The sequence below is a fragment of the Silene latifolia genome, chromosome 3 (genome assembly GCF_048544455.1).
Source record: "Silene latifolia isolate original U9 population chromosome 3, ASM4854445v1, whole genome shotgun sequence".
Lineage (NCBI taxonomy): Eukaryota > Viridiplantae > Streptophyta > Magnoliopsida > Caryophyllales > Caryophyllaceae > Silene > Silene latifolia.
In genome coordinates this window covers 106,074,731-106,146,332 of record NC_133528.1, presented here as the reverse complement: position 1 = coordinate 106,146,332, position 71,602 = coordinate 106,074,731, and the positions used below count along the sequence as shown (strand labels likewise).

At 38.8% G+C, this 71,602-nt stretch overlaps 6 protein-coding genes and 1 long non-coding RNA gene across 7 annotated transcripts; all 7 read right to left on the bottom strand.

Annotated features, from left to right (window-relative positions):
- Positions 1-4,202: 4,202 nt before the first annotated feature.
- LOC141649436 (uncharacterized) lies at positions 4,203-7,121 on the bottom strand. The gene has a single exon (XM_074458127.1). It carries the CDS (start codon positions 7,119-7,121, stop codon positions 4,203-4,205), a length of 2,919 nt encoding a protein of 972 aa, XP_074314228.1.
- Positions 7,122-34,588: 27,467 nt separating this feature from the next.
- Positions 34,589-37,204, bottom strand: LOC141647824 (putative polyol transporter 4). The gene is made up of 2 exons (XM_074456163.1): positions 36,560-37,204; positions 34,589-36,247 (listed from the first exon to the last, which is right to left on the bottom strand). The coding sequence occupies exons 1-2, from the start codon at positions 36,777-36,779 to the stop codon at positions 34,884-34,886; spliced, it is 1,584 nt and encodes a 527-aa protein (XP_074312264.1). The 5' UTR covers positions 36,780-37,204; the 3' UTR covers positions 34,589-34,883.
- Positions 37,205-37,279: 75 nt separating this feature from the next.
- LOC141647825 (putative polyol transporter 4) lies at positions 37,280-39,736 on the bottom strand. The gene is made up of 2 exons (XM_074456164.1): positions 39,146-39,736; positions 37,280-38,875 (listed from the first exon to the last, which is right to left on the bottom strand). Exons 1-2 carry the CDS (start codon positions 39,366-39,368, stop codon positions 37,518-37,520), a joined length of 1,581 nt encoding a protein of 526 aa, XP_074312265.1. The 5' UTR covers positions 39,369-39,736; the 3' UTR covers positions 37,280-37,517.
- Positions 39,737-40,154: 418 nt separating this feature from the next.
- Positions 40,155-42,731, bottom strand: LOC141646216 (uncharacterized). Its single transcript, XM_074454190.1, has 6 exons — positions 42,628-42,731; positions 42,361-42,493; positions 42,148-42,251; positions 41,662-41,833; positions 41,438-41,578; positions 40,155-41,203 (listed from the first exon to the last, which is right to left on the bottom strand). Exons 1-6 carry the CDS (start codon positions 42,666-42,668, stop codon positions 40,355-40,357), a joined length of 1,440 nt encoding a protein of 479 aa, XP_074310291.1. The 5' UTR covers positions 42,669-42,731; the 3' UTR covers positions 40,155-40,354.
- Positions 42,732-53,309: 10,578 nt separating this feature from the next.
- LOC141649435 (uncharacterized) lies at positions 53,310-54,256 on the bottom strand. Its single transcript, XM_074458126.1, has 2 exons — positions 53,758-54,256; positions 53,310-53,437 (listed from the first exon to the last, which is right to left on the bottom strand). The coding sequence occupies exons 1-2, from the start codon at positions 54,254-54,256 to the stop codon at positions 53,310-53,312; spliced, it is 627 nt and encodes a 208-aa protein (XP_074314227.1).
- A 221-nt stretch (positions 54,257-54,477) lies between these two features.
- LOC141649434 (uncharacterized) lies at positions 54,478-56,201 on the bottom strand. Its single transcript, XM_074458125.1, has 2 exons — positions 56,165-56,201; positions 54,478-55,148 (listed from the first exon to the last, which is right to left on the bottom strand). The coding sequence occupies exons 1-2, from the start codon at positions 56,199-56,201 to the stop codon at positions 54,478-54,480; spliced, it is 708 nt and encodes a 235-aa protein (XP_074314226.1).
- A 337-nt stretch (positions 56,202-56,538) lies between these two features.
- Positions 56,539-57,112, bottom strand: LOC141646215 (uncharacterized). The gene is made up of 2 exons (XR_012545437.1): positions 56,884-57,112; positions 56,539-56,791 (listed from the first exon to the last, which is right to left on the bottom strand). It is a non-coding gene; the product is annotated as an uncharacterized LOC141646215 (long non-coding RNA).
- Between the last annotated feature and the right edge of the window lie 14,490 nt (positions 57,113-71,602).

Below are 71,602 nucleotides of genomic sequence, written 5' to 3'. Positions count from 1 at the left end.
ATGAGGATCAAACAACCCACATCAAGCACAGAATTGAATGAGACTCACCCACAGGTACTTAATCAACACTTGGAAATGTTATTAAACCTGACTTAACTCTAGGACTCAGCAAGAATTAAGATTTTGGAATACTTGAGAGAATTCTCAGGTTTTTGTTCATTAATCAAAGTCTGTCTTTCAACAGCAGCCTCAAGATCCTTATATAGGCCTTGAAAACTAGGTTTACAATTTGTAGGGCCTTCATCCAAGGGCCATGACTGTTTTTAGGATAAGTACAATTGAAAGATAAATATTTTACAAACGGAAATTCAAAGGCAAACTAGTAAAACAAGAGTTCTTGGGTAAAACAGACTGTGTCTGATGTAAAAAGCAGTCTGTCCTTGGCTTGTTGTGTGCAGGTTGTTGGTGGATTTGGAATCTTGCAGCATTACTCCCAAAGTCAAGGCAATTTGTGAGGTTTCGTGCCTTGCATTTAGATGGAAAACTAAGCAGGGAAATTTTAAAAGTAGCCTCACAATTGCCTCACCAAAAGAGGAAAGTATTCTTTATGCTTTTTGGCCTGTTTCATTCAGCAACATGTGACTGTCTCTTGGGGTTGTTTCTTGGACTAATTCTTGGCCCGGCTAGAATGTGGCTTGGTCTCAGTTCATGGACTTTTCAGCTGGCCATGGTGGCAGCTGGTGGTTGGCTTGGAATTGATACTTCTGGCTTGGACAGGGTGGCCTGATTGGGATTATTGCCTGCTCAGGGTTGCTGTAAGTTGTTGAGCTTTGAGCCTGGTTGGACTGATCCAGTGTCAGTGTGGAGATGTCATTACCCTGGTCTGTGGCTCATGCTGCATAATCTCAAGTCAAATTGTTTACACAAAGATATGAAGTTGTGAACCATTACTCTTTTTAGTTGTAAGCAACAATTCATGGCATGGGGATTTATATCGAAGTGGTGTCTGAATGAAGATCACACGGCTTCCGACATATGGTAATTTGACTAGAAAACGCAAATTTACGTAACTATCTTACTCCCCCCATACCACACCAATGATAATATTGACTTTTTCACACTTGTCGAGATACGTTTTGCAATGTGAATATCTTTAGTTACGCATTATTAAAAATTATAAAAATTTAATATTCTTATAGCATTCATGGCGATAAATCAAACAATATCTCACATGACTATATTTTGTTTTATAGATTATGAATAATATCGAAGATTTCCTACGACCATAAATAGTGCCAAGATTCTCAATGTTACCATTGGTGTGGTATGGAGGGAGTACTACATTAGGTACATAAAAACCTCTATTTTTTCAAAAAAAAAAAAATTGAATCTAACATTTAGAAACCTACAAACCTCCTTTTACTTACGTCGTCTGTTTTCGTTAGTCACTGTAACATCTAAGATCGTCTATTTCATTATAGCTTATCAAATCTCGCCAACTTTGAACTATTATGAGAGTGTATACGGCACGTATTGATATCTAACGCTACCTTAACTTTGTTCAGCATGTGATGCATGTCAACTGCACTAAGAATACTTGCTATCTAGGCGAGTAGGCGTACCTGCGATGCTGAAGCGAACAAGTTTGAGGGCACATTTCCGGACCAAAAGTGCAGAATTAGTAGTCTATCAAGCCATAATTGTGCTTAGAAGAGTGACATTCGAAAGCAAAAAATGTAGTTTTTCTCCAAATTATGCTTCATGTGTTGCTTCAAAGAAGGAGAGATTGATAAATGTTCATACTGTTTTTTCCCCCTCATTTTTACCTTTGATAGTGTGAGATATTGTAAATGAGTAAAGCAAAATTCGACGGTGGGTGTAAGGAATCATCCAACTATTTGAGCATATATGCTTTTCTCCACATGATACTTTATTATACTCCGTAGTAAATACTCCCCCACATCTTAAAGGTGTTTCACATTTCCTCAACTGTTTTTTTTTTTTGGGTTTTGTCAAAAAGACCAAGAAAAGAGGAGATGGTCAATTACTAAATGACAAGTAGGTCAAACTGAGTGTGAATGATTAAATTACTTATCAAATTAATTCTTAGAATAGCTATGTTATAATAAGACAACAAATGATCGGAACAATTGACTAATATACCTAAAAATGAAATACGACAAAAATTGACAGATACTGATGTAAAACCGGGTACCAAATCGGTGTGAATTTTAGACACGAAAAGGCCTGATTTGGTGAAGTATCGTGAGTGATATTTTAGGTGTTTTATGAGTTTAAATTGCAGCGGAAAATGTTAAGTAAAATGGATATGGATTAGCTAAGAAACCTCGCAAGATAACTCAACTAAAACTGGAATCTCCGACCAAGACCACACAGGAACAAGGAGGGAAATAAAGGATATTTCAACCAAGAACACACAGTAAACAAGGCTGAAATAAGGCGCCGACCTCGCAAGGAAGACAAGAACACTCGTAAGCATTCAAAGTTTGAGAGAAAATCTCTACACTTGGGTTTATATTTCTGAAAATTGGATGCTTACAAATGAGGGAGGCTTGGTCCTTATATAGCAAATATGTGCTTGGGCTCCAAGGCAACATTAAATGCTGGGGCAATTTCCTAAGCATGCTTGGGCTCCAAGGCATTTATTTAAAATTATGTAGAAAAAATATGCTAGATTTTTATAAAAACTAGGTGAGGAAAACTAGGTGAGGAAGACTAGAATAATACTCTAACTTGGGCGGCACTCTCCTTGGACGGTGCTTCTTGGACGGCATTTCTCGGGTCAGCTAGAGCTCGACGTCCAACTTATCATTGTGACATAGCTCGTATTTCTTCTAGCGCCAAAATAAGGATTCAGATCAGTGTTAAGTAAGAGTGCGCTAGAATTCGACATTGCTCCCGCATCATTCTCCCCTTCTTCAAAAGAATTTGTCCTCAAATTTTCATCATCCAAGTAGGGAGATAGATCACCAATATTGAAAGTAGCACTTATACCGCCATATTCATCAGGGAGTTCAATTTTGTAAGCACTTTCACCGTAGCGCTCAAGCACTCGAAATGGTCCATCGGCCCTTGGCATTAACTTGTTCTTTCGCTTCGAGGGACCTCTCCTTGCGAAGATGTAACCAAACAAGATCTCCCACCTTAAATGTAGGCTGTTTTCGATGCTTATTAGCTTTCTCCTTGTATCTTGCATTAGCCTTCTCAATTTGAGTTTTGATTTGCTCACAAGTACGCAAGAATGCAGCTTCTCTTTCCTTAGCTTCAAAACTTACCATCTCCTTCTTTGGAATAGGAATAAGATCAATAGGGAGATAAGGATTTATCCCATAAACGATCTCGAATGGTGCACGGCCAGTAGTCATAGACGGTGTACGATTATAGGCAAACTCAGCATGTGCCAACTTCACATTCCAATCCTTTGTGCTCTTACTCACTAAACCTCGTAACAAACTTCCAAGAGTTCTATTTGTCACCTCCGTTTGACCATCAGTTTGGGGATGGTGAGAAGTACTAAACAACAGCTTAGTACCAACCAAACGCCACAACGTCTTCCAAAAGTAGCTTAAAAACTTAGTGTCTCGATCGGAAACAATAGTTTTAGGAATGCCATGTAGACGAACAACTTCCTTGTAATACAACTCAGCAACTTTAGAAGCATCATCAGTTTTGTGACATGGTATGAAATGAGCCATTTTTTAGAATCGATCAACCACCACCATGATTGAATCTTTACCTCTTTGAGTTCGCGGCAACCCAACAATAAAATCCATGCTTACCTCGTTCCATGGTTGTGTAGGAACTGGTAAGGGAGTGTAAAGTCCCTTAGTGAATGAACTTTTCGATATTTGGCATGTAGCACACCTTGCTATCACATCTTGCACATCCTTGAGCATCTTAGGCCAATATAAGTGCTCTCCAAGGATATCATAAGTCTTATTGACGCCAAAGTGTCCAGCCAACGCTCCTCCGTGTGCTTCTCTAACCAATAGCTCTCGAATTGAGCTCTTAGGAATACAAAGCTTGTTTCCTTTGAACAAATATCCTTCTTGCACCGAGAACAAATTAGTAGAACTAATAAGTTCATTTGAAAAATCAGGATCATCTTTGTATAATTCTTTCAATTGCTCAAATCCAAGTAACCTCGCATCAAGTGCAACAAGCAAACAATGCCTCCTCGAAAGCGCATCAGCCACAACATTAGAGTTTCCCATTTTATACTTTGAAGAAAAGGTAATGGATTATAGGAACTCTACCCATTTGGCATGTCTTGCATTCAACTTTTGATGTCCATGAATGTGCTTTAGAGCCTCGTGATCAGAATGCAGAACAAATGGTTTTGGGCGAAGATAATGAGCCCAATGATCCCGTGCTCGCACAATCGCATAGAACTCCTTGTCATAGGTGGAATACTTCAGCCTTGCTCCACCCAATTTCTCACTAAAGAATGCAATAGGTCGTTTCTCTTGGATTAGAACAGCTCCAACTCCAACTCCGCTAGCGTCGCATTCAACTTCGAACAATTTGTCAAAGTTGGGCAAAGCTAGAATAGGTGTTGAACACAACTTATCTTTGATCTCATCAAATGCCTTTTGTGCACTTGGATTCCACACAAACTCTCCTTTCTTTGTTAGCTCGGTGATAGGTGCAACAATAGAGCTAAAATTCTGAATGAACCTTCGATAAAACGAAGCCAATCCATGAAAACTTCTAACTTCAGTAGTTGTTTTAGGAATAGGCCACGATTGAATTGCTTCCACTTTTGAAGGATCAACGCTCACCCCTTCTTCTCCAACGATATAACCAAGAAAGGTCACACTAGACACCATGAACATGCATTTCTCGAGCTTTGCATAAAGTTTCTGTTCTCTTAACTTCTCAAATACCTTTCTCAAATGTTCCAAGTGTTGCTCCTTATTTTTGCTGTAAATAAGAATGTCATCAAGATAAACAACAACAAACTTATTAAGAAATGGCCTTAGGACCTCATTCATCAGCCGCATGAAAGAACTAGGAGCATTGCATAACCCAAATGGCATAACAAGCCACTCATACAACCCTTGCTTTGTTTTGAAGGCTGTTTTCCATTCGCCTCCTTCTCGAATCCTCATTTGACGATAACCACTTCGAAGATCAATTTTCGAGAATACACGAGCTCCATTCAACTCATCAAGCATATCATCTAGCCTCGGCATAGGAAAGCGATACTTGATTGTAATATTGTTCACCGCTCGGCTATCAATACACATACACCATGTCCCATCCTTCTTGGGTGCCAAAAGAGCAGGTACGGCACAAGGACTAAAACTCTCTTGCACATAGCCTCGATCAATCAACTCTTGCACTTGTCTTTGCAACTCTTTAGCCTCTTCTGGATTGCATCGATAGGCTGGTTTGTTTGGGAGTGTAGCTCCTGGAATAAGATCAATTTGGTGCTCTATGCCACGCTTAGGAGGTAATCCAAGTGGCAACTCTTCCGGGAACACATCACCAAACTCATTCAACAACATTTGGACAGTCTCGTCATGAACTCCGATTCCTTCTTCCACATCTCGAACCATAAGAACATAAGCTTGTTCCCCTTGTTCTAATGCTTCAACAAATTCTTTAACATTCATAAACAAATTCTCATTTTTCTTCTTTACTTTGTTAGGTGACAAGGGTTTCAAGTGGAATCTGTTTTTACCCTTACTAACAATGTAAATGTTATCCCTTCCTTGATGAACAACTTCTCTATCAAACTGCCATGGTCGTCCCAATAGAATATGACACGCACTCATGGGTAACACGTCACACCATACTTCATCTTCATAGGGACCCACGACAAATGAAAGTAAAGCTTGTTTCTTGACTTTAATCCCACTGTTTTCTTTCAACCAATGCAGCATATATGGTTTATGGTGATTACGAGTCTCAAGCTTAAAGGAATCCACCAATTCAGTAGCAACCGCATTTGTGCAAGACCCACTATCAATAATCAAATTGCAAGTCTTACCATGCACCTTACAACGAGCATGGAAAATCTGCTCACGTTGCTCCATTTCAATCGGTGTGGATTGAATATGCAAGTTTCTCACCACGAACATCTCCTTATCAGTGTCATATGATGGTTCGACAATATGAGTGTGAACCTCATCATCTTCTTCATCTCCATCGTTCTGGACAGAATTGACCTCCGTCTCATTTGTCACCACGAAACATGGAGTAATCTCACCTAACTCTTGAAGAGTAAGCGCTCTCTTTTGGGGACATTCGTTAGCGATGTGTCCATAACCTTGGCACTTAAAGCATCTCCTAGCACTCATATTTTTAAAATCAGTAGCAACTTCTTTGCCTTTGTCTTTGGGTTCTTCCTTTTTGGCTTCCTTATTGAACGATGATGTAGCGCTTGACTTATAAAAAGGATTAACACCCTTAGAACCATCACGAGCAACCAGGGGTTTCTTTCCTTTGTCCTGCTTTTCAAACTTAAGAGCAAGCTTACACACATCATTAAAATCAAGGAAATTCTGAACTTCAACTCGTTGGGCCAATGAAGGACTCAAACCCTTAATGAATCGAGCAATTTGCATCTCTTCCTGTTCCTCAAGGTCACACACCATAATTAGTCTTTCAAACTCCTTAATGTAATCAGTCACGCTTAAATTACCTTGAGAAAGAGATGTAAGCTTCAAGTACTGCTCTTGTTCATAGTCTCTTGGCACGAAGCGTTTTTGCAAGTGCTTCTTCAACTTATTCCAAGTCTCAATCTTACTCTTTCTTTCACGCCTTCTTTGCTTCTTAAGGTTCTCATACCACAAGGATGCATACTTGGTCATTTTCAAGGTAGCAACCTTGAATTGCTTGTGTTCATCATAGCCTTTATATTCAAAGACTCTCTCCGCTTGTCTCACCCAATCTAGGAATTTTTCAGCATCAAGTTCCCCTTCAAACTCCGGGATATCAAGTTTTAATCCACGATCATCATCATTATTCCCCCTTGGTTCAAGAATGGAATGATGGCTCTCATCGGAATCTGAACTTTCAACGTGCCTCCTCCCCTTCTTTCTAAGAGTATGATTACAAATCTGATCAATCTTGTAATTCATTTGTGCCATTCGTTTTGTTAAGTCATCCATACGTTCCTCCCATGGTTCTTGATATGAACCATCATAAGACATCTTTTTTTTTTTTCACGGGTGAACAGTACCAGACGTTACAGTAAGATTTTTTTTTTTTCAAGATAATAACACGTGATTATGCTTTTCCCAAGACAAACTTGTTAAGAAACAAATTTGAACACTGCTCTGATAACCAAATTGATGTAAAACCGGATACCAAATCGGTGTGAATTTTAGACACGAAAAGGCCTGATTTGGTGAAGTATCGTGAGTGATATTTTTGGTGTTTTATGAGTTTAAATTGCAGCGGAAAATGTTAAGTAAAATGGATATGGATTAGCTAAGAAACCTCGCAAGATAACTCAACTAAAACTGGAATCTCCAACCAAGACCACACAGGAACAAGGAGGGAAATAAAGGATATTTCAACCAAGAACACACAGTAAACAAGGCTGAAATAAGGCGCCGACCTCGCATGGAAGACAAAAACACTCGCAAGCATTCAAAGTTTGAGGGAAAATCTCTACACTTGGGTTTATATTTCTGAAAATTGGATGCTTACAAATGAGGGAGGCTTGGTCCTTATATAGCAAATATGTGCTTGGGCTCCAAGGCAACATTAAATGCTAGGGGCAATTTCCTAAGCATGCTTGGGCTCCAAGGCATTTATTTAAAATTATGTAGAAAAAATATGCTAGATTTTTATAAAAACTAGGTGAGGAAAACTAGGTGAGGAAGACTAGAATAATCCTCTAACTTGGGCGGCACTCTCCTTGGACGGTGCTTCTTGGACGGCATTTCTCGGGTCAGTTAGAGCTCGACGTCCAACTTATCATTGTGACATAGCTCGTATTTCTTCTAGCGCCAAAATAAGGATTCGGATCAGTGTTAAGTAAGAGTGCGCTAGAATTCGACATTGCTCCCGCATCAGATACACCTAAAAATGGAATAGGACAACAAATGATCGGAATAATTGACTGATACACCTAAAAATGAAATAGGATAACAAATAATCGGAATAGAGGGAGTATATGATTTATTGTTATTATTATTTTTTATCCTCATTTTTTCTTTACCTACATTTTCCTCTATGTATTCTTATTTTCTTAATTTCTCTCAAAACAATGTTTTTTTGGTCTAAACCATCCGGTAATCCGAACCATATTGGGCCGACTAATCCGGATTTCGGGGCGTGTCCAAAGATTACGGTATTTAAACCTCTCCCAATCGCAGTTGTGGGGGATCGATCCGCAGATCTCCCTACCAAGCGCAGCTCCATGCTACCACTGCGCCAACCAACGATTGGTTCTCTCAAAAGCAATGTAAAACATCACAAACAAGTGCATGGAATGTAGTTTAATGTAATATTTAATGGCTATGTTATAATAAGTTGAATAATTTGTTTAGCCATCGATCATATCATTCGTATGAATTTTGATTATCACGCATTCGATATGCAATAAACTCACTAAATTAAAGATTTAATTAATAAAATCCCGTGTATTGCACGGGATTCAAAACTAGTTCAGTCTCGTAAATTTAGAGGTGGCAAATGGGTCATTCGGGTTGGCTATGGGTCGGGTCAGTTCAGATCGGGTCATTTCGGGTTTGTCATACATTTCGGATCGGGTCGGATCATTTTCGGGTGACCTTTTGTCGGGTCACTTTCGGGTATGGGTCATTTTGGGTCGGGTCGCTTTCGGGTTAATGGCTAAAACACTTTAGTTAGTACTATTTTGATTACGAATTATTATTTTGCAAATTTAACTATTTATAAGAGATGATTGTAACAAATGAAACTCTATTTAGTGTAAATAACATTAATTTGACTTAGTACTTGTCGTTTTGGGTCATTTTGGGTCACTTTTAAGTCATTTTGGATCGGGTCAATTATGGGTCGGGTCAACATTGGGTCAATCAAGTTTCGGGTCGGGTCTGGGCCGGACCGGGTTAATTCGGGTTTCGGGTCATATCGGGTCCGGCAGGTTCGGGTCATTTTCGGGTCTCGGGTCAGCCTTATCGGGTCGGGTCAGCTTTGCCAGGTCTACTCGTAGTGTTACCGCCTCCATATTATTCATATCTAAAACCCTTCTAAATGTCCAAACTTTGGAAATTCTCTCTATGAGGAACAGTAGAGCAGTAACTCCCGTGCTCAGCGTGTGCTACACAGTGATCTTGTCCATTTGCGCCCTTCTCACTCTTCTACAACTGCGGCTAATTCTTTCTTCATCGATCTGTTGTTGCTCCGTCTTTCTTCGTTTCTTCAGCGCTCCTTTCTAATTCTTATCTCATCAAACAACAAAACCCCATTTGCCAACCTTAATAACCCTATCCTTGAGACGGAGAAATCAGGGAGATGGTTCATTGTTGGGGGATGAAGATGATGAACATGGTCATATGTAGGTCTACAACTATAAGTGTTTCTCGATAGCCTCTTCTGTAATTAGTAATTAGCTTCAAAGAGACTGCCGATCTGGATTTTTTTAATGCGTCTGGTTATAACTCGCTCAACCCCAGGTATTGATTTCATTTCCTGATTTCCTTTTTTATTTAAGTTTTGATTGCTTTTTGACTATTTAGATTTTGATTGATTCCAGTACTGCCTTGGATTTGATAACGAAGTCGTACGATGATCCGATCGTTGCATTAATCATCTTCATTTTGATTGATTCCAGTATTGATTTTGATTGATTCAAGTTCTAAATTACATTTCTTAGTACACGGTAGATTAATATTCTTTTTGTTCTTCCCCTAGAAACTTTGAAAGATTTAAGTTTCTCTTTCTTAGAGGAGACAATGAGGACGTAAATTTAATTTCAATTCTTAATTTGTACTATGTATTTTGTAGTGTCATCCTTACTTTACTGCGTAGACAACGCAGAAAACGGCCATACTCTTTCACAATAGTTCACAGGTGTTCATTCCCAGTGTGCATCTTTATTTTATCAAGCTGATTCTAGAATTAATCTTCAATGTCTCTGCTTCTTATCTGTCTATTCAAGAGAGTTGTTTAGGCATTAGTTTATATGAGCAGTTTCATCTATCACCATTTTTCTGTATATTTCAATATTCTGATGCTTAATTGTGCAATATTTTTTATTTCCAGGGAGCTAAGAAAGGTACCTTCTGAATTGGCTTTTCAGTTTTCGCTTCTATCCCTCTCTCCCCCACAGCTTATATGATCTGAAAGGTAATTTCTTTTGCTACCTCACATAATTGTTGTCTTCTTGATTACTTATAACCAATGTGATATTGTAATGTTTACAATTCTTTAATTTCCCAACTAGGAAATACTAATAGAATATGGCAGCAATTTGTAGAGGGTAACGAGCCAACACTCCGGTGACTTCGGATATTACGGCTAAACAAGATGTCACGACGACAGCTACTATTGATACTAATTTTGTTCTAAGAGGTTTTTCCTAACCCTATTCTTATTCAATATTTTTCAGAATTGTTATTTAAGTCTTTTATTTCTTGTTGTCGTTCAATATAGTTTAGATTTTTCATCACACATGCCCCTCCTATAAAAATGCTGGAGTTTAAATTGGCTTTTTATCGTATAGGCTTAGTTTTATTGACATATGTGTTCACCAATTAATAGGAAAAAATAAAATTGGGGTTTCACACTTTTACTTTCACATTGGGTTTATGAATGAACATAATGAAAGATACGTATATCTCTTATTAGACATCTCTAATAACTAAGTGATTTAGTTTAGTCAAAAAACTAATATAAGATCTTATGCATGCAAAACAAATTAAATAAAAGAGAAGAAATAGTCATTCTTACAATGGTGGCCGAATAAGTTTATACTAATTGGTCTCCTACCAAATTAGTCTTCTTTAAGAAAACCTGAGTGTCCCAAAAACCTTAGATCCAATTGTAAGATCTACTCCTTAAGGATTGTACCAAGGTGATCCCTCTTAATACATTTACTAATTTTATTTCTAGAAATTAGTAGATGTTCCTTTAAATTTAACTAATATAAATTATTACTACTACTAGTAATTAGATCTTAATATTAGTATTTTAGAATGATGTTCTTATTCTTTTTCTCAAAACAATATCAAAGGTTTTTGTTGAGAGAGAGAGAGAGAGAGAGAGATAGAGAGATAGAGATAAATTAGAATGAATGAATAATTATCAAAAAGAAAACAATTTTCAAATTGTATATATGGGGAGAGAGGGTGCCGGCACCCTTGGGTTACCCAAGGCCAATGCATGCTCCTAAATCCTACAAATTGTTCTTCACAAGTAATTGTAGGTTTGCATGCCTAAACCTAATCATAATTAGGTTGTCTTAAAACAATTAAGATAAAGCAATATTGTCTCCCACTGTATGAAGAAACCGGTTCTCCATTTATAAAATGGAGTTCCATTTTAACTTTGTTATTTTGTCAATTGTAGTTGTTACATATGTTACATGTTATTAGACATATGTTCATGTAATGCATTTTTAACATATTAAAAATCATTACATAAAATAAATCATATGCAATGACATAAATAACAATATATGATTTAATATACTTAAAATGGACCATTTAATTATAATTCACAACATCTTGTTATTATAATACATTATTCATTCTAATTATAATTGTTTCATAAACAAAAAAAAAAACATCATCTAATTTAAAGGATTAATTAACTTGTATCATAATACAATTAATTAATTTATCAATTAAGAGTGTTACCCTATAGGTATGACCTTAAGGGATCAACTGATCACCACCGTCACACGACATTAATGTCAAACTCTAGTCAGCCAACCATTACCGATTAATGTGGATCAGTTGACAATAAAGTATAACTTTCCCTCGTGTATTCTTATCCTGAGATTTAAACATGTGATTGCATTATTGTCAAGGACACATACTCCAACAATCTCCCACTTGTCCGAGACAAGTGTGCGTCACCAATTCTCTTGTCCTATTACTATCTCCTACTCAATGCAAGGTGTCTTGCTGGTCGTACTTACATTTGATCATATCATGAGTGGTTTCCTCGATCTGGAGAATAACTGTATGGCTGGAATCATCTACCGTAGATACCTTCCGAGCGTGGCCACGCATTTCCAGTTCATTGCTCCTCGAGTGGCCATGAGATATAAGATAACCCTGACTCGGGGTGGACAATTCCTATTGCACTTTTCCCTTCGCATAGCCACAGCTCATCATAACCCAAAATGTGCCCATTTGACCCCAATTACGAAGGTCATTGAACACAAATCAAAGTTACTTTGAAGTTGTGCCATCTTAGGCGAATAGTCTTTAGTCAAAGAATTGACTCATAAGAATACAATAGTAGCTCTCGCCACGACCAGGCTATATAAAAATTTCCAGAACTCTATAAGCGGCCATAAGCCCGACAGAGTGTCCCTTACAGTCTGCCTATGTGATCGACTAGTCATCTCTCATGACTCTATGGCACTTGAACTTGCCATCAATCACATCACACTCTAGTCACTTCGAGATGTCACCTCATGTAAGTGACTATGGGCGATTACTATGTCAATCTAGTTCACTTTAATGGGGTTCAATATTATCTCAACAACCCATTTGGATATGACAGAGTAATAAAAATTTAAAAGACAAATGTGATTATTCTATATGAAAAAATAAAGCAACATTTTATTTCATATCAAATAGTCTAGTATAAACTGGGCATACGTTTAAGCCCCATGGATACAACATGTCCATCATGTTTAGCCTGCGATAAAGGCTTGGTAAGCGGATCAGCTAAGTTATCATCCGTCCCAACCTTACAAATCGCAATTTCCTTTCTTTGAATAAAATCTCTAATAATATGAAATTTTCTGAGTACATGTCTAGATCTATTACTAGACTTTGGCTCTCTAGCTTGGAAGATTGTCCCATTCTCACAATAGAGAGTAATGGGATCTTTGGCGGTAGGAACTACTTTTAGCCCTTCCACGAATTGCCTAATCCACACAGCTTCCTTGGCAGCTTCTGATGCTGCAACGTACTCAGCCTTCGTAGTAGAATCCGCAATCACGGCTTCCTTGAAGCTTCTCCAGCTTACGGCACCACCATTGAGCATGTACACAAATCAACCTTGTGATTTCATGTCATCTATATCTGTTTGAAAGCTCGAGTCTGTGTAACCCTTAACACATAGCTCGGAGTCTTCTCCAAACACTAAGATAGAATCCTTAGTCCTTCGCAAGTACTTGAGGATGTTCTTAACAGCTATCCAGTGACTCTCACCTGGATTTTCTTGATATCTACTTGTCATGCTCAAACATATGAGACATCTGGACGAGTGCATATCATGGCATACATGATTGATCCAACAGCAGAAGCATAGGGAATCAACTTCATGCGTTCAACGTCTTCGGGTTCGGAGGGCGATTGAGACTTGCTCAACGTATCCGTCGATATTGGAATTTATAGAGAACCCGACAAACACCCGATGATGATAGGACACATGTATTCTTTAGTTGTCATTGTCATTATTTGGGTTTGTTTTACGATGTAGAATGGGCGTCGTCGATGAAGTATTTTATTAATTTAAATGATATTTAAATTAATGTTTTTTTAGTGAGTTCATTTTATTATTTTAAATGATATTTAAATTATGGTTTTTTTGAGGTGAATTCAATTTATTTTATTTTATTTTGAATTTATTTTCCCAAGTTTATTTTATTGAAAATAAAATAAATAATTGATTTGAAAAATCATTTTATGAATATATTTGATTTGAAAAATCATTTATTTTAATGTGTTAATTGATTTGAAAAATCGATTTTAAAAGCGAAGAAAACTCGTTTTAGAAGCATGTTTTTGAGCTCGATTTTAGCTCGGTTTTTGGGCCCGTTTTCTTTACGAGTTGGCACGAATATCGAGTACACTAACCAACTTAAGCCTCTACCCATCCAACCCAGTTCGAACCCCCATAACCACGGCCCAAATTCCATCCCAAACACCCCCCAAACAGCCCGCATATACACGAGCAGCCCCCCTGTTTTGCAGCTCAAATCCCGAGCCCAAAACCCGCTCCAAATACCACCAAAACCCGTACCCATTAACCCTAACTCATACCATAGTATCCTACCCATATTACCCTAGCCTAATCACCAAGAAAACCCCCCAAACGAACCCTAGAAAACCCCCCAAAAGCTGCTGGACAGCAGCTATGCCCAGCCAAGCCCGTCTGCCTCTCCTCCCTTTTACCCTACTTTAACTCCTTATAAATACCCTCCCTTCACCATACATTCATTCCTCTAAGTTCTCCATACATACAACCGTCACTTACAAGCTTTAAACTCCAGAAACAAACCCTAATTGCCTCTCAAAAACCCTTCACAAAACCGACTTGCAAACTGGAACAGTTTGTGTGTCCTCTTCGAAAAACAATTCGTTCCTCCTTCAAACCTCCATCAAAACTCGAGTTTCTTGTTCCTAATTAACCATATAACATCCATCTACACATTAGACAAAGATTTATGAGCCAAATTGCCCTTGAGAGTACACGAAATCCCTCGAAAAACAGAGTGTTATACACTCTGTTTTCGCGGTTTGTTCCTGTCTGTCCAGTTCTGTTTGTGCTCGTTTTTCGTGCCCAATAACTCCAAACGAGCAGGGGTTGCTTTAAGATCTCTGTTCTCCTCTCTTTCTAGTTTTCAAAACATCTTTTAAATCGAATTTTCATCGTGAAACGAGGGAGAAATCGCTGTTTGAAAGTTGCTGTCCAGATTCGATAAAAACGCGTGTTTGCTTTGTTTCTTCGTCGACGACGGCCTCTCGAGATAAAATCTACCATCGATTACGACCCAAGACGGTGTCAACGATACATGTAGGTTGAGGGTGCATCAAATCCTTTTCTTTCTCCCTTTTATTTCGTTTTTTTATGTTTGTTTTTTTTTATAGTTTGTTTTTGTTTGTTTATCGTTTTTTTGTTTATCGATTGTTCTAATTAACTACGAAACTAGTTTAGTCCGAGTATGAGTTAAAGTACCACCATGAAAACCCGCGTTGACTTGAGATGGGAAAGAAATCCGCTACATCGGTCGGTCGTACACCCCGTCTCATTTACATATCCTCGTGTTCAAGGTAGGGCATTAATAAAACAAATTTTAACTTCGTTCTTCGCTTTTGACATCTCCTCTTCTCTCGTGTGATTCGACCCATCTTAGGACCCGTCACATGTTAGTATGACCTCTGATTGTTAACATATAACTCATTTAGATGACATTAGATCAATTTGATAACCTAATTAGACATGTTAGGGTACATCGACATAGCTTTAAAAACCGATTAAGAATTCTCAGAACTTAATGAACGCATCTCTCTCTTTCACCTAATTTCTCGCTAGTATAAGAGTGCGTGATTAGCACCTTCTTATTAACACTCGATGAGTTAACTTAATTAGCAAACTTGACCTAATTTGACCCCTTTTAGGCCGTGTAGAATACGCCTTTGCGCGACATCCTTCCAATCGATCAACGTTGTTTCTAATTCGTTTTCTAACTTGTTTCCTATCCCGTTTCGCAATCATCTATCTAACCTAATGAACCTGACCTAGGACCTAGGTTTAGACGTGGCTTTAGGCCGTGAGATTTGGCCGTGGCCTTTGGCCTTTCTTGTTTCGTTTGTTTTTGCATCGTTCGTTCTTTATTTGTTTTGTCGCTTGTAATTTATCGTTTGTTATCGAGTTGTAATTTTCGAGTTAGCTTTCTTTTATCGAGTCAAAACCTCTTTTAAAAACCTTAGTCTTGTTTGGTTAGATGGTTGTGCCCCAATGCAAGTAAGAGCGTAGTAAATCGCATGTTGTTTAAAGCAACATGGCTCGATTTATGATAATGCATGCTTTGGTGCGTGACCCAATGTCTAATTCGATAAGATTAAGTGAAAGCACACATTACGAGGAGTGACCCAAGGCCGTGAGTCATGTAGGCCGTGAGCCACCCCTTTGTGCACGCTTTTCTAGGCCGAATGGCCATGTGTCGTGTATGGTGTCGTATATAGCAATTGTATTTAGATCGAGTTGTATCTTTAATTTATTGTTGTGTCGGCATGAAATGCCTGGGTTGTAATAGGATAGATCCCAACGGCTCCCCCATTCCCCCTAAGCCTTGTTTGCTTTGTTTTGTATGTTGTTAGATTAACCAACCCACATGCTAAATTACAACTTTGACAAAGTTAGTTTAGTTGCATCTAAAACGACATAGAAATTGTTGTCACATGTTAGGGTTTAAAACGATGTTTGCATATCATATATCGTAGTAGCTATGACCTTGTTTGAACTCCGACACTTGACTTAGTAGAGGCCGTTATCGACGGGCGGGGTTAGGTGTCCCTATGGGCTTCCTAACACGTACCCTCACCCCTTACTCAAGATCTATGGTTTGTGGATCCGTCTAAATACCATTGGATTACGAGAGTCATTCAAATCGAGTGATATAGGGTACAAGTCTTTAACTTTAATCACTCGTAGTCGATTGGCTTTATGCTTTTCGATGAAAGGTGTAAAGTTGACTTGAACGGTTCCAAGTTCCCAAAAAACTTGGTGGCGACTCTAATTTGTCTTAATTCTATTCGAAAGAACCTCGAGTCGATTATGCCTGGTGTGGATCCCGCGGACGTAGTTCCCGAGGGCCTTGTCCACAGTTTGGCGACTCCGCTGGGGAAAAGAGGACTAGTTACACTTTGTTTCTAGGGTCTTTTCCTCCGAGGTGAAACTTGAAAAGAAAGTGTCGGAAAGTAAAACATTACTCATAGTGCTACGATTCATGCATAAACCCTTAAGGACTTGCCCGGGCCGTCCCAGCGTTTCTTCGTGATGCGTGGGGGGCGACGTCCCACTATGCAAGGAAGCTGCACATTGCTCGCTTCCACTTCACCTCGCGTGGTTCTTGATGGTGGGGACGATCTTCTAGGTACTCTACCTTAAGACACCTTGCTCTATAAGACCGCAAAAGGATGGAGGGCATAGACCTTCTTGTAGAAGACTTGCCGAGACTTAGAGATGTCTAGGAGCATACATCCTTATAACATGAGAATGACAATGTGCAAATTGTTTTCCCGAGTCTTTTCGAAATTTTCCATGTCCTTTTCGAAACCGAACTTTGGAACAACTTACTTTCAAAATAGCATGGTTTAAAAACGCGGAATGCTGCCCAAATAGGACTAGAAATTTCGGCCAAAATGAGCTTTTATAGCCGGCATGCTGCCCATTTCAAATCTCATTTTCAAATCAATCCTTCGTTTTTCAAAATCAATCCAAAATGCCTCTCGAACCTCAACCAAGCATGAAATGCGTCAAGTCGTGTCCGGGTCATGGCCGTGTTAGGCCGGGTGTGTTTCGTTCTAAGAGTCTAGAACACGACCTTGTTGGGTCACCCAAGCTCACCTCTTGGGCTTTGAGTCATGTTGGTCGACCATTTGGTCTAGGATAGTCCACAGAAACGTCCAAGCTAGGCCCTTTAGGGCGTTTCACCCGAACCTATGGGCTATGTTATTCCAATCACGGGTTTAGTCACACCGAGTCCAGTTTAGAATCGTGTTATGACAGTTTGAGTCATGTCGTCTTGTCAAGTCTAAAATGAATCGAGGTCTAAATCCAACCGTGAGTCGAACCTTTGGTTAGTCAGTCTCAAGTTGAGTCTTTGTTTGAGTCAAGTTGGTGTCGTGTCCTTAAGTGTGCAGGGGCTCTTACTTTAAATATTGACTCGGTTCGGGGTTTTCTTGTAGAAAGGCCGCCAAAAACCCGACGTCAAGCAATGGAAGATGCTGTTAACAAGCTCACCGAGGCCGTGAACCTCATGATGACCCGAATGGATGCAATCGAATCTAAGCTGGGTGAAGATTCCCCTCCATCTACCCCACCTCTGACTGATCTGGAGAAACGGTTCAAGTTCATTGAAGACCGTCTGAAACTCTCCCAGGGGAAGAACATCCATTACGAAAATGCTAGGGCCTATGCCCCAATTCAGGATAAGTTGCCCACGAACAAGGTACTCACTGATATCCCCAAGTTTAAAGGCACAGAAGATCCAGTCCACCATGTTAAGGCCTATAAGGGGTACTTAGCACTGAAGGGAGTGCCTGTTGACATGCTCTCTGAAATTTTCGCTCAATCTCTGGATGAACACCCGAAGGCGTGGTTCTATAATCTTGACCTTAAGAACTTCCCCACTTTCGAAGATATTACGGTGGAGTTCTGTAAGCACTATGCTAACAATGTCGAGATTCAAACCAACATAAGGACTTTGGAGGTAATGACACAGAAAGAAAAAGAAGGCTTTACTGAATTCCTTGCAAGATGGCGCGCTGAAAGCGTGAAATTAGCCAAGAAGCCTGATGAAGTTGAAATGGTAGATAAGTTCGTAAAGAATCTACGACCTATTTACCGCAATGCTCTGAAATACCAGAATTTTGGCTCTTTCAAAGAATTGATAAGAATCGGGATAAAGGTAGAAGATGATGTCATAAGGGCAGAGGCTGAAAAGCCGAAAGGGTACCAAGGGGCGTCATCGTCTAAGGGCAAGGCTCAAGCAGCGGCCCATATTGATGAAGCCATCAATCTCTTAGAAGGGCAATCGAAGAAGTCGCAGCGCCAAACACCTAGGGCATTCACCGATATCGGATGCACTTATACATATGCTCTCCAAAGGCTCATAGCCCAAGGAAAGCTGAAGCCAAATGGTATAAACCAAATGCCTACTGTGCCTTTCATCAAGGGAAAGGCCATGATACTGAAAGGTGCTATCGACTGAAGCACGAAATTCAAGACATGATTGAGAACGGAACGCTCCCGATCCCAGCTGTTAAACCTAATAACATCACCAATCCATTTGGCGATCACTCCAACTTTGTTTCTGTCGAAGACAATGTCGATTATTCCCATCTTATACGCCCATGTCACTTGAAAGGGGTGTTCATCGGGAAGATATTTGTGGATTGCTTTGAATTCTTGCCAAACCCGAAGAATGAAATTCAAGTCGGAGTCTTGCTCCGAATGTACTCCTCTCGTTAACGGTTAATAAAGGACAATTCGATTCACCAACCTTCATCATCGGCGTAGATCCTCGAGGGACTACCTCGGGATGGAGGCAGACCATCAAAGGGATCAAGAGCAAAAGCCGAGCATCTAAGCTGACAGCTGAACAAGAGAAAGCTCAAGACCAGATTTGAAAATTATGAGTCGGGATCCGTTTTCTTATCTTAGTCGAGTCGAGTCTAGGACTTTCTTTTCCTGAAGTTGAGTCGTTTGTTCCGCGATGACCTAGGGTGTGTCCTAGGAATCGTTTCTTCGAGTCTGTTAAGCATTTCTCATTCCAATAAAAAAGTTGCAGTTTCATTTCCAAATATGTCTTGTTTTCAATCCCCAATCATTCTGAAAGCATGATAAAATGCACAACACACTCAAAGGCATCCCTGGGGTAGAAATATGTCCCATTTCAAAATGTAAGGTACATTAGGATCCCGTGTTTGATTCCTTTACCTATTCCATGTTTGGCGGTAGAAAACCTCCATCAGAACCAATGTTTGTGACAAGCTTTTAGATGATTCTATGATGGACCCGGACTAACTCCTTGTTTTCCATATCGATGACGGAAGGCAAGCCTTTTTCCCACAGAATCATCCCCTCTCGAAGAGAGAAGATATCAACCCGTTCTAACAAGGAATTGTTAGTTCCTACCCAAATTAGTTGGCGAAGCCCAGTTTTCAAGGTGTATCCATTTATGACTAAGAGAATGAATAGAAGATCATTTTCAAAGAGAGAAAAAAGATGAAAAAGAATGAAAAGATGAGAAAAAGAGAAAAATTGGAAAAATGAAAAAAAATGAAAAAAAGAAAAAAGAAAAATGATGAAAGAAAAAGAAAAAAGGAAAAAAGATGTTGAAGTTATTACGGAATGCTTTTTGGTTGAAGGTCGAAGTTACAGAGGCCAGAAGTCAAGTCAAGTACCCATAGTTGAAGTTCAATGGGCGAAGCCCAAAAGCGTAAGTAGTAACCTCTTTATCCTCTAGGTCCTTCCTGAGACAGTTACAAAGGGATAGTCGGGAATTTTGAGAATTATTCTGCTTGTGTTGTTACACCCAGCCTTTAGGGTCCAGACATGGAAATTTGAACCCACATCTTTTTTCAACCCATTTGCACTCGTGGTTCATCAAACCTGAGACACCCATTCCAACCACATCAGCAGCCATAGCCCTGGGCCTTAACACCACAAAACGAACCTTCAGAATGACGGTCCACTATTCAAGCCTTTTGTTACCAAGCTCCACATCCCAAAGAACCACAACCTCTTGTACCAACCCTAGACACGGGATTTAACGGTACTTTACAGGCTAGAATGGGATATGACATGATACCATAGGTGAAACCTTCGAGTGTGTACATACAATCAAAATGCCAATTTAATGCACCTTGATCGAACTACGTCGGATTTGATTTCGCTCCACGCGAATACGTAGGCAGTCCTTCAGAATAAGGGATTCAATCCACTCATCAACCAAGTTGTCATCTTGTCGGTTTCTTACGGGTCTTAACCAAGTCCAAATGAAGCCACCTTTGTTTGAGTCGGTCTTAGCACTCGATGTAGGCTAGGATAAGGATATAGGTTCAGATGAGTAGTGTCAAGTCTCGGAATGAGCTTTATCTAACGGTGTAGGCAAAGATGCTGAGTCACATAGGTGTGGGTTTTCGTTGGGAACAGAAAATATGAAAAACCCGCTGAAAAGAATGAAGGCGTGGAAGAAAAATAGTAAAAGCCCGCTGAAAAGAAAGAAGGCGGTGGCAAGAAATGATGAAACTCGCTGAAAAGAAAGGAGGCGAGGAGAAGAGTGACAGAATGTTCCCAACAAGAGTGATGTGTGATGTCTAAGTATTCTCATAAAATCAGTCTGTGTTTAGTGTCTAGGCGAAGCTAACGTCGTTGCTCTGTGAGTTTAATCCACCTTGTCAATGCCAAGTGATCTTGATTCCCATGTGCCCTCGGGAGCACGCCCATGCCATACGATATCTCTGTCTCAAGTTCGATGGCCTTGTGATTCCCATTTGCCATCTTTTGGCGCCAGAATGGCCAATTTACATTTCTACCCCCAACAAGTCAATAATTGAATTAAAACCCGTGCACACTTACGGTTTTATTTTCCTTTTTTGTTTTACGGTAGCGGGCTACGCCCACGTTGTTTACGGGTCATGCGGAGTGTCTGAGTCGTATTTCATGCTCACCCATCAAGGTTCGATTTCAAAAATTTCAAAATTCCCAAAACTTTTTGCGAATTATGGACAGATGATCCAAGTATTGGAATATTTTCGGGTCGATGACCCCAATCTTTCGAAATTCAAAATTTCAAATTCAATTTTTGAAGGGTCGATGGCCCAACATACCAAGTGATGTCAATTTCAAACTTCGGGTCGATGACCCAATTATTCAAAATTTTCAAATTCAATTTTCGGGTCGATGACCCAATCTTTCAAATGATCTAATTTTAAGATCGATGATCCAAATGTGCTTATGTGATGATTATTGCTTGTACATTTTTTATGTTTCAAATATAGCAGGATATGCTTCAACTGGGGGCTCTAAAGTCTTCGACTTTAGAGCCATTACAAACTGGGGGCTCTGAAGCCGTTGGCTTCAGAGACCATTATCAAGATGTAAAGGATGACATCCACCAAGAATTCAATTCAATACAAGAGTATGAAATGGAAGAATTCCTTAGCTGAAAGCAAATGATGAAAGCGGCGGCAACCTCCTTGGAAAGTCCCGTCCTATTCGGACAAGCGCCAGCAGATGATAAATTTTGGGCAAATGTCAGTAGATGATGAATTTTGGACATACGCCAGCAGATGATAAACTTTGGGCATGTGTCAGCAGTTGCCGAACTACGACGCGGGTTTGATTCCGTCAGAAACGGATACGTAGGCGCCTAAGGATAAGGCTCAATCCACCATATATGCAATTTTATGGGTCGACGACCAACGACGATAATTTGACACAACAGAAGCGAGAGTCAATCCCCAACGAAGTTTCAGGTATGGTCTCTTCTTATGGTCAAGAGCTTATATACGCAAGTCTAATGGACTATAAACGACCAAAGAATCCTCGGTCGAGAGGGACTGGGGTATACTTTGACTTTCGCCTTGTCCAAGCCTCAGTCAAAGTGGGGGCTCTGTAGATACCCGTATCCGTCGATATTGGAATTTATAGAGAACCCGACAAACACCCGATGATGATAGGACACATGTATTCTTTAGTTGTCATTGTCATTATTTGGGTTTGTTTTACGATGTAGAATGGGCGTCGTCGATGAAGTATTTTATTAATTTAAATGATATTTAAATTAATGTTTTTTTAGTGAGTTCATTTTATTATTTTAAATGATATTTAAATTATGGTTTTTTTGAGGTGAATTCAATTTATTTTATTTTATTTTGAATTTATTTTCCCAAGTTTATTTTATTGAAAATAAAATAAATAATTGATTTGAAAAATCATTTTATGAATATATTTGATTTGAAAAATCATTTATTTTAATGTGTTAATTGATTTGAAAAATCGATTTTAAAAGCGAAGAAAACTCGTTTTAGAAGCATGTTTTTGAGCTCGATTTTAGCTCGGTTTTTGGGCCCGTTTTCTTTACGAGTTGGCACGAATATCGAGTACACTAACCATCCTAAGCCTCTACCCATCCAACCCAGTTCGAACCCCCATAACCACGGCCCAAATTCCATCCCAAACACCCCCCAAACAGCCCGCATATACACGAGCAGCCCCCCTGTTTTGCAGCTCAAATCCCGAGCCCAAAACCCGCTCCAAATACCACCAAAACCCGTACCCATTAACCCTAACCCATACCCTAGTATCCTACCCATATTACCCTAGCCTAATCACCAAGAAAACCCCCCAAACGAACCCTAGAAAACCCCCCAAAAGCTGCTGGACCGCAGCTATGCCCAGCCAAGCCCGTCTGCCTCTCCTCCCTTTTACCCTACTTTAACTCCTTATAAATACCCTCCCTTCACCATACATTCATTCCTCTAAGTTTTCCATACATACAACCGTCACTTACAAGCTTTAAACTCCAGAAAAAAACTCTAATTGCCTCTCAAAAACCCTTCACAAAACCGACTTGCAAACTGGAACAGTTTGTGTGTCCTCTTCGAAAAACAATTCGTTCCTCCTTCAAACCTCCATCAAAACTCGATTTTCTTGTTCCTAATTAACCATATAACATCCATCTACACATTAGACAAAGATTTACGAGCCAAATTGCCCTTGAGAGTACACGAAATCCCTCGAAAAACAGAGTGTTATACACTCTGTTTTGCGATTTGTTCCCTGTCCATTCTGTTTGTGCTCGTTTTTTGTGCCCAATAACTCCAAACGAGCAGGGGTTGCTTTAAGATCTCTGTTCTCCTATCTTTCTAGTTTTCAAAACATCTTTTAAATCGAATTTTCATCGTGAAACGAGGGAGAAATCGCTGTTTGAAAGTTGCTGTCCAGATTCGATAAAAACGCGTGTTTGCTTTGTTTCTTCGTCGACGACGGCCTCTCGAGATAAAATCTACCATCGATTACGACCCAAGACGGTGTCAACGATACATGTAGGTTGAGGGTGCATCAAATCCTTTTCTTTCTCCCTTTTATTTCGTTTTTTTATGTTTGTTTTTTTTTATAGTTTGTTTTTGTTTGTTTATCGTTTTTTTGTTCATCGATTGTTCTAATTAACTACGAAACTAGTTTAGTCCGAGTATGAGTTAAAGTACCACCATGAAAACCCGCGTTGACTTGAGATGGGAAAGAAACCGCTACATTAGTCGGTCGTACACCCCCGTCTCATTTACATATCCTCGTGTTCAAGGTAGGGCATTAATAAAACAAATTTTAACTTCGTTCTTCGCTTTTGACATCTCCTCTTCTCTCGTGTGATTCGACCCATCTTAGGACCCGTCACATGTTAGTATGACCTCTGATTGTTAACATATAACTCATTTAGATGACATTAGATCAATTTGATAACCTAATTAGACATGTTAGGGTACATCGACATAGCTTTAAAAACCGATTAAGAATTCTGTAACTTAATGAACGCATCTCTCTCTTTCACCTAATTTCTCGCTAGTATAAGAGTGCGTGATTAGCACCTTCTTATTAACACTCGATGAGTTAACTTAATTAGCAAACTTGACCTAATTTGACCCCTTTTAGGCCGTGTAGAATACGCCTTTGCGCGACATCCTTCCAATCGATCAACGTTGTTTCTAATTCGTTTTCTAACTTGTTTCCTATCCCGTTTCGCAATCATCTATCTAACCTAATGAACCTGACCTAGGACCTAGGTTTAGACGTGGCTTTAGGCCGTGAGATTTGGCCGTGGCCTTTGGCCTTTCTTGTTTCGTTTGTTTTTGCATCGTTCGTTCTTTATTTGTTTTGTCGCTTGTAATTTATCGTTTGTTATCGAGTTGTAATTTTCGAGTTAGCTTTCTTTTATCGAGTCAAAACCTCTTTTAAAAACCTTAGTCTTGTTTGGTTAGATGGTTGTGCCCCAATGCAAGTAAGAGCGTAGTAAATCGCATGTTGTTTAAAGCAACATGGCCCGATTTATGCTAATGCATGCTTTGGTGCGTGACCCAATGTCTAATTCGATAAGATTAAGTGAAAGCACACATTACGAGGAGTGACCCAAGGCCGTGAGTCATGTAGGCCGTGAGCCACCCCTTTGTGCACGCTTTCCTAGGCCGAATGGCCATGTGTCGTGTATGGTGTCGTATATAGCAATTGTATTTAGATCGAGTTGTATCTTTAATTTATTGTTGTGTCGGCATGAAATGCCTGGGTTGTAATAGGATAGATCCCAACGGCTCCCCCATTCCCCCTAAGCCTTGTTTGCTTTGTTTTGTATGTTGTTAGATTAACCAACCCACATGCTAAATTACAACTTTGACAAAGTTAGTTTAGTTGCATCTAAAACGACATAGAAATTGTTGTCACATGTTAGGGTTTAAAACGATGTTTGCATATCATATATCGTAGTAGCTATGACCTTGTTTGAACTCCGACACTTGACTTAGTAGAGGCCGTTATCGACGGGCGGGGTTAGGTGTCCTTATGGGCTTCCTAACACGTACCCTCACCCCTTACTCAAGATCTATGGTTTGTGGATCCGTCTAAATACCATTGGATTACGAGAGTCATTCAAATCGAGTGATATAGGGTACAAGTCTTTATCTTTAATCACTCGTAGTCGATTGGCTTTATGCTTTTCGATGAAAGGTGTAAAGTTGACTTGAACGGTTCCAAGTTCCCAAAAAACTTGGTGGCGACTCTAATTTGTCTTAATTCGATTCGAATGTGGATCCCGCGGACGCAGTTCCCGAGGGCCTTGTCCACAATAGGGAATCAACTTCATGCGTTCAACGTCTTCGGGTTCGGAGGGCGATTGAGACTTGCTCAAAATTATCCGACTACCCATAGGAATTAAGCCTCTCTTAGACTGGTCCATGTTGAAGCCTCGAAGAATCTTGTCGATGTAAGATTCTTGACTTAATGCCAATATCCTTTTGGGTCTATCTCTATAGATACGAATACCTAATATGCGTTGTGCTTCTCCTAAATCCTTCATTTGGAAATGATTTCATAGCCACTCCTTGACGGAGGACAACATAGGAATGTCATTTCCAATAAGTAGTATGTCATCCACATACAATATTAGGAACACAACATTGCTCCCACTGAACTTCATGTATAAACATAGTTCCTCAACACTTCGAGTAAAACAATTTTCTTTTATGACATGATTAAATCGATGGTTCGAACCTCTTGATGCTTGCTTAAGACCATAAATGGATCTCTTAAGCTTGCATACTTTGTTAGCATTTTTAGGATCTACAAAACCTTCAGGTTGTATCATGTACACCTCCTCTTATAAATGCTCATTTATAAAAGCGGTCTTGACATCCATTTGCCATATTTCATAGTCATGAAATGCGACAATCGCTAACAGTATCCGAATTGATCTTAGCATAGCTACGGGGGCAAAGGTTTTGTCATAGTGGAGACTATGAACTTAAGTAAAACCTTTTGCCACTAGCCTAGCTTTGTAGACATCATCATGTCCTTCTATGCCATTCTTTACTTTAAAGATCCATTTGCATTGAAGTGGTCTTTCCCCTTCAGGCAAATCCACCAAGTTCCAAACTTGATTTTCATGCATTGAACTCATTTCGGATTTCATGGCTTCAAGCCATAAAGCTGAATTGGGACTAGAAATTGCAGCTTTGTAGGTGGCGAGTTCGTCACTTTCTAGAAGTAACACATCAAGACTCCCATCCTCTTGGATAAGTCCAACATATCTATCAGGATGGCGAGAAACTCGACCCGACCTCCTCGGTTGAGAAATAACAACAGAATTAGACGACGAAGGAACATCTTCTTGCGTCTCTACTTCGGTTTGTGGCTCTTGAACTTCGTCAAGTTCAAAATTTCTCCCACTCTGTCTCTTAGAAATAAAATCACTTTCTAAGAAGACAGCCTCACTAGACACAAACACTTTGTTTTCATGAGGTTTGTAGAAGTAATATCCTCAGGAGGTAATGGGGTAACCTACAAAGATGCATTTTTCGGATCGTGGAGCTAGCTTGTTGTCGGTCTTTACCTTCACGTAAGCATTACATCCCCAAATCTTCATATAGGATATATTAGGAACCCTTCATTTCCACATCTCATATGGAGTCTTTTCGGTTGCTTATGTCGGACTATTGTTCAATGATTTGATTGCGGTTTGGATAGCAAATCCCCAAAACGAGTCGGGTAACTCGGTTTGACTCATCATGGATCGAACCATATCTAGTAGGGTTCGATTTCTCCTTTCGGCAACATCATTAAGTTGTGGTGTACCGGGCGGAGTGAGTTGTGACACGATGCCACAACCTTTCAAGTGTGAATCAAATTCATTACTAAGATACTCTCCACCACGATCGGATCGTAGTGCCTTTATCTTCTTGTTCAATTGGTTTTCTACTTCATTTTGAAATTCTTTAAATTTCTCAAAAGCTTCACTCTTATACTTCATTAAGTAGATATACCCATATCTACTTAAATCATCGGTGAAGGTAATGAAGTAATAGTCATAATTACCCCTAGCGGTGATGGTCATTGGTCCACATACATCGGTATGTATAAGTCCCAATAGTTCACTAGCTCGAGTCCCTTTACCACTAAAAGGATTACGAGTCATTTTGCCCAGGAGGCAAGATTCGCATATACCATATGATTGAAAATAAAATGGTTTAATAACATTAGTTTAAACTAATCTTTTAATGCGATTCTCGTTGATATGACTCAATCGACAATGCCAAATGTATGATTCATTTGGATCACTTGATTTGAGTTTCTTCGATTGTATATTATAGATGTCTTTACTTGGATTCGAAGTTTCTAGAACATAAATGCCATTAATAGAAGAGCCTCGGCCAATGACCAAGTCATTGCTAGAAATAATACAACAATTGTTTTTAATGGCAAAATTAAAACCCTCTATGTCTAACATATCAATTGAAATAATGTTCTTAGAAAGAGAAGGTACATAAAAACAATTATGCAAATACAAATCAAATCCATTTGCTAAAACAAGCACATAAGTTCCCTTGGATATGGCCGCTACTCTAGCTCCATTCCCAAGACGGATATCAACATCGCCCTTGCTCAGCTTTTCCATATTTCTTAGCACCTGTAATTCTGTAAATGATTACAAAGGTGAGAACCGCAACCGGTATCTAATACCCACGTTGTGGTGGAAGTAAAATTTACATCAATAACATAAATTTTAGAAGGAATTTTACCGAGAGGAATAACAAGTCCATCCCTAATATTTCCCAAATATATGGGGCAATTCCTCATCCAATGTCCCATGCCATGACAATAATGGCATTCATCATCAACTTTGGCTCCTTTGGTAGTCCCACTAGCCATCTTGTTTCCATTGTTGAATTTTCAACCTTTCTTTACCTTCCTTTTGAACCATTTTCCTTTAGTTGCAAGAGCTTGCTTGCTAGGACTCCCACTAGTTTCGCATCCCTTTTTTCCAAAGATAAGAATCCCATAGATTTAGCGAGATTGTCTTCCCGAGACACATTCACAAAAGATCTAGTCATAGTAGGAGGTATGGAGGAAGTAATGAAATTAAGGTTTCCATCGGAACCGATCCCAAAATGAAGCTCTCTAGTAGTATCGAGATTGTTGTTGGAGCAAATATCGTCAAATAAGTTATGACAAGACTCAATGGTAATAGGTGTTGTTGCATTAGTAAGATCCATTGCGATATATAAACTACAAACATGGAGGTAAAGGAAATATTAACATTTGTCATTTAATCATACTTGCAAACATTTTAAACAAGTTTCAAACATTTATATAGTGACCTCTACCCAACTAATATAAATGATCCCGAGACCCAAATTCATATTAAATCGGGCACGGTGAGCCGATTCATCCCTTATCAATATAACTCGGTGGATTAACTCTTTAATCGATTCTACTTTTAGAACTCTCGGTCGATAAAATTACTTTAATATTTATCTTTAGCCCGGAACACATGCGATTACGATCACGAATACTTCCGTTGAGCTCAATCTAAATTTCGATGTAATAACAATTTACTACCCACTTACCCAACGTAACAAGTTTAGCACCCCGGTGAGCCGAGCCTACTTCCTTATGAAATTAGGATTCATGGTTCTACTATTTGGTAAGGCTAATTCTCAATTATTTATAGTGAGAGGTCATGTCAATTTATTATCTATCACGTTTTAAGTGAACTAAAGCGGTGAACTACGATAATTATAATTGACACGGTCGATGACTCGATAAAATAATATGCATGTTTAGTTATGGCGATTTGGCTATGCATGCAAACATATAAAACAAATGCAAAGCAAAACGATAAAATCCTAGTATGGCCTTCCTAAAATAGTAAATCAAATAAACTATTTACAAATTCGGAAACCAACTCCTTTGGTCCCTTGAACTTCATTTGGCACGCTCTCCAAGGCAATACCGTCTTTGTCGGACCGCCTTCTCGAATGGCACCGTCTTCAAGGAACTCCGGGATAAATAAATTACAAAGCTTTTCTAATTTATATATTATAAAAAGAAAAACAAAACTAAATAAAATAAAATAAAGGTGATACGAGATCACAATAATTACAACCAAATCGATATCCCCATTCATTTCGGAAAATACCAATTAAAAAACTAAGGCCATACTAAATACAAATTACATAATTCAAAATTATATAAAAATAAAATATGACAATCATAATAAAAATGCAGCATTAATATATGTATAAAACATGCCATGTTATGTGCCAAATCGCCTTATTTAAGCTAATATTGTATATATAGTCCGGTTTTATGGATTATTGTGATAATTAACTTATTAAAATCACACAATATTACATAAATCAAATCTATGTCCAAGTTAATTATCCCAACCGTCTTAGGACTCAAAAATTTAGTTTTCACTAAATATTTGACAATAATTCAACTTGATATTATATAATTGCTCTTTAAACATTATTATTCATAATAATAAGGAAATAGTTCCCAAAAAGTCATAAAAATTCGAAAGTTTCAAAATCATAATTTTGTATATTCTGAAAAATTCTCAACATCCCAAAATTTTAATAAAAATTGCCTTTAGATTATTTTAATTTATTTCACAAATAAATCGTATAAAACATAATTTTAATCTTTTAATTCCAAATTAAACACAAAATCATGCAATAAATCAAAATTAAAATTTTGAATATTCTAAATAGGTTTCTAGATCTTGGAAATCACAAATTTTTAAGCTCAAAAATCGAATTTACAATTATGACTATTAAAGTTGCTATTTATCAATTTATATCAAATAAAATTAAAAACCATTAAAATCATACGAATTTTAACATGTAACTTTAGATATGATGTTCATATCATATATACAACATTGAAAAAAAATTCCATCCCATGAAATTCATTTTAGCTATTTTTAGCTAATATAGTCATTATTTATGTGATTTTTACATCTAAAAATAATAAATCATGCAAAATAAACCATTTCATTTCAAAATTTACATACATTGTGTAAATATTGCATGTGATAATATACTAAAATTTCATGGACAGAGACGAAGTCTAACTAATTTTAGTGTTTTAAGTGACATTTTATTCAATAAAATGTAATAAAAATACTAAAATCATATTAAAGAGCAATAAAATACCATAAATCATCAAAAATGACCTAAAATCAATTTAGGACCAGAATGTTTAATCATGCAAAAATTTCGTGGCCTTTATCATCATAAATAAAAAAATACAAGTTTTATATGTTAACATATTAACTCGGAAAAACAAAACCGATTTTGCATGCAACAACTCTTGCTCTGATACCAATTGAAAGATATGTATATCCCTTATTAGACATCTCTAATAACTAAGTGATTTAGTTTAGTCATAAAACTAATATAAGATATTATGCATGCAAAACAAATTAAATAAAAGAGAAGAAATAGTCATTCTTACAATGGTGGCCAAATAGGTTTATACTAATTGGTCTCCTACCAAATTAATCTTCTTTAAGAAAACCGAGTGTCCCAAAAATCTTAGATCCAATTGTAAGATCTACTCCTTAAGGATTGTACCAAGGTAATCCCTCTTAATACATTTACTAATTTTATTGCTATAAATTAGTAGATGTTCCTTTAAATTTAACTAATATAAATTATTACTACTACTAGTAATTAGATCTTAATATTATTATTTTAGAATGATGTTCTTATTCTTTTTCTCAAAACAATATCAAAGGTTTTTGTTGAGAGAGAGAGATAGATAGAGAGAGAGAGAGAGAGAGAGAGAGAGAGAGAGAGAGAGAGAGATAAATTAGAATGAATGAATAATTATAAAAAAAAAAAATTTCAAATTGTATATATGGGGAGAGAGGGTGCCGGCACCCTTGGGTTACCCAAGGCCAATGCATGCTCCTAAATCCTACAAATTGTTCTTCACAAGTAATTGTAGGTTTGCATGCCTAAACCTAATCATAATTAGGTTGTCTTAAAACAATTAAGATAAAGCAATATTGTCTCCCATTATATGGAGAAACTGGTTCTCCATTTATAAAATGGAGTTCCATTTTAACTTTGTTATTTTGTCAATTGTAGTTATGACATATGTTACATGTTATTAGACATATGTTCATGTAATGCATTTTTAACATATTAAAAATCATTACATAAAATAAATCACATGCAATGACATAAATAACAATATATGATTTAATATACTTAAAATGGACCATTTAATTATAATTCACAACATCTTGTAATTATAATACATTATTCATTCTAATTATAATTGTTTCATAAACAATTAAAACATTATCTAATTTAAAGGATTAATTAACTTGTATCATAATACAATTAATTAATTTATCAATTAAGAGTGTTACCCTATAGGTATTACCTTAAGGGATCAACTGATCACCACCGTCATACGACAGTAATGTCAAACTCTAGTCAGCCAACCATTACCGATTAATGTGGATCAGTTTACAATAAAGTATAACTTTCCTTCATGTATTCTTATCATGAGATTTAAACATTTGATCGCATTATTGTCGAGGACACATACTCCAACACATAAGTAAGAAATTAAAGAAGATAAGGCATCTAAGCTGCTATTATACTTTCATCGAGGATCATTAAACAAACGGTGGGAGTTGTGATTTCCGCATAGGTTTTGTTGAATTGTGTTTTTGATCTTGGGGTATGTATAGATGAGTTGATATACAAATGCCTTATTTGTATAGCTGAATAGTTTCTGACGGAGAGAGTAACAAACCAATAGTTTCTGAGAGAGTAACAAAAGAATAGTTTCTGAGAGAGTAACACTTTACTGTGAAATTTAATAAAGGGTTTAATTTTGTATTTAACGGTGGAGGCGGAGGAAAAGATTATGGGACAACTGCAAGAGTGTTGGGTAATCTTGCATTAGCCGTGGGATTAACTTATCTTCCTTGTTTGAGTGTCTCAATAATTTCTTTACGTTCAGTTTATGAAATTGACAAGGAGTTCAGTTATTAGGGGCTATATAATAAATATATAATTATATATTATAGCTTTTTTAATTTTCATCTATGCAGCTTTGTACAAATTTGATTGTAATAGACTAACATGGTTAAGTACAAATGATTGTAACAGACCAACTTCTGAAGTGGTTTATTCATTTTCCGACCCAATCAGAACAAATTTTGATTGCTCATTCGTTGTTATGAGAGGAACATGCGTCGAGGACAAGGAATAGAAGGAGATACTTTGTATGATCGTGATTTTTTACACATTATTATGCTCCAGAGTATATGGTTTTATGGTGCATGTTTTTACCGAAACCTCAGAAAAATAACCAATTCGCAGTTTTGAGGCACACAACGAGTTACCTTCTTTGTATATTTAAGAGTCTTGTTTATCATTCAATTTAGAGGAGAACTCAAGACTTTAAGAGTGGAGTGGCTCCTTAAGGATTTGGGAACATAAGTGTCTGGTGATTAGGTATAATATTTGCTAATTGGAGTGGTAAATGACATTTGTATGTGGTCTACAGGGTGTGCTGGTTGTCGAGGTGGCCTGAACGGTTGCTGCACGACAAGACCGGATGAACTGTCGAAATTGTTCCACGAGACTACCTAATATACAGTATATGTGGACTATTTAGATGTTGCTGCCTCTCTTAGGTAAATAGACTCTTTCCTACTGCTCATTTGGAATCGTAATTTCATATTTTGCATTGATGTGTTTTTTACCGAATGGCTTTGCCCTATTAAATTGGCGTGTCTAACACACAAGAATCTCTTAGCACTTTTTTCTATTTGGTGAGAAATTGAGATTGTTTTTGTTTTCTTATTCACAAAATGTAACTTTTGCTATTCTTAATTTATAGTCGGGGATGTGTTCCTTTATTCACATAGTCGGGATTCCGATGTTGGTCGTAATGTGCTCCTCTTTGTTTATTTTTCATTTAGTCATAAACCCTTTTGGAAGTTCATTGTTGTTTTAATTGCGCCTCTTGCTGTAGCATTAACATCTTCACTATAAAAGATACCTACAAATTTAAGGTAAAGACAGCAAAATATGATGCCTCTTGTAGTGAACTAGAGATATCCTCAGAGTGTTAATGTGTGATTTGTCTGAATTTTACTTGGATTGTTGGATTGAAAGCCCGACCCAAACAAAATACGGATGGATGTTTGTAATCCTAATCAAGTCCTACGGTTTCCGGAGTTTGAATTTGCAGCATAGTGTAGAACATTGGCTCACTCTTGATTTTGTAAAACTAATCAATAATGTACCAGTGCCTTTTTTATTGGCTCCTTCAGTTTCCGTTTCTATTTCTGTTTTTCTCTACGACATAAAATGCTTCTCTGGCCTTTTGTGACAGTATAATTATACATTTTGTAACTTTCGAACATATCAAGCTTGATGCATATGACTAAAAAACTGGCTATTAAAGTTCATGGACCAAAGTGAAGAACAGATCAAGCTTGGTATGCGAAAGTTCGTATTTCTATTGCTTATTAATCCATTTACTGAATTTACACTATAGTCTCCATCTTTTTTTTTTTGCATGTGTTTAGAATACTTTCCCAGCTGGAAGATAACGTACCACCTTGTGAATCTCAAATGGAATACTGGAACATCAAAGTGGCAGTCATGATGGAAAAGAGCAACAATACTACCAAAGATGCTCCAACTATAAGGTAGTGTATGTGATCTACTGCTGTGTTTCATGTCTTTTAATAAGAGCATTGTAGAGGTGATGCATACGTGACACTAAATATCGGCTGTTGCAGCTTAATCTCTATTGTTACACCATAATACATTCAAAACTGACAGCCCGACATTTATCCAACACATTCTAAAGAATGTTTGTTTTTTTATTGACAGGAGCATGTATTAGACCATGGCCAACCACCGATATATTCATACCCATTATGCTGAGAAGTTGAAGACTAAAGATTTCAGTACTTTTTTTTTCCATTTCTAATAGAGCAAACAAGCAGCAAAACAAACACACCCCTTCAAACTCCCCGCCTCGCTGTAGTAGAGACCTATCACTTTTCGTTATTAATCTTGAAAAAGTAGTAGGATCTGATGCCCTGCCACTTTCGTTTGCAGTTGAGATCTAGACTCTATATGAGCAGCAGAGCTTCTGCTTGCTATGGTTATGAGTTATAACTGTAAAAGCTCTCCTACAAATCTTTTCAAACTTGATAGAAACTTCATGTCAGTGACATTGATGGTTATAGTGGGAGAAATTGTTATACATTTGTGTAGCACTCGATTGATATGACGAGTTTTTTTTAAGAAGCAAGCACTGCATTTTGTCTTGCACAACATTTTTCTTGCACTGCATTTGGAGCTCATACGCAAACTCTTTATTATTTGGGAATCTTAAATTTAGGAGCGCTCGAAAGCTCATATCCTTTTCTGATATCGCATTGGATTATACTCAAGCTTTATAAGTTAAAAAAGACGGAAATTGGCCTTGGAGCTCCGCGCGCATCGCGCGCGGAGGAACAACTAGTAAATATAAATATACAACATATATCATATACAAAATCACCTATTACTGTGAATGACAACATAATTTTTCCTAAGTGAAATTGCGAACATGCCAAAGTGCCTCCAAAAAGAATGTTTATATCCAGGAATAGAGAAATTTCCTGAACTGTAATGCTCTTGCAATGTTGAAGATAAATAAATTCTAAAAAGGGTTATTGTAAATATCAACTGGAGTTACCTCACCTAAACTGATTCACTGTTTTGCACAAAACATTTACTGTCTTTCAGTTCCATTTCATCACCACCAGTTTGTCCAAGCTTTTTCTGAAATACCCATTCGATTTCCTCCAGTGATTTCCCTTTTGTCTCAGGGACAACCGTAAAAACAAAAACAACCGAGATAGCTGAAACAACCCCAAAGGTAAAAAATGTACCACCCACGGAAATTGCACTTGACAAGGACAAAAAAGACATGGCAATCAACCCGCTACACACCCTATTTCCCATTGCTCCTAGAGCTACCGCTTGAGCCCTCAATCTCAACGGAAATATTTCCGAATTAAGCACCCAACAAATCGGCCCAATCCCTATGGAAAAGAATGCTACATTTCCACAAATTAGTAAAATTGACATAGCAATTCCAAAAGTTTGTCCCTGAAGAAAAGATAACGTGATTCCTAACCCAAATAAGCAAATAGTCATTCCAATTGTGCTTATGTATAGCAATGGTTTTCTACCAACTCGGTCAATTAATAGAATGGCCATCAATATAAAACCGGTTTTTGTTACTCCTACCGCTACTGTGGCTCCTAGCAGCTTCGTCTTATTTTCAATCCCGGCTTCTTTAAGGATCTCAGGACTGTAATAAACCAGTGCGTCTACTCCTGTAATCTGCTGAAAACACTGAATTCCAATTCCTACAACTAGCATTCTACATACTGTTGGAGACGGGCATAGTAATTCAAGCCAAACAGCTTTTTCTCCACCGGAATTTCTTGCTGCAATTTGTATTTCAGCAAGCCGGTCCTCAGCCTCTTTCTCGCTCTCTATTGTTTTGAATAAAACCAATCGTGCCTCATCAACTCGGTTCTGGGCCACGAGCCACCTAGGGGACTCGGGAATGATAAAGAGTGCAACTGCAATGAGAACGGAGGGTAAAATCCCGACCCCAAGCATGACCCTCCAACTTTGATGGGGTGGGAGGCCAGAGAATGCATAATTGGAAATGTAGCCAAGTAGGATTCCAAAATTGATGAATATCTCGGGGAATGAAGTGAGGGATCCTCTATTAACGGCGGGTGAAATCTCAGCAATGTAAACAGGAGCAATCATTACACCGAAACCAATTCCAATTCCAGCAAGGAGTCTACCAGCCATTAGCATCTCAAAGGAATGAGCAAGGGTCATTACAATTGCTCCTGCTTGGAAGACTATTGCTGCCAATGCAATGGTCCATTTTCGGCCTATGGCGTCCGAAGTTCTTCCTCCTGCTAAGCTGCCAAATAGGGATACAATGCTCAAGCAACCTACTAGAACTTCTTCTTGTACTTGTGTTATGTTTAGGTCCTCTTGGATGAATATGATTGCTCCACTCATCACTCCCACATCTGGATATATATAAACATACCATTTGTAATTTGCAAGACAACATTTCACACATATTCAATGTCACATTTTTGCTGGTAAATGTAGTCTATAAAAGCACACTTGTAGTAAATGTGGGTTTCAACTCCCTATAACACGTCTTGTTCTACTAAATTGTCCATCCAGAAACAAATGTAAAGAATTCCTACAACTTTCCTTTTATTTGCGCCTCCTAACTTCAAATCTCTTGGTACCCTCGTTGCCATTAACCACAATAGTTGACCCTTATATTTAAAGTCAAACTTGAAGACATGAAATGAGAATAGAAAACATACCATAACCAAGAAGAACAGAGTTAAGAGAAGCAAAGAAAGCACAAGCAAGGACATATTTCCGTACTGTTTTAGCGCGGTCATTGTTTCGATGAATCCGGTCTAAGCCCTCATGATCCTCAGCAAGCTCAGAGTTTATCCTCCTGTACTTGTTTTTGTTACTCAATTCAATAGCATTATTAACGTTTTGACTTCCATTTTCCTGCCCACCCAACAAGCTCATTTTGTTACTAGCTAGTTGTATGGTTTGCAAAACGGAGAAATGAAGAAATAAACAAGGTGTGAGTTTTGATGTTTGAGGTACTTAATTTTATAGGAGGGAAAAATGAATGATCTGAGATGGGTTAGATCTTAAAAGTAATGAGATTGAGGAGGGAAGGTGTCATTGACCTTGTAACAATAGACCAGTCAACCTACTAACTCATTTATCAAATGTTTTCTATTTTGCTTATTTTACTAAACACGAAAATGGTCCGTATTAAATAAGAATTTGTGATGTTCAGAGATGATATACTGTTAATTTGCTTAGGTTTTAGGTGAAAAGGGTATTATATGGAAACTTAATGAAAAATGTATCTGAAAGAGTAAAATCCGCATGTGAAAAAGTAATTACGATTTTTAATCTTGTGGAAAGAGAAGGTAGAAAAGAGAATGTCGGTAGCATTTCTCAAAAGAAATATGATATTATCGGGCAACAGAATCATGAAGCAAATACTCCTTGTAAATGCAGAATTGAAAGTTCAAAATTCATTCATATGGAAGTTTCCTTTAGTAGTTCAATAAGACAATGTTATGCTATCTACTTTCTAGTATCTAGCGTCATAATTGTTCACAGCGTAATTCCAGATATCAATACTGCTTTCTCAGGGGTGAACTGTAGTGTAACAGCAGTGACCATCCTTCAATCCTTCCCCATCCTCAAAATTAGAATATACCTTCTGATATAGTGTCGTTAACATTTTTATGAAACTAAACGCTCAGTATCGGCCATCTTACACTGACTATCCTTTAATCGTTCCCCATTCTCGAACAAACACTCTATTTCCTCAAGACTCTTCCCTTTAGTCTCCGGGATAATCATATGAACAAATCCAACAGAAAGAGCTGATAGTAAAGAGAAAACCAGGAATGTCCCAGGCACTGAAATAGCCTTGGAAACCGACAGAAAAGATAAGCTCACAATTCCACTACACACCCTATTTCCTGCAACTCCAATTGCCACTGCCTGAGCTCGTAATCTCAAAGGGTAAATTTCAGAAGTCAAAACCCAGCAAATCGGACCCATTCCAACTGAAAAGAATGCAACGTCTCCACATATTAATAATAATGCCAATGAAATCCCAAGGGGACCTTTTCCCATGAATGGTAAACTGACTGCCAAACAGAACAAGCATACAGTCATCCCAATTGTACTTGCGTACAGCAATGGCTTCCTTCCTATTCTATCTATAAGAACAAGTGCAAATAATATAAAAGCCGTCTTTGTTACTCCTACAGCAACCGTTGCAGCTAAAAGTTGTGTATTATCCTCGATCCCAGTTGTTTTCAAAATTGTGGGACTGTAATAAACCAAAGCATCAATTCCTGTGATTTGTTGGAAACATTGTAGGCCAATGCCAGCAACAAGCATTTTGAAAACGACAGGGTTAGGCCTTAAAAGTTCTTGCCAAACAGCTTTCTCTTCTGATGTTGAAGAGTTTGCATTAATGGCAGCTTGTTGGATTTCAGATAGTCTTTCCTCGACTTCTTTTTCATCTCCAATTGTTCTCAATAGCACTGATCTAGCTTCATCGACTCTGTCTTGAACGACTAGCCATCTTGGGGATTCTGGTATAGCAAAGAGCGCAAATCCAACGATAACAGAAGGGAGTATCCCCAAAGCAAGCATTACTCTCCAACTTATATTGGCCGGGAGTCCAGAGAATGCATAGTTGGAGACATAACCGAGAAGTATTCCGACATTGATGCATATTTCGGGGAAGGTGGTGAGGAAGCCTCTAGAGTTAGCAGGGGAGATCTCGGCAATGTAAACACCCATAATTGTAGCACCAAAACCAATGCCAATCCCAGAAAGGAGCCTTCCGAGCATTAGGATTCGGAAAGAATGAGCAATGGTCATTATGAGGGCTCCTATTTGAAAGATAATTGCTCCAATACCCATAGTCCATTTTCTACCAATGGCATCTGATGATCTTCCACCTGCTAGGCTACCGACTAGGGAAACTATGCTCAAACATCCTACTAGTATTTCTTGTTGGACCTCACTTATTTGAAGTTCTTCTTGGATGAATATGATTGCCCCACTCATGACACCGACATCTGCCAGATTCAGGTAAATCAGCAATACTTTAAAGGCGTATACTTTACTAAATACTTGGCTACGATGCATCAAAATTGGTAACGCTGATATCCAGCAACAAAATCACGCTGTCCAGCAAGCGAGTTTTTGGCATGGTTAATTTGATGTACTGTTTAAATTGGTAACCATATTCCATCTAGCCCAAAAATCAAATCCAACAAAAGAAATAGGGAGTACGAATCATATTCAGTCAATCTAAAAATATTCAAGAATGTGCAAGAAAAACATACCATATCCAAGTAAAACAGAATTGACAGAAGCGAAAAAGGCGCAAGCCATAACATATTTTCTTGTAGTGTTGGCATCAAACTTATGAAATGAAGAATCATCAGCATCAGCATCATCATCAACATCAACCTCTCCGATTTCGACAACCATCCTCTTATACTTATTTTTATTACTTGTAAGATCAATATTGGATAGCTCCACTCCATCTTCATTCAGCAACCCCATGTGCTCTTTTAAGCACTTGATCCCAACTCAATTTTGATTGTGTAAACTAAGAATCAAACTAAACTATTTTCTATGCTATCATATTGAGGTTTCTTCAGAGTAGTCTCCCATGTTCTGGGTTTAATAAGTTGGATGACTACTTGCCAGGTTACTTGTGATACATTTGTTGACATTTCTCAAGAATTTTGTACTATATTTCTTACAGTAAAGATTGCTACAACTTGAAGATTTTTTTATAGAAAATTTAGAATATATAATACCCACTTGTAAATATTTAAATTATTTTTTCAGATCTACAAAAGAGGACTTATTCACTTGCTTGCTGCTTCATTTGACTCCTCCCACTACCCACTTGATGGTGAAAGCGGGAAAGAGTATAACATAATTTTTCCTCTCTTTTTTCTTTCCTTTCAGTAAGTCTCCCTTAAGAGTTAAGACGCTACTATCCGTCTTAAGCTTAACACATTTCAACTGTTCAAGTACATATCACTTGTGTTGTGTACATAGGGAAAGCAATATATTTGTCTTATGAATATTAATTCACATATAAAACAAGTAAATGAAGGGTTTCATTAATATGGTACAACATTTTTCCATTAATGTTTCTGCAAATGGTCTACCACCACTGATAACAGCCTCCTGAGCTCTTCTAACTTTGGCTGCCGACACTATTGTCATGCCTTACTGTAATTTTCAGGTTGTTTTTAACTGTATAAGTAGTTCTTTCTCTGTGTTTTCTAAAGCTACAACAATGGATTTGAATTATTAGTGATGAACAAACCATTAAATTGATGAAGTGAACTTATCAGCTAAATCAGTGATGAACAAACCATTAAATATTAAACAGAAACTTGAGAGAAATTGGTGATAAAGAAAACAAAAATTGAAATGGTAGTACTCCGTAACATGTTAGAATAAATGATCCATACTCAAACCAGGTAATGGAAAAAGGAACACGCTATAGTTGATTTGTATGTGAGCCTATTTCATGGGGTGCCCTTGATTTGTAGATGAGCCTTCTTTAGTGCCCCAAAAATTGCTGCTATCTCATCATAATCCGGCAGCTTTGGGTGTACATGTTTCGGAGAACCAGCATTCCTAATAACACTGTGTTCATGGAACCCTTTCTCAACTGGAACAGAACTCGACCTTTCGATTTCCTTACTTATTATCTGCCTTTCGTGCCGTTGAGGCGTAGTCCTAGACCTTACATATGACCGAACATCACCACATCTCTTGCCCAATAAGATAATATCATAACCTTTGTTGTTGCTATTGCTGTAGAAATAGCAGGGTTGGTCCAAACTACACTGAAGTTTCCAACAACAATCGGATGTTTCAATATGACCATCAAAATAATTTCTTTCCATTTCATCAGTATGATTTTTCTTCTGATATTTCCGTCGATTTCCGGGGCTGCTACTGTAGTAAATTTCACGTTGAACATCATTTGTACACGGTTTTTCCTTTGATACTGACTTTTTCCTCCTCATCCTTTTCCTTGCTGGTTTTTCGTCATTGTGATGATTGGGTGTGTGTGTATCGATCTTAAACATGAAGCACCTTTGATCTTGATCCTCAAAGTTTACTGTTTGGTAGTTGTTTTCAGACCTGAACTCCTCTATATTTTCGACATGAAGAATTGAGCTATCTGAAGTCTGTCTTCCAATATTGTGCGCGGAAGGACGACTTAACTGAGTTAAATTTGTAGCTCTTGATGGTCTTGACGTATTGCGTATTGTGGGTTGAGATTGAAATCCAAAAGAAGAGTTGCCGGATGTGCACTTTTCCTTTCTGTCCGTATCGTGTCTTTGAACTTCAGTAGATTCATTGACCTGAAAATCAGTAATTGATTTATCATCAATTAAACTATGCGCATTGTTCTAACTGCGGAATAACAGTTGGTCAATAAAACTGTGCTTATTATATCGTCTGTTATCAACAAGGGGGTGGTAAAACTGTGCTTATTATCTAACCCTTGTTGGCTGTGATAAATGCAATTTTGGAGGACTGCGGTAATATAATCGTGACTATTCTATAGAATAGCTTATTAAAAAGAAATTACGTACCTTTTCAAGTTTATCATGAGTATCTGGTTTGTATTCAATTGCGAATTGTCCGGGTTTGAAGAAGTAATCTCTAACTATTTCATCCACCATTCTGTTCCTAACATCTTCCGGGACTGATTGTGAGGTGAACTTCTCTTTCACCTTGATTTATCAGCGCCCAATCAGTAAACAATTAAGTTAAAAATTACAGAAAGCTTAGCAATTCAGTTGTAAGATTGAAATACCAGAGAATTAACAAGGTTTCCCGGGTACAATTCCGTTGCAGCAGTGACAAATCTCTTGCCATAACGCTCCGTGAAGAGCTTCCTTATAAGCCCAAGTTCTGGAAGATCCCCTATTCTTGCAGAGGCAAAGATGAGTGTGGATATGGCCTCGTTTATATCATTTGGAATATCCCTGAAGTTAAAACATAATGCAATTTTACAAACTAAATTAAACCCTTGATCAAATTGATGACTGTATTTGTTATCTCGGTTATGCAGATCAGATGAAATAAATCGTAATCAAATGCAACGTTTTCTAAATCACTAATAACCAAACGTATATTGAGCCCATCTTCAGCAAATATCAACTAATATCAATACATGTTTAAAGCTGCGAAAAACGGTGTAGATTACACATAACAGAACACAGAAATATTGACCTGTTTGCATCAATTGTGACATCCAAATCAAAGAAACAAAACTGAGCTAAAATCTTTGGATACATACTTGTGCCGACGAATGTAAGACAGATTGAGCAGAATGAACTCTGAGAAAGTTGTCAGCATCTCATATATTGACAGTACCTTCTCATCCACGTACAGTTGGCCGAGCTGTCAATATCGAAAGGTGGTTATAATCCAAAGAAGACATGGAAAGTATAAAGAAAACTACCAAGTATTGTTTTGTTGACCAAACCGCAAACGTTACTGTAAATTCCACCTTTTTCATGGCAATTTCTTCATGTTCATTCTTGAGAAGCTGAGCAATGTCTTCCTTTAACAACCTTGTGACGGCCAATCTCTTGCTTTTCAATAGCTTTAGACGGCATTGAGTTCTCTTGATCAACTTCTTACTGTCAAATACAAGAAGAAATAGAATTATATTAAATTTAAAGCGCATGCATAGTTTCATGGTTCGAGGCTGAGCCTCGAACCGAATAATTTGTTACATGAATAGACTTAAGAAATGTTAAAAGAAATTTAATACCATTTGGAAGCTTTTCTCCATCCAAATAAGAAGTCGAGCATGTTTCCAAAAGCACACTTTTTTTTTAATCTAATAACCTAATTACTTAAGCTAAGCGTAAGCTCATCATATATATATTCAATCTGCATTATAAAGCCAATGCATGTTTGTTTATGTTTCCTGTTTTACCCTTGTCACGTTTAGGGAGGTTTTGCTTTACAAATGTTTTTACAACTTAACCGCAGTAAGGGTAGATGTGTAAACTTACAAAAATACCAAGTAAAACATGTTCAAATCCCACGTTCATATCAACTTCTCAGTCAATCCCACGAACAATTTCGTTGAATCATCAATACATTTACAAACTGAGTTAAAGTTCGTTTATTTGTTGTTTTTCAAAAAAAAAAAAAAAAATCAATTTTTATTTTCTCCCTAATCCTTTTTGGGCGGCCTTAATGTTTAAGAACTAGTTAGCTTTGTGCGATATCATGTTGAACAATTTCAAACTAAAATTGATTATTAAGGATGTAACATTAAAAACTAACTAACTAGTTTTACACCTGTGTAAAATTGTACGGGTATGTATTTAGGTCGGAATTAATGTTTTTTGATGAGTTTGTTTTTTTTGCATTTCTATTGTAATTATCTAATACTTCTAAATCAGCGATCTATACATGATTAATGTTTACACTTGTTTCAAATATGTGTTCAAATGCAATTGTTTAAGAGTAATAACGTAATATACTATTGTAAATACAATTTGCATACATAAAAAACTTTAAAGCCCGAATAAAGAAATAGAATTTAATAATCTACTTTAACATATTCAAATTATTCTAAAAATTGAAAAATTTCATGATAGACTACTATTTTGTGTGGATTTTGCGCAAGGCGAAATCAGATCAGGGTGATATTGTGCAGGGTTAACTAGCTCTAATTAGATTTCTGGTCAGGTTGACAGGGTACGATTTAAACAATAAATAAAATAATAGAAATAACAAGACAAACAATTTTGTACGTGGAAAACCCTTAAATGGGAAAAAACCACGGGCACCAAGCCAGGAGAGGATTTCACTATATGATTTTGAGAGAATATTCCAATGATAACAATAATGCTAATGGTTTTGTGTAATATGTGTCCTTCTTCTTGTTGTACGATTGATCTCCTTCCAATAGCTCCAAAGTGTTCCTTATATAGTCTTTTATCTTGAACGACTGCTTTGATCTGGTCATTAAAGGCTGAATATTCTCCATAATTGCTGGTAATAATTACCAAATATATCACTCTTAATTACCGCAATTACTGCATAATCTTTACACTTAATGCTGCGTATTTATTTCCTTTAATGTACGCGGATTTGGTCAAATATTGTCCTGATATTTAGACCATTGTCCTCTCCATGGCCTGGCGCCTAACTTCATGTGCCCTGAGAGCCTGGCACCCTGAGAGCCTGACGGTCAGGTTCAGGTGAAATGCTGATCAGGGTGGTCTGCGGATTTCCAGGCCTAACAATTGCCCCTTATCTCCTTATTGGTAGTGCCAGGACGAAAAAATGAGGAGATAACTTCAATTTTGATAAGATCACCCAACGGTTAATTTTCCCTGATCAATTTCCTGTAACGGCTCTTTTACTGCAACTGCTGACGCGTGGATATTTACTGCAACTTGCCTTAATGATTTTGCGGCTGAAACCCTAATCCTTTTTGCTATAAATACTTGGGTGCTTCATTAACTCGAACTCATCAACATAATTTCTTCGTCTTCTTTTTCTTAACTTTCTTTCTCTTCAGTTATCTTAATTCTCAACTTCCCAAATCTCTTAATCAATCTTCCATAATTCTTCAAACAATGGTCGCAAAGAAAAAAATCTACCAGGGGCGGTTCTTCCCGCAACTCCTCCTCCTCAAAATCCTGGAAGTCTCCTCTGAAACTTTGCCTGCCTCTTCTGGTGCTCCTTCACCCACAGTAAATAAAACGAGTGATCCTCCATTGGAGATGATCTCAATATCTCATGGTGCTTTTCAATTTAAGCCCACGAAGGCTTTAAATGAAGTTCAGTCTCCTGCAAACCGTTTGAAGCCTGAGTTCGAAAAAATTTTGAAGGATAAGGGAATCATCCTGCCGACGCTGAAGTCCGGATCCCGAGGATTCTCCCATCGTGGCCGACCGGGCTTGTCCTGGTTGGTTCTGCATTCATGACTCGGCTTTCGGGCGGTACAGTAAGCTTCCTTTTTCTCCTCTTATGGTTGAGGTTATTAAGGAGATTGATGTCCCTTCTTATCAATTGATGCCGATGGTGTGGAAAGTTGTATGTGCTATTGAGAACCTATGTAAAAAACACAATGTCTCTTTTTCTCTTGATGATTTGAAGACCTGTTATGCTGTTAAAACAAACAGTCCTGGCCGTATAAGTTTCAAGGTCAAGCCGTCAACTACTCCCCTTCGAGCAATTTAGACAAAGTGGCCATGATAAGGGTGGGTCTGCTGGCTATATGTTTGTCGGACCAATTATGTGGGTCCTGATCTGGCGTATTTAAATCATGAGGCCTGTGTGGCTGGTGAGTCCTTTGATTTCTTTCTTTAACCTGCATGTTTTTCTTGTTAGTGAAAAAATGAAATGAAAATAATAAGTCATACCTCTTATGTGTGCAGTTGATGATTGGGTTCCTGAAACTGAGTACCCTACTCCCAATGTCTCTGCTTTCCTTGCTATTCCTCCTTTGGAGAGGTCCCGGCCTCTTTGTTGTGGGGTTGGTCACCTTCCTCGCTGTTTGAAGGCCGACGGTGCTCCCGTGGTCGCTAAAGCGTCGGGGGGCTGCTGGTGCCGACACTTCAGCGATAAGTCTTTTTGATTTTTCCTTTCTTTCTACTGGACTTCCTTCCCGATAATACTTAGTTTATATTGCTTTGATATAGCATTTCGTGTTGCGACTACCAGGTCGTCTATTCGTCTTGCCAGGTTTAGTATGGTGACCTCTCGGCCAGTGGCTAAGATTAAGGAGGAAGGTCCTCGGGGAAGTGGGGATATCTGAACTGTCATCGACTTGACCGAGCGATCGATCTTTGCCAAGGTCGCTCGCACTGCTTGTCCCTGTTTGAAACAAGTTCAACACCCCCCGAAGAAAAATTGAGGATGTTGATGTTTACGCCCCGGTCGAGGAGGTGAGAGCCAGGTTGGATAACCTGGAGGTCGCTAGGGTGAAAATCAGGGACTATGCGGCTTCTAAATCGGATGTCATGCTCACCCTTGCCCTGTTGAGACCGCATATCGTGCGATTGCTTGATGGATCATTCATCGACCTCTTGGTGGTGCCCCGGCTCTTTGTAAGGGAGGTATGTTGGAATCATTTCCATGTGTTTTGTTTTTGGTAGTCTTCTATTGTTGGTATAGGTTACTCATACTTTTATCGTCTTTGGTCGTGTGTCGCAACTGTCTCTCACAATGCCTATCGTGGCTACTTCTTTGGTAGCCAGGATTGATCTGATGAGATTAGATTATGATAGGTTGAAGTCTCGAGCTGAATTTGCAAGGGCCGACTTGGTGCCAAGACTCGCTGATTTGACAAGAGTGCAGGCTGAGAGGGATGCTTTGCTAAGACTGAGGCAGCTTCAAGCACGCGGCTGTTGTAGGAGGCCCTGGATAGGAATGAAGAGCTTACCTAGGAGAGGGATGACTTGGAGTTCAAGTTGGATGATGCCTCCCTCTATTTCTATATCAAGGGAAGGGCAAATTGCCATGTCGAACTGTCGAGGCCAGGGGAAAAATGGGACCTACTGAGAGATGGCTTTTGTCGCTTCTAAGTATCCTGACCCGCATAATTTGGAAAATGAACAGGAGGTCGATTCTACGGGGAGCGAACGTTGAGGCCGAGCTGGCTAAGAGTGGGGAGCAAAGTTGTTCTTGATCTTTGATGCTTCCGAGGAGAAGCAGTAATATTTTATAATTTTCAGTTGGTATTTTGGCCCATCCAGGGGGGATGTCCCTGGACAAACATTATTTTCGTTTTCCTGTTTTGGGTCAGGGGGGCTCTCCCTGGCCTTTATGAATATTTCGGTACCTTTGCCCCAGGAGGTAAGGGTTTATTAATATAGACATGATGGCCTTCTTTTGGCTGATTTCACTTTTGTCTTTGCTTGATTTGTGAGTTTCATCCTGTTTGACCTGTCAAATATTTTGTTTGCATGATTTGCACATTATTCTGGTTAAATAACCTGCATATTTTGGTTTCAATGTTTGTCATAAGTATTTCAACCAAGTATAGTTTTTTGCTATAATGGTTGAAAGGGTGGGAAATCCGGCCTGTCAGGAGGGCTTATGTCCCCCGCCTGTTTGGAGGGCTTAGTATTCGGCCCGTCGAGAGGGCATTTTAGATCGATGGTCGGGATAAAACACCCTTGCACCGTCTTCTTTGCGTCCCACTGTTGTTATCCGTGGCAGAAAACCTAGTCGGTCGGCAATTATTTCATGCCCGATTGGTCCCGACTTTTTACCGTATCCGGTGATGGTTACCAACTCGTTAGGCACAATTAAGTGCAAAATTTTTGTTTCAGGAATATATAGTAGAGTAGCCCTCAATCCCGAATATTTATGCGTATAATCTTTTATTATGTATAATTGTTCGATTCAAAAATAGATGGGTTAGTTGAGCGGTATAAAATACGGGCAAGTCATATAAAGCATGTAGTTCATCACATAGCACATCGGGTTGAGTAGTGATTGAATTTGTACTGATCGTAGCCTTTGATCTGATCTTTACATATGGAATAGTTTTAAATGAGTTACATTCCAGGATCTTGGGATCATTTCCCCTTCTAGTGTTTGGAGCCTGTATGCTCCTTGTCCAACAATTGAATCAATTAAGTAAGGGCCTTCCCATGTGGGAGCTAGCTTGCTGTGATTTTTCCTTTTTATTTGGGAATACTTTGCGTAGGACAAGGTCTCCTTCTTTGAAGACCCCGATCCTAACGTTTTTATTGTAAGTCATGGTAATCGCTTGTTGATATGATGCCATCCCGATTTTGGCAGCGTCTCTTAGTTCTTCTCGTCGGACTAAATTATCTTGCATCGGTCTTTGTTTGTTTCAACGTTATTCAGCCGGATCTGGATGTTGGTACTCGTATTTCTGCAGGATGACGGCTTCGCACCATACACCAGGGAGTAAGGTGTTTGGCCTGTCGCAGCTTTTTGGAGTTGTCTGTCTGCCCATAGTACTAATGGAAGTTCTTGACCCATCCGCCTCGTCTTCTTTTCGCTTTTTTTAGGCACTTATGACTACCTTGTTGCTTGACTCTGCCTGGCCATTAGCTTTTGGGTATCCAGGGGTTGATGTTACCAGGTTGATGTTCCATTCTTGCGTAATGCTTGGGTCCTTTTACCCACGAATTGAGTTCCATTGTCACATACTATTTCTGATGGGACTCCGTATCTGCAAATAATGTTTGTCCTGATGAAGGATATTACTTCTTTTTCGGTTACTTGCCTGTAAGAGTCATCCTCGATCCACTTAGAGAAGTAATCGGTCATGGCTAACATGAAGTCTTTTTGTCCTGGAGCTACAGGCAGTTTTCCCACAATGTCCATGTCCCACTTTATAAATGGCCAGGGCGCGGAAATTGAATGAAGGAGTTCAGATGGCTGATGTATGATTGGTGCATGGATTTGGCAAGCTTCGCATTTTGAAGAGTATTCCGAGCGATCGGCCCTCGAGGCGATGTGCTTTGTCCTGAGAATTTTGCTTGCCAGGCTTTTTCCTCCTTTGTGATTGCCACAGTGTCCATCATGTATTTCTTGAAGTACTAGTTTGGCTTCGTCAGGCTCCAAGCATCTCAGGTAGGGTCCAGCCTGCGATCTCTTGAACAAGGTGTTATTGATGATAGCATAAGATGAAGCTCTAATTCTAAAGGCCCTTGCCTCATGTCTTCCCTGAGGTAGTATTCCTCGGAGAAACCAATCATAATAAGGTTAGTCCAAGAGTTACTATCCTGATTGACAGGGTTGACCTGTTCACGTTTGCTGATGGTCGGTTCTAATAAGTGCACAATTGGTATTTTATCAAAAATAGCGGGGGTAAGTTTGAACCTAGGGTGGCGCAGAGCATCACCGGTATTCGTGTCTCTAGGTATTTGATCGATATCAAATGAAGGAAATTTAGCGGTAAGGTTTTTTGCATATTCTAAATACGAAATCATTTTTACATCCTTAGCCGTATAAATTCCCTTTATTTGATTGGCAATTAAGAGTGAATCAGTTTTTACCTTTAGGTTTTGAACACCGAGGTCTAGACATACCTTTAAGCCTGCTATCAGGGCTTCATATTCTGCTTCTTTGTTGGTAGCTTTGAACTCACACTTACACATGAGCTAGCTATTACTTCTCCCTGGGGTGACTTAAGTACTAATCCTAACCCTGTCCCTCTGGCATTGGATGCCCCATCTATGAACAAGGTCCATTCTTGATCTAGGGTTTTATTTTCTAGTTGGTTGACCTCTTTTATTAGGTCTGGTTCCAGGTTAGGGGTGAAGTCACCACAAAAAACTGCTAGGGCCTGCGATTTGATCGTTGCCCGGGTTCAAAGGAGATGTCATATGTGCTAATCAGACCGACCATTTGGCCATCCCGCCTGAAAGTTCAGCTTACGTGGGACAGACTTTATGGGTAAGTTGGTCCCGACTATAATTGGGTGACTTTCAAAATAAGGTCTCGACTTAGTACACGACATTATCAATGCTAAAACATATTTTTCAAGTAGTCCATACCTCAACTCAAAGATCATCTAGCGTGCTTTTACATACATAGTAGATTGGATGTTGCTGCCCGTCCTGTTCTTTCACTAGGATCGCACGATTCTTTGTGTCGGTGACAGATGATAGGTATATTGACAAAGGTTCTCCCTTTTCTGGTTTAGCCGGTAAGGGTGGAGATGATAAATAGGATTTTAGATCCTGGAAAGTCCGCCTCATGTTCGTCCGTCCACTGGAATTGTTTATTTTTCCCGAGTAAGTTATAGAATGTCTTGCATCTTTCGGAAGATCTTGATATAAAGCGGTTCGGGCGGCTACCCTACTGTCAATTTTTGGATATCCTTGACAGACTTGGGTGACTGTAGTTCCAGGATGGCCTTTATCCTGTTCGGGGCTTGCTTCTATGCCTCTTTTTGTGACCATATATCCAAGAAATTTGCCTGCAGAGACCCCAAAGTGGCATTTTGCGGGTTCGACTTCATGTTATATTTTTGTAATATCTCAAATGCTACTTCCAGTGCTTCACGTGATCTTCGCATTCTTGGATTTCACCACCATGTCATCTATGTATACTTCCATGATGTCACCTATCCGGTCTTTAAACATCATGTTGACCAAAGGCGACGATCGTTGCCCCCGCATTCTTCAGCCGAAAGGCATGGCGGTGTAACAAAGATATGCCTCGATCCTGTAATGAATGCGCAGACTCTCCTGGTCGAGGGTGCATCTTTATTTGATTGAATCTTTGGAAGCATCCATGAATGTTAGCATCTCGTGGCCTCATTTGTTGCGTCTACCATAGCATCAATATGAGGCGGGGGAACGGATCTTTAGGACATGCTTTGTTCAGGTCAGTGTAGTCTACGCAGACTCTCCACTTTCCATTCTTTTTCTGCACAACAACTACATTAGCCAGCCACTCAGGGTACATTACTTCCCTGATCATCCCCATATCCAGGAGTTTTTCTACTTCTTCATTTATTATGGTATTTCTTTCAGCTGCAAATTTGCGCCTTCTGTTGCACAGGCTTAAAAGATGGGTCAACATTGAGTTTATGAGTAATAATATCAGCGCTAATTCCAGTCATATCAAAATGTGACCAAGAAAACCAAGATGATTTATTTTTAAGGAAATTTACCAATTCAGGCCTGACATTATCTGGTGCGTCAGATCCTATTAAAACATACCTGTCAGGGTACTCAGGGTCTAGAATTACCTGATCTTTTTCCATTCTGGGAGGTGCTACATACGTGCTCCTGACAGGATATTGTAATTGCTATGCCAGGGACTTACCTGCCTTGGAAGGCTTCAAGGCTGCTGTGTAGCACTCATGGGCTGTCTTGTGATCCCCTTTAATTGTGGCTATGCCCCAGTCTGTTGGTATCTTGATGCACTGGTGATAGGTTGATGGTACGGCCTTGACGTTGTGAATCCAGGGTCTGCCCAGGATGGCGTTGTAGGATGACAAGCAGTCAAGAACCCCAAACTTTTCATAGGATGAGACTCCTTCCACATAGGTTGGGAGGTGGATCTCTCCTAGAGTGCTCCTGGTTTCTCCACTGAACCCTACTAGGACGCTGGATTTTTTGGTGATTTGATCCTCGTCTATCTTCATGGCTTTCAGTACGTCAAGCATGATCAAGTTTACTGAGCTGCCTCCATCTACCAGGATTCTTCTTACTGTGGCTGTTCCAATCTGCATAGAAATGACCAGGCCATCGTGATGAACATCAGGGATGCCTACTAGGTCGCAATCGTTAAAAGTGATTGTTGGAACTGGATCCAGCTTGCAGGGTGACACGGTCCTCGGTGTCCTGGCTATGTTTTTTGCCGCTGAGCTTGTCAGGCCACAAATTTCTGAACCGCCTGATATGAATTTTACTTCATAGAGTGGTGGTGGTGGAGGGAGGCTGCGATCCTGCTTGTGCTCCTGATTATCTTTATCCTGGTTTGCATTCCTGCCTTTTGACTTGATCAGGTCTTTTAAGTATCCTGATTTCAGCAGGTAGGCCACTTCCTTCCTCAGAGTGAAACAATCATCCGTGGTGTGTCCAATATCCATGTGAAATTCGCACCATTTTGAATTGTCTCTTCTGGGATTTGGATTTTCTACCTTCCTGGGCCATCTAACAGTCGTTCCCATGTTGTCAAGCCTCTGGATCAATCCTGCAGTATCAACACAAAAGTTATGTTCGGAGATAGGTGGATAAACCTTAACCTTACCTTGATATTCATGAGTCAGGTTGACTTCTGATTGATCTGGCCTGGAATATGGAGTAGGTCTGTAATTGTTCCCTCTGTTGCTTTTCCTATTACTGTTTTCATGATCCCTTGGTCCACTGGGTGATCCAAGCTTGTAGCTTTTATCTTCTTCCAGCCTGATGAAGGCAAGGGTCTTTGCCTGAACATCTTCGAAGGTGTGGCAGGGATACTTAGTGAGTTCACTGTACAAGTCACTATGTGGTAGTAACCCCTGTCTAAACGCCTCCACTGCTGTTCCAACATCACACCTGGGTATATATACTTTTTCTTTGTTGAACCTTGCAAGGAATGTCCTGAGTGTTTCATCAGGCTTCTGTGTAATTCGGTAAAGGTCACTGGATCGTTTCTCCAACTCCCTGCTACTTGCGAACTGCTGGTTGAAACTGTTAATCAGGTTGGCAAAGGAATGGATGCTGCCAGTAGGCAGGTTGATGTACCATTGCAAGGCAGGGCCAGTCAAGGTCGTCCCAAATCCCTTACACATGCAAACTTGTCTGAATTCGCTGGGAATGGACGCAGCCAACATTTTCTGCTTGTAAAGAGCCACGTGATTTTGTGGATCCGTGGTTCCATCATAGACCCTCATGGATGGAATTGTGAATTTCTTTGGTAGGTCTACTTTGGCTATTTCGTCTATGAAGGGTGAATCAGCATAGTTGTCAGGGGCAGCTTCTTCCATACTGGCAGGTACTCCTGGTATCTTGTCAAATTTTTCATTGAGTTTCTTGATCTCCTGAACTACTGCCATCATGATAGCTGCTGCAGATTCATCAGGTTTGTAATCATTTTTCGGCTCTTCATCACCATCTACGTTAGTGATTTTAGGAGTATTTGGGCTCCCAAAACTGGAAAAATCAATGTTTTTGATGATTGATGAAAATGGGGTTCCTGGTTGGAATATAGAGCCTGCCCCTTGGGTTTTTTCCAATTTTTGTTTCGTGGTGACTCGATTCTTTCAATTGCAGGATCTCTGCTTCAGTTTGGGCCACTTTTTCTTTCAGGCTTTCCAACTCAGCGATTTTTTGGAGAGCTGCATTCAATTGATCTTCAACGGTGGGTTGGGCCATTTTTGTTGTAAGTTTTTTAAGTTTTTGTAAGATGATAAAGAAGGGTTTAAAGAGCTAGATGCCCCACGGTGGGCGCCAATTTTTTTGTGTGGATTTTGCGCAAGGCGAAATCAGGTCAGGGTGATATTGTGCAGGGTTAACTAGCTCTAATTAGATTTCTGGTCAGGTTGACAGGGTACGATTTAAACAATAAATAAAATAATAGAAATAACAAGACAAACAATTTTGTACGTGGAAAACCCTTAAATGGGAAAAAACCACGGGCACCAAGCTAGGAGAGGATTTCACTATATGATTTTGAGAGAATATTCCAATGATAACAATAATGCTAATGGTTTTGTGTAATATGTGTCCTTCTTCTTGTTGTACGATTGATCTCCTTCCAATAGCTCCAAAGTGTTCCTTATATAGTCTTTTATCTTGAACGGCTGCTTTGATCTGGTCATTAAAGGCTGAATATTCTCCATAATTGCTGGTAATAATTACCAAATATATCACTCTTAATTACCGCAATTACTGCATAATCTTTACACTTAATGCTGCGTATTTATTTCCTTTAATGTACGCGGATTTGGTCAAATATTGTCCTGATATTTAGACCATTGTCCTCTCCATGGCCTGGCGCCTAACTTCATGTGCCCTGAGAGCCTGGCACTCTGAGAGCCTGGTGGTCAGGTTCAGGTGAAATGCTGATCAGAGTGGTCTGCGGATTTCCAGGCCTAACAACTACATTAATAGTCGTAGTAGATGTACGCATATCTGAATCACAAATTAGAATTTTCAAGCTTTCTTTTCGTGTGACCCTGGAAAGTGCCACATAAAGCTGGCCATAACTAAACACTGGTCTTGGAAGATAGATGCTGACCTGAGATAAAGACTGCCCTTGACTCCTGTTTATCGTCATCGCAAAACAAACAGCGATAGGGAATTGCCTTCTACTGAAACGTACGAAAAATCTACTGGTGTCCGATGGAGTAAGTGTTAGTCGAGCAATATGCACTCTATCACCTTTATGACTACCAGTTAAGACAGTACATCTTATCACGCGTGCCCCAGATCAGTCACAATTAGTATCGTACCGTTACACAACCCACGTGATTGATCAATGTTTCGTAGAAGCATCACCATAGCACAGACCTTCAACCTCAATCGGTGATTCGAGAGTCCGACACATTTGATACTGTTGAGGAATTCAGTAGAGTGTATGTCACCGTCACCTGTACCTCTGTCATCACTACACACCTCATCGGAGGTTAAATAAATTCTCTCATCCTTTTTAATAAGCGACAAAACATATTCATTTACTGATTCAACAATCTCGTGAGTAGGGGCGAGGATTGACCTTTGTTGGAGATATTCCGGATTCCACAATTGTGCAAGCAGATCCGGATAAGTGACATCTACTAATGTCTTAATAGGATTCGTCACATCCCGAATGAGTAAGTCGGCTGGTAATTCTAGATCAACTTCTCCATCATTTTCACCGCCTGCTATACCATCTCCAATCTCCAAGAGCCATTCAGATAATTTTTGTAACTCCTCGACATTGTCGGTTGAACTACCAACTTGCAATCGCATATTTTTGGTCAATCTAAGTACGTATACATATTATAAATTTTATATCATTTAAAAGCAGTACGACAATAATAAATTAAGTAATATAAGACTCACATAAAACGGTAATATTGATATTTAAATAAAGACATAAATACCTTGTAGAAATACCACAAATACGATGAACACAGGGATGCATCCACAACACCTGCTCTACTTCCTTTCGAAACAACCAGTAAAGTCTGTCAAAAATCACCCCCGAATACCACAACTTTCCCACCAAACGGTAGTTCAGCATTTCCCACGTGCAAAAGACGCATTACATCTTTCAAGCTTTTATCAAGGGCCTCAAAGCAATGTCTATGAGTCGTCGGTGCTTCATCCCATATTATGAGTTTAGCACGTATCAAAAGTTCAGCTAAATCACTGTCGGGCTTAATTCGAGAGCAGATGGAGTCCTCCGTTACATTAGTAGAAATTCCAAACCTGGAATGAGCTGTTACACCACCTGGTATCAAAGTTGCTACAATTCCACTTGACAAAACAGCCACAACAATATCGCCCTTACTTCTGAAACCGGCACACAAAGTTCTCCAAAGGAACGTTTTCCCAGTTCCACCATATCCATAAACAAAAAACACTCCTTCTTTATTATTTAAAACAGCTTCCATAACTTCATTATACACCAACCTCTGCTCGTCAATCATTGAAGATAGCTGAATCTCATGTTCTTCACTCAAGCACTGTCTGTCATACGACAACGCATTCATGACTAAACTATTTCGATGATGTGACGTAGACATATCTGGGAGCGGTATTCCCTCAAATCGACTAAGTGAACTACCATTTATTTGAAGAGAATTTTCAATATCAATAAGTGCATAATTTTGCAACTCTTCATCGATTAGCTGTAAATCTGGTGTACCAAAAAAGGCAATATTATCTATGTGATTTTATATACTGCAACAATAAATGCATGGAATAGATGAAGGTAAGAATACGAAATATGAACAATTGTTTTAAAGTTGTTCTAATTAAAAGAGCAGTAAATCTTTACTATTAATTAAAGACATACCTTAATTGTTAAGAACATTACATTGCCTATGAAGGATGTCGTCCGATAGCAGCTGCCAAGTTTCGTCCCAAACTCTGCTCGGCATAGACAAAGTGCCACAAAATAATAAAGTCGCGAACAGGTTTCTCAAGTAGAAGCCAAATGTAACACCCCCATACCCCAAGGTGCCTTACCAAGACCACCTAATGCATGGAAGTGCTACCATCTCGGTTACCCGAGGTAATGTATATCAAATTAACCATAAAAGAACATACTTTAGATAAATAAGTTTAAAGTGATTACATCAAAACCGACTGTAAAGTAAAGTACAATTGTTCTAAAACCAAAAATGCAACTAAAGTAAACAAAAGTATTATGATAACACAGCAGAAGACTACTATCAGACTCGTGGCGACTCCATCCCCAGCTAATCCCGCGCATATCCACAGTATACCTACTAGACAACTGCTCACCATGCCCGAATGGATCACCACAGTTTTTAAAACATTTAAACGGGGTCAGTTACTACATAAACAATATAGGATAAACAACAATAGATACACAATCACAATCTCCAACACCGTCACATCACCAATCACCTGACTACACACTAAAGTGTGTAGCCCTGCCAGAATATCCATCGCAACAGATATTCCACGCCGCCAGTGGGGGACCGCAACCGTTCCCACCAAATCCCCGCTCATCAACTCCGAGCGAAAACCCAAGTTCCTTAATGTGCACATCCCCTCCTGTAGCGGGTTCCACAAAGGGCGAATGAAGGACGTGAAGCCACTCCCGCAAGTGACTCCACTCAGCCGAGGATGCGCCTCGCGAACCACAGACAAACACAACCAACCAAATTATACAACAACAATTACCAACACTACTACAAAATTCGTTATCCACATCGGACATTTTGGTATATGGACATCGGATACACACTCGATGTAGAGTTTGGTCATGTCCATTGTGGATTAATGTACATCGGATTTTAAACCGATGTCCATTAAAATTTGCACAACGGATTTCTATATATCTGATGTCCATATGACATATAGACATCAACCTTTTTGGAAGTCCGATGTCCATTCCTTGCCATAGGCATCAGATATCTAAATAGTCTGATGTCTATTGTAAAATATAGACATCGGTTTTTTATAAAAATCCGATGTTTATAATTATTAATTTTAATAAAAAAAATATATATATTACTATATTATTACCCAATACATTACTACTACACATGATCACAAATGCAAAAGATGATTCAATAATCAGCAAATATGTTTATACAATCAATCGATTATCTGAAGTCAATACGAAAAGATCCAAATATATTAAGACAACTATCCTATCAACAAAAATAGAAACCAAATTATAACATAACTCGATGTAAAACAAAGGTCCTCGGCCAAATGGCGGCAATTAGCACTCCTGATTTTATATAGTAGATCTTCATTAGCAATAAATCGGCATAGCCCTCCCATAAGCCTTACTGCCTTAACCTATCCAAATTATGAAGGTAATTAGAACTCCTTCCGCAGCTTCAAGTCTACCCATAGAACAGTAAAAAATGATTATGCAACAAGGAAAGTACCCGTGGGATAATGTTGAACCTTAATACGTGATCTGAGAGAGTTGAACCAGGAAAGACATCTCCTCCGATGGCGATTCCTGAAAAGTTTCAGAAGATCGGAAAAATGAAAGTTGGAAGAACAGCCATGTGAGAAGGAGAGAAATTAGCAACAGCGTGTTTAATTGAAGTACCTTCATAGATTTCATCAGTTACTCGAGCTATAGTACTATACAATCATTTTTAGGAGCCATTGAGGTGTAACGAGACAATGTTTTAGGAGAAAATAGTCCTTACTCAAACTGAATCACCCTCAATTGTGTAATGACACAAATCAACCTGTATCATAACTGACCTTACCCAACCCCCAAATGGGTTTACCTAATTGAACCAGACTTGATTTAACCCCACCGAACATGAGTTGACCTGACCTAACCCGACCTGTCTTGACATGATCCATCCCATGTTAGTTCAACCTAAATCAACCCAACCTGACTTGACCCAACCGAACCATACTTGACTCCAAACCAACATGGGTTGACCTGACCCAACCCAACCTAACATGGGTTGACCTAACCCAACCCAACCCAACCTAACCCAATGTGGGTTAACCTAACCCAACCCAACCCAACTCAACATGGATTGACCTAACCCAACCCAACCCAACATAGGTTGACCCAACCCAACCTGTTCCCACCTAACCCAACCCAACCTGGTCCCACCTAACCCAAATTAAGCTGGTCCCACCTGACACAACACAACCTGGGTCATTCTAGACCCTATCACACTTCTATTTCACTTAAGTCAATCAAAATTTAACAATCAAGTTGTTAAATTTATCAACTTATTCAACTTTGAATTGTCAGTTCTAATCTAATATTAAGAAATTATACTAACAACTGTTCCTCACTTATTTGCAGATCGTATATCGACATGTTCATATGTTAAAAGTTAAGTATTTTTTCTGATTTACTTTTTGTAATATACCTTTCATTTGTGTATTACCCTTTCTGCAAAGATAATGTACTCACATTTCTTAATGTGACTTGTTGCAGAAACATTTTGAAGCTTCCAAATTCTAGGTTAAGTTAAGTTCAATCATTGATATTTATTTTTTAACTTCTGTTTTTAAGTATTCCTCATGAACATTAAACTAATTAATTTGTTTTATTAACTTGCAAGGTATAGGATCAGTCATTGGATCTATGGAAGCATGCATATTGTTGATAAAAGATACATGAAGTTAAGTTATCAATAACACATTGTAACCAATTTCTGAATTTATAGAAAAAATATGAGAAACATACTGTTTTCTATGTCTGTTGCCTGCTGTCTTCCCCTTTTTTTTGGTTCTTGTTGAATTCCCATTTTCCATGTTTAACCCACCAATGTTTTAATGCTTCCCAAGTTGGTGATACAAAATTAGTGCAACTCTTGACAAATTATTGTTCCTTGTCTCTTTACTTGAACCTCAAATGCTTTCCACCCTCATCTATGTTCAAGTATTGCATATTTGTTTTATTGATTTGTAGTTAATAAAAGAATTTGCTGAGAATTGTTTGATTGAAAAATCAGTGTTACATAATTGTTGTGCTTCCTCTTTAGTATTACTTTAAAAATAACTACTTAGTTCAGTTTAGTCCACAATGTCCCACTACTTTTTAAACTGCGTCTAGTGCTTCATTGTGACTTCATCATAACTGCTACAAACGTCAGTTAAGATGAAACAAACGGTCCATTTTTTTTTCCAGAACTTTTTGTTTACTCGTGCATTGACTAATTAATGTACTCGTGCATTTTAAACACTTGTTATAAATTTTCATGAATTTATACATCTTTTTATTTAATTCGATGTTTTTTTAACGTATGTCCAATAATAGTGGAAATAAGTAATACTGTTTTTTGAAAAAAAAAAGTGTGGCAATTTGGTCATAACTTAAATTATTAATGAATAATAACCTGTCTCAAAAACTTGAAATTAGAAGTAAAGTAATATATTAGATAATGCTGACGACATTACATTAATGCTTGTTGAATTTGAAATAAAATAGTAGATACATAGAACATAAATAAGGTTTATTTAATGATGTTGCTAGCTTATCCGATATGATGCAACTCTTCCATCTACTTGCTTGCTAGTTTCCAATTGCATCCAATCAATGCATTCCATTAAGCTCCACATTTGAAGTGTAGTTGCATCCCTTTTGTCCTTCATTTTCTTAGATTTTCTACATTCTAAACTTGCTACACATCTACCTTATCTATGACTACCTAAATTGTTCAATTACAACTTAAAATTTACTTAAGTCCAAAATAGTACGAAAAAACAAACAAAGTTTAAAAATAATAACACAAAAGTCCTTTAAAAACGTGGTCCATAAATTGCTAAAAATTAAATGTTTTTCAGAACGCCATAGGCTGCTTGCCCATCTTAATTTCCTTTATTTTGGTTGCAGATGATTTGTCGGATGCCTTAGCCATCAGCACGACACCTTTCTGTGGTGTGATCTCTTCAGAATCCAGCACAGGTTCGGACTCAACTATCTCTCTCATTTGTTCCTAAAAAAAAGAGATGGTGTGAGATCCGTGAAAAAATCTCCTTTTTTTAAAATAAGTAAATAATATGGAGTCGCCGGTAGGTTTTATAAAAATCATACGAAAACAATTTTAACGGAAAAGGTCCCTTTTGATCCCTGGAATGCGGACTGATCCGTCACTCCATCCTAAACCAAAGATTACGGATTCGGGAGTATAGGTACGGCCAGGGAAGGTGTTAGGCACCCGGATCGCCCATCAAACTGACGGCCTCTACTATTTATTTGTAATATTATATATTTGACGAATTTAACGAAATAGTACAAATTATTTACAAAGAAAAAATAAATTAGGTTAGTTTATATACAAATTATACGATAAATACAGAAAATAAATAAAAGATGAATAAAAGAGTAAAGAAAACCTATTTGATTTGGTACCCTCAGGCCTATGTGGATGTTGACTATTAATGAATTTCGACTTTCTCGTAAATTAACGGCTCTTATGCGCTTGTATGGAACTGGGACAATTTATTTGTATGGTTTGATTTGAAACTGGGATAATATATTTGAGACGGTATCTGGGAGTATTGAATTTATGGTCTTGAATTGGATGTACGGTATTTGTCTGCGTAAGCCTCGTATGTTTGTATGTCTATGTCCCTATTTTCGTCTGGTGCGTGATATTTATAGTAGCCTTAGGATGAGGCTTAATGAAAGTCGGAATCTAAGAGATAGAATTTGTGTCATATATGATTATTAGGCCCTGTTCTTTTGGACTGGAATTGTCTGAACTGAACTGAACTAAACTTAATGAAGCTAAACTGAACTGAACTGATCTAAACTGAACTGAACTGAAATAAGAATAAAAAGATAATAATAATAATAATAATAATAATAATAATAATAATAATAATAATAATAATAATAATAATAATAATAATAAATATTATAACAACAATAATACCAATAATAATAATAAATATTACAACAGTATTATTCATTAATAATAATAATAATAATATAATAATAATAATAATAATAATAATAATAATAATAATAATAATTACGAATTAAATTTTCATTTCAATTGCTCAGTAATCTAAAAAACTATATTCCCTAAATCCAAATTCCAAAAGGTTCATAAAATTTTAAATAATACATAATACAATCAAATAAATAAATTAAACCATAAAATACAATCCACAACTTAGAAACTCATGACAAATGGGCATATTTTAAATAAATAAAGTGAATATAAACTATTATAGGTATTGTAGGTTTTATAGTCATTACACAATCATAAATTTCCATATTTTAATTTAATTTTTAATTTATTTTGTGGTATTATTAAATTAGATAATTGATTACCTAGGACTTCAAAAGATGAATTAAATAGGAGAAAATGTTAATAAAAATTATGGGTGTTGAGTAATATAAGTAGTTTTAATAAAATTAGTAACATATTATATTAGAAAAATTAATTAAGTAGGAAAAACTTTTAATTAATTTGTTGTGTATTAAATATTATGAAGAGTTTTAATCAATTTATTACCATGTTTAATTAAAAAAAATTAAAAAGGAAAATATTAATAATGGTGGCTGTTCAGTAATATGAAGAGGTTTAATTAATTTATTAACAAGTTTTATTACAAAAACTTTAAAAACAATGAAATAAATAGGAAAATATTAATAATGGTGAGTGTTTAGTAATATGAAGAGGTTTAATTAATTCCTTAACATGTTTTATTACAAAAATTTCAATTAAATTTCAATTTTAATTATAAATTATGAAATTTATTAACATGTTTTATTACAAAAATTTCAATTAAAATGTCAATATTAATTACTGTATAAATTATGAAATTTGATGTAAATTTGTAAGGGTTATATAAGTTTTGGAAGACAATATATTTAATATACAAAATTAATTTAAGAATAATGATAATATCCTTTAATATTATAGATTTAAGTGAATTAAATTAATTTATAGATAAATAATTTAAATTAATGTCATGTAATAATAAATTGATAATCCATGTCACATTAATTTGCCATGTCACATCAAAAATATGCAACATCACATTTAAATGTGCCACGTCACATTAAATTTTAATCTAGGTGACTTTTTGGATCCTACGTGGCTTTGTCTAGGTGGCGTTTATTTGTCATTTTAGGGTAGCCTTTTAATTATATTTTATAGATATAAAATAAGAATAATAATATTAATGTTGAAATAAACTAATATAAACTGAACTGATCTGAACTGAACTGAACTGAATGGAGCTGAACTGAACTGAACTGAACTTAATGGAGTTGAACTAAACAGAACTTATTAGAACTGAAATTAAATCCAAAAGAACAGGGCCTTAGTATACGTCTCTGCGTCATAGTGATTCGCGATCATGTGCTGCAGTATGGTTGTTGGACCCTACATTCCTACGTGTATCATGCTACCCAACATATATCTCTTCCTTAATTTGTTTTATCCTTGTTCTTATTTTCTTTATCCAATCACAATTGGGTTTTAAGAGGAACAGTATTCTACACACACTCTTTTTTGAGCCAAAATCAACATTATGACCCAAATGAATTATCGGATTTAAAATAAGCATAGTGAGCGTAGCATTGTTGTTGGGCCATTTTATGCGGTTAATGTGGGTTAAAAGCGTAAAGAGCCGTTAGTTATAACATTGTCAATTTTCATTTAGTTACTAAACATTAGCCTCATCATCGGGTACCTGTAAGGTTAGTAGACAACTTTGAGGTGTCTACATATGGTTAGTGAAGAACACGTTAGTATAAGAAACTCAGTTGACAGAATAAATACTAAATTCACCATCATTGAGTCTGTTTTCGTTGTGCCCCTTGTTGAAGTTGAAATTGCTTGTTCCTAAAAGAAAACACGATATTTATGAGTCAATGTAAACAAACAATGTTTAAGTTGTAATAAATCAGTCATTAATCGATGTCATACCTTTCTTGCATTATTCATAGCATCCCTGTAATACTACGGATTTTATAGGCCGGTACTCGACCGAGTATGGCCTTCTCGGTCGAGTAGTGTGTGTTGTGTAGTCTGTTTGGCTACTGCCGAGGAACACTCGGCCGAGTATACTGAATACTCGACCGAGTAGAGGATACTCGGCCGAGTATACTCTATACTCGACCGAGTATCCGGTCTGGCGAGTAATATTTCAGCGGTTTGATTCGGGAGTAATTAGGGCGTTATATATTTTCGTTAATCAGTTTCTAAACACCATTTACAAAACTTAAACATCGTACGACGCTCTAATCACTCCGAATCCCTCCTCTGTGTGTGTGTGTGGACAATCGTAGCAATCACATTCAATCCATTATTCTTTCGTCGGTAAATATTTATCCCCATGTTTGTTGGTGATTATTTCTAGGGTTTGTCTTTAATCATGAATTGGGGAAAATGGGTTTTGCAATTAGTAATTGTGTTATGTGATTATTGTTTAGGCGAAGACTTCGTAGAGGAGCCGTTCTAGTTGCTTGATTCTCTTCACTGCTGTTGTTGCTAAGGTAGGGTTTCCCTACTCAATTACTGTTAATTGAATTAAGATGTGATTGTATTGTGTTTTACTGTTCTCTGCTCAGCGGTTTGATTGCGGGAGTGGCTTCACGCCCTAGTTCGCCCTCCGTGGAACCCGTCACGGGAGGGGATGTGCACATTAAGGGACAAGGTTATTGCTCGTCGATGAGCGGGATTTTGGTAGGGATTGGCTGCGGTCCCCCACTGGAGGCGTGGACTACCTGTTGCGATGGGTAGTCTGGCAGGGCTACACACTTCGGTGTGTAGTCGGTTACTGTGTGAGATCGGGAGACCGGGGATGGAGGATGATCAGCTGGTTACTTTATGCACTTGTCTTATTTTGATTGAGCAGTACTGACCCCGTTGTTGTTTTGTAAAATTTGTGGTGATCCATTCGGGGATGGTGAGCAGATTGTGACAGGTGATGCATTTGGTGAGCTTGGGGGCGTTCATAGGAGAGTCGTCACACTAGATTAGTATCGCCATCGCGAGTCTTAGTTTCTGTTTTGTTATCATTAGCATTTGGATATTCATTTATTGGATTTTGGAAACATTGTAACCTTTTTATACTTACCGTACTTTAATAAATGTGTTTGGGACAGTTGCTTTTGATATGTACTTACCTCGGGCAACCGAGATGGTAACAGTTTTTCATACTAGGGTAGTCCTGGTAAGGTACCTTGGTATGAAGGGGTGTTAAAAAGTGGTATCAGAGCCGACTATTCCGGCACCTAAAACAAATGAACCCAATGAACTTAGGGAGTCTAAATAAAATGAACCCGGGGAGAGTTGTTTGGAGCTACCGCAAGGACTCGGGAGACGTCCCGGAGTCGCATTATGGCCCTCATGAACTCAAGCCGGTCACGGGGGGAATGTGTTGTGTGTTTATTTAATATATGTGTGTGGTGTGTTGAAATCGAATGCTTGGAACATGTAGTAGGAGGTGTAATGTGTGAAATCTGAGAAGGACCTTGAGAATTGGTAGAAAGGTGTGATGGAATTGTTATGTGAAATCATTGAAAACGGTTTTGGCATGAAAATGATTGGCATGTTACGTGTTTACTTTGTGGTTTTCAGATTCATGACGTAATGTGTTTTATTTTGGGTAGAAAGCATGATAAGATGTATTCTTTACTGTTTGTAGCTCGTTTTGGCATTACTCGGCCGAGCAGGGCGGGTACTCGACCGAGTAGGGGGTACTCGGCCGAGTAACCGGTCACTCGACCGAGTGTTGTTTGGCAGTGAGTAGCAATGGCTACTGGACGTGTTTACTCGACCGAGTACTTAGGTGTACTCGACCGACTAGGACATACTCGGCCGAGTATGGATTATACTCGACCGAGTATGTTTCTTTTGAATTTGGCGTTGGCTACTGGAGTCGACTACTCGACCGAGTGTCAGTGATACTCGACCGAGTAGTCCTTACTTGACCGAGTATTGCTATATACTCGGCCGAGTGCTTCTTTGGCGAAGGGTCAACTACATTTTGAGTCGTAGGCTTTTGTGCTTACGTTTCTTTACTTCTTATTAGCTCAAAATGCCGCCAAAAAGAACTGCCTCGCAAATTCAAGCTTCTGAGATGACTATCGATGAGATTGCTCGTATGATCGAGCAACAGGAGGCTCTTCTTTAGGCTCTCAAGAACGTGGGAAAGAGGGCGGAGAAACCTATGGATACTACCCAACTTAGCATCATCATCGCCTGCTTTAACCCACCTACCTATGAGGGCGTTGGGGAACCTAAGTTGCTCGAGAACTGGCATCATGAGATGGAAAGTCTCATGGAAGTTGTTAAGTGTCCACAAGATATGATAGTTGAGCAGGTAGTGTACTACCTGAGGGGCGAGGCTGCTGTTTGGTGGTAGAATGTCAAAGAGGACGCCAGAGCTCACTACCAGGCTGAGGGCCTAGGGGCTATACCATGGTCGGGACTGAAGAGTGCTATGAGGGAGCAGTTTGTGCTGGAGCATATCCGTCACAAGTTGAAATCTGAGTTCGATTCCTTCACTATGACCGATGACATGACCGTCACTAAGTACTATCACCGGTTCCTTGAGTTGTCTCGTTATGTGGAGGACATGCAGCTTGGGCATAGGGGTTTGGCTCTTCGCTTTGAGTGGGGTTTATCAGCTAAGATCACGAACCGTTTACCAGCTGGAGTCATCACTGATCTTAAGGATGCATATCTTAGGGCTGGTCAAGCTGAGAGAATGGTAGATCTAGCAAGGGAAGCTACAGAAAGATCTGCTGCTGAAAAGAGAAAAGCTGATTGTGGGAACAACAACCAGTCGGGTAACAAGAAGGGCAACTTTAATCATGCCAAGGCTTTTTCTGGTGGGGCTGGTTTCTCTGGAGGATCCCGAGGATGGGGTAGAGGTGGTGGTCGGAGTGTGAGTGACAACTCCAACTTGTCATGCTACAACTGTGGTGGCATAGGCCACAAGAGACGAGACTGCACGAGTGCCAAGACTGGAGTAGGCTCGGGAACTTTTCAGGGGAACTTCTCACAGGGTCCGAGTCAGAGCTTTGCTAGTAACCGGTAGGATTGATTATGGGGTAACCGTGGTGGACACAGCAACAATGGCGGTTTTAACCGCAACAGTGGAGGATCATATCAGTGCCCGAACAACAGTGTCACCCAGGATTCGGCAGCCAAGCCGAGTACTTCTAATGCTTCGGTTAAAGGGGGAGGCCAGAAAAGCAGTGGGAAGCTCTTCATGATGGATAAGCAAGAAGCGCAGAATGATGCACATGTAGTTACCGGTACTTTTCTTGTTCATAATATACCGTCTTTTGTTCTGTTTGACTCAGGGGCAACACACTCTTTTGTGTCTAGGAGTCGTGCTATGTCTATGGGCTTGGGGGAGTTTGAGCTGGTAAACGATGATGTGTTTATACCTTATGGGGAGTTAGTGTCATGTGTTAAGTTGTACAAGGGAGTGTCTATGTTGGTTGGAGGGGTCGATTTACCGGTAGACCTGCTAGAGTTTCCTATGGATGGGTTTGAGGTGATTGTCGGGATGGATTGGTTGGGTAAGTAAGATGCCAAGATAGATTTTCGGCAAAAGAAACTGTCTTTAAAGGGTCCCAAGGGTATAAGGGTGTCTTATAAGGGGTTTGTTGTGAGAGCTAAGTGTAAGTTCATAGCGGTTATAACCTTAAAGTCATGCTTGAGGAAGAAGTGTCCCTTGATTCTTTGTCAAGTGAGAGATCACCGAGTAGAGCCGCATACAGCTGCTGATATACCTGTGGTGGGAGAGTTTGATGATGTTTTTCCTAAAGAGATACTTGAGTTTCCACCAAAGAGAGATGTTGACTTCAACGTGGAGCTTAAACCGGGAATATGTCCTATATCTAAAGCACCCTATCGTATGGCACCTAAGGAACTAGCTGAGTTGAAGAAACAGTTACATGAGCTGTTAGATAAGGGGTATATCCGGCCAAGTGTGTCGCCGTGGGGAGCTCCAGTTTTGTTTGTGAAGAAGAAAGATGGGAGCATGAGGCTATGTATCGATTACAAGGAGCTTAACCGTGTCACAGTGAAAAACAAGTATCCTTTGCCTAGGATTGATGACTTGTTTGATCAGCTGAGTGGAGCAGGAGTGTTCTCTAAGATCGATTTGAGGTCAGGTTATCACCAATTGAGGATAGCTGATGAGGATATTCCAAAGACAGTTTTCCGGTCCTGTTATGGCCACTATGAGTATGTGGTAATGCCTTTTGGTTTGACCAATGCACTAGCAGCTTTCATGGATCTGATGAATCGGATCTTCAGTCCGTTTTTGGATAAGTTCGTGGTTGTCTTCATTGATGACATCTTAGTCTACTCTAAGACTAAGGAAGAACATGAGGAGCACCTAAGGATAGTTTTGCAGACTCTGAGAGAGAACCAGCTTTATGCCAAACTATCTAAGTGCGAGTTCTAGTTAGAGGAAGTGGCTTTTCTGGGTCATGTGATATCTAAGAAGGGACTATCCATAGATCCAATCATGATTGAGGCTGTGACCAAGTGGGAATCACCAAAGAGTGTTGATGAGGTTCGAAGTTTCTTGGGCCTTGCTGGCTACTACAGGAGGTTTGTGAAACACGTTTCCACTATAGCACGGCCTATGACTGCTCTGATGAGGAAAGAGACCAGATTTGTTTGGGATGAGAGTTGTGAGACGGCGTTCCAGACCTTAAAGGAGTGTTTGACCACAACTCCTATTCTAGCTTTGCCAGAGGGATGTGAGAACTTTGAAGTATATACCGATGCTTCAAAGAATGGTCTAGGTTGTGTTTTGATGCAGGAAGGGAAAGTTATAGCTTATGCTTCGAGGCAGCTGAAGCCATATGAGGAGAACTACCCTACTCATGATCTAGAACTGGGTGCACTTGTTTTTGCTCTTAAGATTTGGAGGCACTACCTTTACGGGGCAACCATTAAGGTGTTTTCAGATCATAAGAGTCTGAAGTATATCTACACTCAGAAGGAGTTTAATATGCGATAGAGACGATGGATGGAGCTGATCGGGGACTACGACATGGAGATCATCTATCACGAGAGTAAGGCTAATGTCGTTGCAGATGCTCTGAGTTGGAAGAGCGTTCATTCGCTATGTACAGCTATGTCTTTGCTGAAGATGAGGGATGAGATGTCCAAGATGGGGATCTTTATGATAAGGAAAGGGGATGCCATCGGGGATTTGACGATCGAGCCGAATTTGTATGAGAACATCAAGAGTAAGCAAGAGCTTGACCCTAAGATCCAAGAGTGGAAGTCTAGAGTGGAGAGTGGCACAGTTAACAGGTTTTCTATCCATACAGACGGGAGTGTTCGTTTTGATGGGAGATGGTGTGTTCCTGACGGTGCAGATTTGAGGAGAGTGATCTTGACAGAGGCTCATTGCACTCCTTATTCGGTTCACCTAGGTGGTGATAAGATGTATAAAGACCTTAAGAAGACTTTCTGGTGGCCAAAAATGAAGAGGGATGTAGTTGAGTTTGTGGCTAGGTGTTTGACCTGTCAGAGGGTCAAGGGTGAGCAGCGGAGACCACAAGGTAAGATTCAATCCTTGGAGGTACCTGAGTGGAAGTGGGAGTTGGTCTCTATGGACTTTGTTGTGGGGTTACCTAGGTCACAGCAAGGTAATAACATGATCTGGGTGATTGTTGATCGGTTAACAAAGTCAGCTCATTTTGTTCCTATGAAGGATACCTAGTTCAAGATACAGTTGGCCTTTGGATTATAGGAGATATGTGGTTCGATTACATGCTATACCTAAGGATATAGTGTCTGATCGTGATGCGAGGTTTATATCCAAGTTTTGGCAAGAACTGCAGGATTTGATGGGTACTACCTTGAAGATGAGCACCGCTTTTCATCCTGCAACAGATGGTCAGACTGAGAGGATTATCAAGACCCTGGAGGTCATGTTGAGAGCATGTACCATAGAGTTTGAGGGAAGTTGGGAGGACAGGCTTGATCTGATCGAGTTTTCGTACAACAACAGCTACCATACTAGTATCAGGATGGCACCTTTCGAGTCTTTATATAGTCGGAAGTACCGAAGTCCAGTTTGTTGGGACGACATTTCAGAGGCAGTGGTTTTAGGACCACAACTGGTACAGGATATGGTTGAGCAGGTTCGGTTAATTCGTCAAAAGATGAAAGCGGCTCAAGATCGTCAGAAGAGTTATGCCCACTTGCACCGCAGAGACATAAAGTTCGCAGTAGGTGACAAGGTTCTTTTAAAAGTGTCACCTATGCGAGGGGTGATGAGATTTGGAAAGAAAGGCAAGTTGAGCCAGAAGTTTATAGGTCCTTATGAGATTTTGGATCACATAGGCGAGGTAGCCTACAAGTTAGCTTTGCCACCAGCTTTGGATAGAGTCCACAATGTCTTTCATGTTTCACAGCTCCGGAAGTATGTGAGTGACCCGGCGCATGTACTTGATGTTGAGAACATCGAACTTGATGAGTCCTTGTCCTATGCTGAGGTTCCTAAGGAGATCTTAGACCGAAAAGTACGCAAGATAAGGAATGGTGAGACCGTCTTACTCAAGATACTTTGGTCCAATCACAATGTAGAAGAGGCCACATGGGAACCAGAGGAGGCTATGCGAGAGCATTTTCCTAACCTTTTTTATCAGGTATGGTTGGTTACGGGGACGTAACCGTTGTCTTTTTAGGGGGGTAGGAGATGGTCGCATGTGTGTTTTTGGGATAGTTTGAGTCGGGTTAGTTGGAATTTGGTGATGTGTTGTGTTAGTATATTGTTGGTATGTTGTGTCGGGAGGTCGTTTTGTTGGATTTTTTTTGGGTAGAGTGTGAACTTCGGGGACGAAGTTCTTTTTAAGGGGGGAAGACTGTAATACTACGGATTTTATAGGCCGGTACTCGACCGAGTATGGCCTACTCGGTCGAGTAGTATGTGTTGTGTAGTCTGTTTGGCTACTGCCGAGGAACACTCGAACGAGTAGAGGATACTCGGCCGAGTATACTCTATACTCGACCGAGTATCCGGTCTGGCGAGTAATATTTCAGCGGTTTGATTCGGGAGTAATTAGGGCGTTATATATTTTCGTTAATCGGTTTCTAAACACCATTTACAAAACCTAAACATCGTACGACGCTCTAATCACTCCGAATACCTCCTCTGTGTGTGTGGACAATCGTAGCAATCGCATTCAATCCTTTATTCTTTCGTCGGTAATTCTTTATCCCCATGTTTGTTGGTGATTATTTCTAGGGTTTGGCTTTAATCATGAATTGGGGGAAATGGGTTTTGCAATTAGTAATTGTGTTATATGATTATTGTTTAGGAGAAGACTTCGTAGAGGAGCCGTTCTAGTTGCTTGATTCTCTTCACTGCTGTTGTTGCTAAGGTAGGGTTTCCCTACTCAATTACTGTTAATTGAATTAAGATGTGATTGTATTGTGTGTTACTATTCTCTGCTGATCATCGGAGTGTTAGTGTGATGGTGACGGGTGTGATGGTGGCGGGTGTGATGGTGTTGTGATGTTTGTGGTGGAGTCACTTGCAGGAGTGGCTTCACGCCCTAGTTCGCCCTCCGTGGAACCCGTCACGGGAGGGGATGTGCACATTAAGGGATAGTGTTATCGCTCATTGATGAGCGGGATTTTGGTGGGGATTGGCTGTGGTCCCCCACTGGCGGTGTGGACTACCTGTTGCGATGGGTAGTCTGGCAAGGCTACACACTTCGGTGTGTAGTCAGTTACTGTGTGAGATCTGGAGACCGGGGATGGAGGATGATCAACTGGTTACTTTATGCACTTGTCTTGTTTTGATTGAGCAGTACTGACCCCGTTGTTGTTTTATAAAATCTGTGGTGATCCATTCGGGGATGGTGAGCAGATTGTGACAGGTGATGCATTTGGTGAGCTTGGAGGCGTTTATGGGAGAGTTGTCACACTGGATTAGTATCACCATCGCGAGTCTTAGTTTCTGTTTTGGTGTCATTAGCATTTAGATATTCATTTATTGTATTTTGGAAACATTGTAACCTTTTTATACTTACCGTACTTTAATAAATGTGTTTGGGACAGTTGCTTTTGATATGTACTTACCTCGAGGAACCGAGATGGTAACAGTCTTTCATGCTAGGGTAGTCCTGGTAAGGTACCTTGGTATGGGGGTGTTACAATCCCACTTAGATATTTTGTTTTAGGATCATCACATAAATTGATCATATACCATATGAGTTCTATTTTTGCTCAATGTTAAACAACTGATTAACCCTTATTTTTGCCACAAATGTCTTTTCAAGTAAAGGCCTGAAATCTGGGGGAGGGACGACGATGTAAATCTGAAATGATATGTAAACTTTAGTTAATAACATTATCACTTGCTTTTATATTGCTGCAATTTTTTTTTAAATGACGTTCATATTTACCTCATCTTCATCAAGGATTTCTTGTACTGTTTTCCCGAGCAATTCAGCCATTACATCATCCCAAATAATGAATTTAACCAAATCTGGAGCTTCATATGTAACAAAAACCTTAACTTGAAACCTGCAACACATAAACAGTTTGTTTAACTTGTATTCAAGTTTGTAATTGTTTGAATAAATATTGAATCAACTCTTATTTATTGTTTATACCTTGGAATTGGTGATGGCATGCCCATACCCTTCATTGTGCAGTGGTTGTTAACTTTTTCCTTTTCACAATTGAAAAGAATCAAATCGTGGAAACCCCTATTTCACCCGGTTTTGAACCTCGTCCTAATTTAAAGTCTAACTCCAAAACCGTCGAAGAAGTTGTGGACATGGGCCACGGGGGCGCTTGGGAAACAAGCGTTTGCATTTGTGGAGTCGCCACCAATTTATTGTGGAAAATTGGAAACCGTTCGAATACCTCGTGCCATGTCAAGACAAAAAGTAGTGACATGAACACCAAGAACTCGTTACCCTTAGCATTCTATGTCTAGAATGACTCTCGTGGATGCCAATGAACACGGATGTTCACAGAGATCTGGAGTAAGGGATGAGGGTACGTATTATGAAGCTCTTTTGATCGAACATCTAATCCCGCCCGCCTCGATAGCGGCCTCTACTAATGATTAGGGAAAATTGTCTATACTCGATATGTTGTCGATTATATGCATGCAATGAAACATCCATTAGATTAATCCTAGCATGTGAGAATT

What these genes read in the sequence shown, in the direction of transcription:
- LOC141649436 (XM_074458127.1), bottom strand. Translation starts at nt 7,121, where the DNA reads ATGTCTTATGATGGTTCATATCAAGAACCATGGGAGGAACGTATGGAT.
- LOC141647824 (XM_074456163.1), bottom strand. Translation starts at nt 36,779, where the DNA reads ATGAGCTTGTTGGGTGGGCAGGAAAATGGAAGTCAAAACGTTAATAAT. An exon ending in CTCTGTTCTTCTTGGTTATG is followed by an intron (nt 36,248 to 36,559) that starts GTATGTTTTCTA and finishes ATATATATCCAG; the next exon opens with ATGTGGGAGTGATGAGTGGA.
- LOC141647825 (XM_074456164.1), bottom strand. Translation starts at nt 39,368, where the DNA reads ATGGGGTTGCTGAATGAAGATGGAGTGGAGCTATCCAATATTGATCTT. An exon ending in TTCTGTTTTACTTGGATATG is followed by an intron (nt 38,876 to 39,145) that starts GTATGTTTTTCT and finishes TGAATCTGGCAG; the next exon opens with ATGTCGGTGTCATGAGTGGG.
- LOC141646216 (XM_074454190.1), bottom strand. Translation starts at nt 42,668, where the DNA reads ATGCTCGACTTCTTATTTGGATGGAGAAAAGCTTCCAAATG. An exon ending in TCTTACATTCGTCGGCACAA is followed by an intron (nt 41,834 to 42,147) that starts GTATGTATCCAA and finishes TTTTAACTTCAG; the next exon opens with GGATATTCCAAATGATATAA. An exon ending in CTCATGATAAACTTGAAAAG is followed by an intron (nt 41,204 to 41,437) that starts GTACGTAATTTC and finishes ACTGATTTTCAG; the next exon opens with GTCAATGAATCTACTGAAGT.
- LOC141649435 (XM_074458126.1), bottom strand. Translation starts at nt 54,256, where the DNA reads ATGCGATTGCAAGTTGGTAGTTCAACCGACAATGTCGAGGAGTTACAA. An exon ending in ATCACGTGGGTTGTGTAACG is followed by an intron (nt 53,438 to 53,757) that starts GTACGATACTAA and finishes TTTGTGATTCAG; the next exon opens with ATATGCGTACATCTACTACG.
- LOC141649434 (XM_074458125.1), bottom strand. Translation starts at nt 56,201, where the DNA reads ATGTCCGATGTGGATAACGAATTTTGTAGTAGTGTTG. An exon ending in CGAATTTTGTAGTAGTGTTG is followed by an intron (nt 55,149 to 56,164) that starts GTAATTGTTGTT and finishes TTGGTACACCAG; the next exon opens with ATTTACAGCTAATCGATGAA.